This window comes from Phocoena phocoena, chromosome 2, assembly GCF_963924675.1.
Source record: "Phocoena phocoena chromosome 2, mPhoPho1.1, whole genome shotgun sequence".
Lineage (NCBI taxonomy): Eukaryota > Metazoa > Chordata > Mammalia > Artiodactyla > Phocoenidae > Phocoena > Phocoena phocoena.
In genome coordinates, this window is record NC_089220.1 from 107482813 (window position 1) to 107553080 (window position 70268).

Genomic DNA, 70268 nt, shown 5'->3' on the forward strand with positions numbered 1-70268 from the left:
TCTGCAACCACTGACTCCTAAATCTTCCCCTGCCCAGTTAAGTACCCGTTTAAGTACCTCCACAGCTCAGACCCTCAGACCCCAGGCTGGGCTCTGAGAACAGTGCCTACACCTCATCTTCCACCTCAGCACCAAACACAAGCTCCAGAGAGCAGACGCTCAGCAAGTGTTTGCCAAAAGAACGCATGAATGGCTGAAGAGAGAATGAATGGGTAGGTGGTGTGCTGCTCCCCCAGGGGTGACAAGAACCCAGAGCTCAGTCCTACGGCCAAACGTGACTTTAACACCTCTCCACACTTGAACTTTCTGTCCTCGAAATGGAGATGGCCGTTCCCCAGACCACGTCCCAGGGCAACTGTGAGGATCAGAGACGAGAGGACTCGTGGCTAAGCCTGTGGACTTCGGTCCCCTCATCCCCATGATGGTACAGTATTGAAACCAACAAACTCAAGCAATTCATCGTGAGTACTTAACAACGACTCAGTCAGGCAGCACAGTCGCTCATGGACCCTAACGAGATAATCAAATATTGGCAACTACCTGTATAATCCTGCTCCGGCCAAATTAGGAAACAAGTCCACTGTAAATTTTGGAGCTCTGCTCACCCTTGTCCAGGTGACTTTTTCCCTCCCACATACTTTAATGGTGGTAGCCTTTGTTTTTTGCTTGTTAGTCTATTTCTTAGCCAGGTTACTACTAGAGAGGTTTGGGTAACTGCTGGCCCTTCTACCAGCCCAAGTGGGGCTTTTCTGTTCCCCATGAGGCCCTCCCAGCATCCCCCCCAGAGCCCTGGCCTTCATGGGACCCTGTGGCCCAGAGTCCAGAGAATTAACTCTGGATGGCAATACCAGAAAACCAGGGTCTTAAGCCTCGTGCTTGCTGTGGGACCTTCTTAACTTCGGTTTCCATAACTGCATAAAAATAGGTAATAGCGCCTTTCTTGCTTATCTCATAGGGCTTTTGAGGATCAGAGATGGCATATGAGAACATGTTTTGTAAACTACACAGCAGTATATGAATGTATTTACTATTACTACTGTTCCTACTGCTACTATTGTCAAGAACTCTGAAATCCTAAATAGTTTGATCAAAAAGCTAGAGTTAGATCCAAAGGTGCCAAAGTGCCAACAGCTAGCTCTGGGCGCTTGTAGACCGTCTCCGTAATTCCTGGGCCCCTGCGCTCTCCTTCCTCCACCTCTTCTCCCAGTAGGGGAAGGGTTAAACACCTTTCGAGGACTAATGCACCACTAGAAAAATAACCGAGGAGAGTATAAATTAGAATCAACTCAATTTCATTCTCGTTAAGGATGAAAGAGGAAACTGTGCTCTTCTTAAGATATCTACAGCAAATATTTATTGAGTATCTCCCCTGCATGAGGCACATTCCTGCGTTTTCATTAACCCTCACAATAGCCCTGTGAGAAAAGGGCACAGATTTGCAAAGAAATAGATATACCTTGAGAGGGGGAAAGATGGGCTTTCATGGAAATATGTAGTCATTCTTTATCTCTTAGACTCCGCCTACTAAATTGAGTTACATTTTCTCTACCATGGGCAGAAATGGCGATACACAGTCTTGGTTCCTGCATGCCCAGATGGCTCCTGCAGGCCCAATGACTCTACCCCCAGGTTAAAAGGCCAGAGAGACTGCACAGGGCTGGGCTGAAGTTAGATTAGTCACTGAGAGCTTCTCTTTGTCCCTTAATCAGGGAGCGGCACCCAGGTGCCCCTGAAGAGATCAGGCCAGAGTGTGGCAGGGAGGAGACCCGAGTTCTAGTCCTGGTTCTGGAACTACAGGAAGAGGCCTCCAAGCCTGCAGCCATCCTGCGTCTGCTGCCTCTCTGCCCCTGCGCTGGAGTGGGTGTGTGTGATTCTGGAACGGCCGTGTGGGGCGGTGGAAGGCGATGGACTGGGAGTCAGGAGACACACATGGAGCACACCCCGGCCACTGTCTTCATGACCCTAGAGCAAAGCGCTTCACCTCTCTGTGCTTCACCTTCCTCATCTGTAAAACAGGAGAGGGGACTGGACTAGAGACTCCCTGCCGACATTCTGACCCCGATGCACAGAAGCCCTTCTGATGGTTTGCTCTAAGGTCATGAAGACAATGCCCCGGGGCACCTGACCTCACTCACCGATCTCCCTTCAGACCGCTGCTGGCACTCCCACTCACCCAGCCCAACCAGAAGCCAGAGGGCGAGGGAGCCCATGGATGCTGTCCACACTGACCAGAGCGTGTGGGTGAGCTGGGTGATGAGCAAGGAGGTCTGGGGAGAACAGGAGCTCAGGCCCCTTTCCTGTCGGCCCAGGAACACTGCTGGGGCAGTGCCCAACCTCCCTCCTCACAAGGGTGGGCTCTCAGCTCCTACAGCCCCACCTCTGTTCCCGAGGGAGCACATCAGGGACCAGGGCCTGCTCTCCCGCAGACGGCCTGCCTGGTGCAGGCCCTGATGGATGGACAGAGGCAGGGGAGGCTGCAGGCGGGTGGAGGTTTTTGCTCCCTCCTCCTGACACTTTGCAAGAAAGTCTTTCTCACTCCACTGGTACTTCTCCCTTCCAGGGTCTCCTTCTGGCACCTTCCCTAATCCTATCCTGAGGGGCTTTGCCCTGTTTCTCAGGGATATCTGTATTCTGTCAGAGAGCTCCTGGAGATCAGAAAGGCTTCATTCCAGACCTCAGCAAATGAGGCGATGCAGGGCATGACAGGCAGGACAGAGTGCAAAGGATGAGGGGCGAGAGCCTGATCCCTTCTGAGACCTCTGGGCCCCTCGAAGCCTGAGCATTTACCGGCACTGAGTCCCACGGAAGCTCAGTGTCAGGGCTTGGGAAAATGCTCACCTGTGAAGGGTCCAAGCAAAGTCACATTCCTAAAAATGCTGGCCAGGCGGCAGTGCCCAAGAATGGCCCAGTCTGGGGTGACAAGCATCATCCCTGTCCTAGGAAGTACAGAGCTGGCTGCAGGCTCCCCAGGGCCTCAACGACCATCCGCTTACCACCAGCCTCAGCTATGTGTGAAGCAGGGTGGGAGGCACTGATGAAGACGGCCTCCTCTGCCCTGGGGGAGATTTCAGTGCTACTAGGAAGGGACCCCTGAGCAAAAGAACCCTGGTTATTTCAAGGCCTAAAATCCTTTCAGAAAGGAAAGAAGCCTTTCACCCGTAATCAGATCAGGATTAAACACCTGGAAAGGAATAAGGTGCTTTCTGAATGGGGAGTCAGGACCTGGCAGCTTCTGACCCCAGCTTACTGTGTCCTTGCCAGGAAGCCCTTTAACTACTCCAAGCTTGTCACCTCCACACTCAGTCCAAACATGACTGTCCACTAAGGCCTCTCTGCAAAGGCCTCACCCTGAAAAAGGCCCCCATCCAGCTGGAGAGCCCCCTCTGGGATGGCTTCAGGGCCTCCCTCCCCTTCCCAGCTCCTGCTCTCGGATGCGGGCTCTGCTCGGTAAAGCGTGAAGGAGGCCCCCCAGGGAAGCCAGAGGAGCGGGGGCCTTTGAATTATGGAGAAGCTTTCTTAGCCCCTCTCAGAAAGGCCCAGGTGCCCCAGCTAAATAATTCACCACCTCAGGAAGACCCAGTGGTTCCTGCCACAGCTGAAGTAGGTCAGGCATCAGCTTGGCCCTGGGTGGGGTGGTGGGTCTCAGTGCCGCTTCCCCACCAGCGCTAGGAGGGGCGGCAGGCTGGGAAGGCCTTGCTTGCTTGGCAAGTGCTTAGCTGGTCCAAATACTGCAGTGAGGCGAAGGGTTCAAGGCAGGAAAAGCATCAAGCCCCCTCCTCCCAGAGCCTCCCCCTGGATCCCAGATAACCCACCCACCTGCCACCCAGTTACCTCCAGGGCCAGCGCCTGGCCAGGCTCCTCCGCCCTCAAAGCACAGTTGTCTCTTCACATGCAGGTACCAGCTGGGGCTGCAAATGTCACCCATGAGCCTTTTACAGCCAACACAGTCATCAGCAGAACACCTTAGATACAAGTTGCCCAGTGCAGGCCTGGGATCTGGGGAGTGGGGGGCTGGGGGAGTGAGGCAGGGAGTGGAGAGGGACACCAGGGTCCCCAAGATGCAGGCGAGGAAGTGACCAGGGCTAGCCACTGCCACTTCAGCTTTGTTCAGAGCAAGGCTGGGAGGAAAGCCGGCAGGAGGGAGGCTCTAGGGCCTCTCCTGCCCTCCCTTTCTAGGCTGGCTTTGAGTCAGGCTTGGAAGGGCATGGGGGCTGGGGGTGGGGGCATAGATGCTAAAGACAAATAGTAAAGCCATCAGGTCAGTGCTCCAACCCTCCAGAAGGAGCTGGAAAGAACTTCAAACCACCATTTCACAGATGAGGAAACTGAGGCCCCAAATCACAAAAGGGAAGAGTCAGGGTCAGCTGCTGGCATCCTGACTGGGTCCAGGGCAGCCCGGGGTCTTAGCAGCATACCGTTTCCCTGACCTTTGTACTCATTTGCTCTGGCTCCCAGCAAAACCCATCTCAGGAATCAGAGCTGCAGCTGGGAGCCTACAGCGTGGGTGGTCTTAACCCTTTCCAGGCCAAACTGCTGGGTCCTCTGCTTCCCTCTAGCACAGCCTCACATGACACACGCCGAGGATACTACAGGCAGGAACCCAACCTCCCAAATCACAGTCCTTCTCTACTCAAGGGCCTGAAAAGGCCACAGGCCACAGGGCTGGGGCAGCCAGATGACACCATCCAGAGAAAACGGAGGTCCCATTTAGGTGCTTACTCTGGGTGCAGGGAATCTCCGCCCCCATCTTCAGAACAGAAAACAAAGAATGAGTTAAACCCAGGCGGCCCCCGCTGCTCGGCCCTTGGCAGGTCACTTCCTCTCCAGCCTCAAGTCACACAAAAGAGGGCAGGAGGGAGAGGCCACGTGAGCTCTGAGGCCCGGGCCCACTTCGCCTCCTTCCCCCTTTAACTCCCAACACCTGTCCTCTAGCTGTGCCCTCCCGATGGCAACCTACAACCCAAGGAAGCAAAGGTCGGAGAGCAGTTACTTTGGATGATTTTTTATTTTGCATTTCATATATTATCCAGTTTCACATTCTCACAGGATCAGCAATTACAACAGCCTCCTCGTCTCCCAAGTCTGAAAACGGCAAGACAGCCACAGCTGTGGCCAAAGGTAATGCACACGAAACAAAAAATTGCACAATTTTTCCTTCATTTTTCTTAAACTAACAGCTGACGCTAAGGCTCACTGCTGGAGAACGGAAACCCTTTTCTTCTTCATGCCTCAAACTAAAATGTTAAACTTATCTGACGGGGCGGACAAGGTCTCTTCAATAATTGCACACACACACGAAAAATCTTTCATGTTGCATAAATATTTTGTTACACAGGGTACAAAAATACTTTCAACTTTTTGGTTGGTTTTGAACTTTGGAAAGCATGAGGAACCATGGCAGGGGTGGGGTGCGCCGCGGAGAGGTAAGCGAAACTGGGCAGAAAAAGGGTTTTTTTTAATGGCTGTTGGCTCATCTGAGGGGGAGGAAGCAGAGGACCCCAATTTGAAATGACCAAGAAAACGCTCTACCTTGGCTGGGTGGTCCTTCCTGTTCAGCCTGGAAGTGTGTGGGGTGGTGGAGGCCGCCAGCCGCAGGGCGGAACTGGCTGCAGGGCTTGGTCCTCACTGAAGCAGGGTGGGTGCAGGGGAGTGGGGTGTGGGGAGAGGGACCGGGAATGATGAACCATTAGTGGTCAGGACTTGTTGCTATGGTGACACAATGTGAGAACAAACTGTACACTCACATATATACAGGTTTAAGTGTCTTAATTCATGCCAGGAAAACATGCAAAATTAAACGCCTCATTTCTTTGAGGTGGGGCTACGGAAGCAAATTTGGACTGGAGGTCAGGCCTTGCTCAGTCCCAGTGAGACCTCCGAGCTGGGTCTGGGTGTCCCAGTGAGAAGGCCCCTGAATCCTGCCTTGAGGCCTTGGAGAGGGGCTTTGGGGCAGGACAGGGCTGAGGAAAAGGAGAGAAAGGAAACAAGAGTCCACTGAGTCAGGCTTAAAATTCACAGTCTTTGGAGGGAAGCAGCAGCTCTGCACGGGCCACCTGGGGGCAGTGGAAGCTCAAGGTGGCTCCCTCCCCAGTGAGGCGGGCGGGGGGCTTCGAGCTGTGGTGACCAGACCTGGAGGGAGGGGAAAGAGGTGGCCATGAGCAGATGCATGGGACTGGAGATGAACCCAGGCCCTCCCCTTGCGAGGAGGCTGCAAGATGCGGGGTGGGGGGCAGGGTGGGAGGAGAGGGGAAAACCAGCCAGAGTGCCCCAGGCGCAAGCTCAGGTTGGGGTAGCAACAGCGAGCTCCTGGACTCAGGCAGAGGAACCACGGCCCTGCAGGGAGCCAGGCGCTAGGACACTTTCCGTCCCAGGCCTCTGAGCCAGCACTTACTGAAGAACTAACAGAACTGACGATATTTCCATCCTTGCTGGGTGGTATCAGAGGAAGGGTACCAGCGCACCTGCAAGAGAAGCCAACGTCAGGAGCTAGCTGTGCAGTCCCTTCGCTTGACGGGGGAGCCTGGGAAACACGGCCTTCAGTGCCCCTGTCGGAGTCCTGGTCCTGTCACTGACGGCGGAGGTCGGGCCAGTTACTCACCTCTGGGCGTCAGTTTCTTCATCCTGAAAATGGGAGAGCGCCACCTGACCTGCCTCCTCTGCAGGACGGAGGTTCAAATGAGAGAAGGGTTACGAAGGCGTTCACGCTCCACTGAGCCCGACGGTACCGGGTGGAGTGCTGGCAGCCGGGGGCACTGGCCCAACACTCTGCCCTTCCCCCTTAACCGGGAGAGGGCGGAATTCCTAACATCGGGAGAATGCACCTAACACATTTTTGCTCAACTTCTTTTGAGTCTCAGTGTCCTCAACAGCTACAGGATAGAGATGATTCAAAGTCACAGGGTATCCACGAGGATCAGATAAGACAGAATGTAAAAACACATTAGAAACCAAAGTCAGTGTGGTCTCCAAGGGGCAGGACTCCCAGAAGTTGGTCCTGTCCTTGCAGGATCCCAGGAAGTCACAGACAAGACCCAGCTGATGCTCCCAGCCTCCGCCGCTGCCCCGTTTGAGCTTCTGCACCACCCCCACCCCCGTTCCCTTCATTACAAAAGCCTCCTAATTTTAGAGATTTGTAACCTACCAGCTGAGCCCTCTAGTGGGAGCCTGGCAGCTACCTCAACCCTGGTACTTGCTAGAAGGCCCCACAGAGCAATGGCCCCAAAGCATGATTCCCAGAAACAGGCCAGGAAATGACATGCACCCCATTCCCCATGGGCCAGTCTGGACGGTGAGCCGTGCTGGGTGCCAAGCCAAGATTGCGGGGAGGCCGCGTGCCCCAGTTACAGACAGCACGTCCGCCCGGGCCTGACCTGTGGCCACCTGGGAGGGGTGGCGGCAGGGCATCACAGGGCCCCGAGTGAGGGGGTGGGAAGAGAACTCAGAGATGGGAGCCGGGGTTCTCTTAGGAAAGAAAGGGATGGCAGAGGAGAGCCGATGAGGAGACCAAGTAGCAGCTGGGCATACGGACAAAACTCTTGAGGCACGAGCAGTCAGACCCAGTTACCCACTTGGCTGCCAGGAATCCCTGCCTCTGTAAGCAGGGAAGATATCGAGCAACGCCAGGCTATCTGGTGGCTGATGAAAGCTTCCTGAGAACTTGCTCCTGTGCCCCCTCCAAATTCTAGGTGCCGTTTTGTACAGCGCAGGACTCTGACCACCCCGTGTTCAGCAGGAAGTCGGCAGCTGGTTACTCTGAGATGCCAGGACACTTGGCACGTGGCAGGACCAGGGCCTAGGCCAGCTGACCAATGTCGGGATGGCCCCTGGGCTCCAAGGATGTGGCACTGCTGTCATCGGCACACAGTTGACCCCTGGCTGCCAGGACCGCCTTGATTAAGCCCCACACCACACAGAAAGGGTCAAGAGCCTCTTTAAGCCATCCAGCCTCAGACGCCATCTTATTTTCTCTCATGTCTTCTGAACATCTGGAAACAGTTCCCTCCCTTCCTGGCTGACAGCTGAGAGGGAGGAAGCCTCTCCTCCCCTTTGCCGAGCCATGGGCTGCCCTCTCAGCTGCAAGCCCGGCTGGACACCAGAACTCATTCCCTAAGAGAGGGACGATGAGGAAACCAGCACCGCTGCCACCAGACAAGGCTGCAGCCAGTCCAGCTCAGGGAAGCCTTAGTGGACCCTGACCACTGCACTTCACCCAGCCTCCAGCTGGAGTGGCCCCACGGCAAGGAAGCGCCTGACAGGCTGGGTGCCCTGCAGGGCTGGACAAGGGGAGAGCGTCGGACGAGAGTGGGAGGGACCCTGGAGGCCTCCGACCTGCCCTTCTCCACCACCCGCTGCTTAGGGGCCCCCACCCTCTCCACTAGGTGCTGTGGCTTGGGCTCCAGAGCAGCAGCTTTCCCTCCAGCCTGAGATGAGCCATCGCCTCCTTGGGGAGGAAGCAGAGGAAAGCCCTAATTTCTGAGCTCGGGATGGTCGTGCAACCCAACTAAACAGAACGTACTTGGAGGGCTGCATTTCCACTCTCCTCAGATGCCTGGGATAGGCCAGTGGTCCAGGTTCTCTAAAGAAGCATGGTCTCTTCCTGCCCCAGCTCAGAACAAGACTCCAGGCCCAGGGGTCACGGCCAGCACAGCAGGGAGCAAGTGGCCAGTCCCCTGTCAGGGCCTCCACTTGTTCACAGTGTGGGGGGGGTTGGAGGTCCTAAGAGGCCACCCCACAGGGAAAGCCCATGGGCATCTAGAATGGCTACAGCTCCAAGAGGGGCAGCACCCAAACAAAGGAAGTGGGGGGCACACGGTCCTCTCTCAGACCCTCAGACTGACTGAGAAGATACACCAAAAAGTGGGCAAAGGGATGAATCCACACAAGAAGAAATAGAAACAGCCAACAAATAAGGGAGCCTCACTCATCACAAAGTCAAAACAATACAATTAACTCAGACCAAGTCTACACTCTGACCTTGCAATAGTTCTAGGAATTTATGATAAGGAAAGCAGGCAGGACAGGTGCCCAGAGAGGTGTGAACAAGGGCATCCGTGGCAGCACAGCCTAACAGAGCAAAAGAAAAGTGTGTAAACAACCTCACTGCCATCTACAGGGAGGCAGACACACTTATACACTGGTAGGCTAGCCAGGCACCCAGAATGCAGACCTATACTTACTGACATAGAAGCATGCCCTAATATTTAAGTTTTAAAAAGAGTAAATGTGTAATTTTTGTAAAAGGTTCATACCCATGGATTTACTTATACACCTGTGTCCAACTACCTACCAAGTCTAAGGAGTAAACGTAGTGATATTTTGGGGAACAGGATGACAAGCAAAGGCAAAAAAGAGAGAAAAAACCTGTCTTTTTCTTCCCATGAACGCAGACCTCTAATAGCTAATGTTCATGAAGCACCTGGCATGTGCCAGATGCTGGTCTAAGTAGTTTTCATATACTAAGTTCATTCAATCCTCAGAAAAGCCCTATAAAGTTGATGCCATTAGCATTTCCATTAAACAGACAAGAAAATAGAGGCAGGGGAACTTTAAGGTCATCGGTAAGTGGCTGAGCCAGTGTAAGGGGGGCAAAGGGCTGCAGTGAAAGACCCCCATACCCTCAGGTCGAAATGGAAAAAGAAGTCCAAACTGGGAGGACCCTGGGGTGCAAGGGGACATGCAGAATCCCTGCTTTTAGGCCACCATCTTCATGTACCAGACCCCAGTGCGCCCCTGCCACCCATACGCTCTGAAAGGAGAAGATTCTATCAAAAGGATCAGAAGGTCCAGCAAGACAGCCTTGTGCCGAGATAGAGCAGGACTGAACCATCTCCAAGCCCCTTTCTTCCTGCAGGTCTCGTCCCCGCAGCCACATGAGGATGCCTCGCTCAGGCCGAGCTACTGGCAGAGGGCGTGAGGTCAGGATGCATATGGTGGGGTACAGAAAGGAAGGACCGGTTTGCATCCCCTTTTGTCTATCAGCTGCTGCCTTTCTCTCCAAGTCACCTCCTTACCCCCAGGCACAGAAAAACGCGACTACTGGTCCTCTGGGTTCAGAATAACCTCCTGAGGATCACCAGGGTCCACCTCCCTCATTTAGGCATTTTCAGCCTCCACCTCTGGGGCAGTACTATCGGGGGCAGGGAGGGGGCTCTTGGAAGGAATAGAGAAAGTGATACTACTTCAAAAATGCCTTCATGCGGGCTTCCCAGGTGGCGCAGTGGTTGAGAGTCCGCCTGCCGATGCAGGGGACACGGGTTCGTGCCCCGGTCTGGGAGGATCTCACATGCCGTGGAGCGGCTGGGCCTGTGAGCCATGGCCGCTGGGCCTGTGCGTCCGGAGCCTGTGCTCCACAATGGGAGAGGCCACAGCAGTGAGAGGCCCGCGTACCACAAAAAAAAAAAAAAAAAAAAAAAAAAATGCCTTCATGCCTATTACTACATTTGGTCCTAACAGTGTGTTTTACTGTCGAGGAAACAACTATCCAGAGAACTCAAGCAGCGGGACAGAACTAGTCACCACCTGATCCAATCGCTTGTCATCAGGCTGCCTCCCGAAAAAAGCCACTGTCCTTTGAGGGGGCCCTCAACCCCTTCCCAGGGAGACCAGAAGACAGGAACTCAGGCACAGCGAGGCCTGGAGGGAACTAGACAATAATGACATTAAATAATAAGCATGTAGTGCCCCCTCTATGCTAACAGGCTACCAACCACCCTCTAAAGTAGCTACGGCTATCATCATACCACAAAGAAATTGAGACACAGAGAGGTCAAGAAACTTGCCCAAGGTCACACAGGTGTGGAAAGAGAGAGCCAGGACTTGGACCAAGGTAGCTGGACTGGAGTTGGACGGCCACAGGGCGTGGGGAAGGAGGGAGGAAGCTGGAAAGGAAGACAAGAGGAGGGCACACAGTCCCGTGTACGAAGCTTAGGGACCCACAGCAGTGCACCACTCCCAGCCGGCTGGGGGGGGCACCCCAAAAAGGGCAGAGATATCGCTCCTGAAGAATCTGACATCCTGACTGTCCCTGGCTCCCAACCTCTGCCTCACATTGCCATGGCCTAGCATCTCAGAGCAGACGGGGTAGAACCTCTCCATCCGATCTGGTCCTGCCCTCTCGTTTTACAGATGGGGACAAGACGGAGGCCCAGAGGTGAAGTCACTTGCTGAAGATCAGGTAGCTAACTGGTGGCACAGCTGGGATCAGAGGACTCACAGGGCCCCTGCAGTTAAACTGCCCCCCGCACCAGCTGCCTTGCACACTCCGCCGGGTCACAGAGGACTGCCTTCATTCACCACAGAACTGGTCTGCGGTAAGTCCCCCAAACGTCGCCCTAGAGAGGAAGAGCCCCGCCACCTCCCTACGCCGATCAATTTTCCAGCCGTCTGTGGTGTGCCGCCGGGGTGAGCGCCAAGCGGAACCACGCGTCTGCCCTCGGTACAACCCAAGTTGCCGTGGCCGGGGGAACGCCTTGCGAGGGTGGCAGTCAGGGAATCTGAACCTTCCACCTTGGAACTGGGCGAACCCAGGTCACTAAGCCCTTCAGAGGGATGGACACGCACCTGACCCTCCCACTGGCAGAGCTGCCCACTCCTCCTGCCTCAGCTTCTAGTTTCTGGGAACTCTCCCTCCTGGCTTCTCACACCCTTTAACTCCTCGTCCCCTTCTACTGCCCCAGCCAGGAGACCTCTTTTCTCGCCCTCTCAGCAGCCAGGTCGCTCTTCACGAGCCTCAGCTCTCCGTCACTTCACTGACGAGAGGCCCAGGTGGGCTCGCCGCTCACCACAGCCCTCCCACGCTGCCTGGCGGTGCCCCGTCACTGCCGCGCGGAGGCCTGGCTGTAACCTGCGAGGTGTTCGTGCCCCTCTCGGGCACCTGGCACGGCATTTGGCAAGCACAGAGCCCTCCCAGCCCAGCCGTGCCCTCTCCACCTCTCGCCTAGAAGCGCGGGCTGCATCTTTCCCGCCCCAGCCCAGGTCACAATGCAGGGTGCCCACGTTCCTTGAACAAAAGAGCAAACACTCACTGGGCACCCCGGATGTTCCAGGTACAATTCTAGCCCCTCACATGGCTTAACATTTAATTCTCACAACAACCTGAGGCAGATACTACTATTCTTATCTTTCCAGATGAGTGAAAAAGAACAACCCAGACACAGAAATCTCTCAGAGCTTTCTGAAGTTCACAAAGACAGGAGGAAGCAGAGGCAGGCGGGCTGCCTCCGGCGACCGCACTCAGGTCTGTCACCACAGGCAGAATCGGCACAGCCTGCCCGCGCGTGTCCGGGGGCAGTGGACCCACGGTGGGTCTCTCACACTTCGCATTTGCAGTGTATCCTCGATGCGGCCTCACAGCTTATCCTCTCCTTCCCCTCTGTGGGACCCCAAACCCCAAAGGTACTGTTGTTACAAGGCAGCAGTTCTGCAGCAGCTCTGGGGACCTGGGTGGCCCGTGGCCGGGTAGGAATGAAGCCTGGCCAACTCAGAGCCTTTGTTCTCCCCCTTCCTACTTCTCCCCCCGACAGGCTTACCTGAGCATGTAGGGCGGCAGCGGCAGCAGCAGTGGCGGCTGGGTAGGTAAACGCAGCATGTGAGATGGCTGGGGTCAGCTCTGTGGTGTACAGAGGGTAGGGGGCCCAGGCCTCTGGGGATGCGGGGATCAGAGCGGCCCCCATCAGGTCATCTGCGACGGGAGACAACAGCCCCTCTTGTCAGAACGTGGGTCCCCCTTTGTGCCACCCCATTCCAAACACAGAAGGGGACCCAGCACTATCACTGAGCATAAGCTCCCTTCTCAGGCTCCCCTGAAGGATCCCAAGACTGGGAAAGAAGCCATGGTAACTTGGCCAGGCTTGGTGAGCATCCTGTCTGCTTCAAGAAGCCCTCAGATGGGTCTCTGCTCATCTCAACCAAGAGGGATCAGAGAAGGCTTCAGGGAAGCTGGGCGACACCAACAGCTCAGGAGCTCAGTCTGAGGTCCAGCAAAGGCTGCAGGAGAGGAAGGAAGCATGGGACCCACAGGGATGGGTAATGGTGGCTGCAAGAAGCTCCTGGAAAAGGGGCGGGCAGGCAGGAGTGATGCCCTCAGTGATGCCCTCTGCACGCAACTCCATCCACGAGGGCCCCCCAGCTCTGCCAGGTAAAGGGCAGCAGATGGCCACTCTGAGTGCCACTCACAGGGGTCTCGTGCGATGAAGTGTGCTCCTAGGGCGGGGTGAGCGTTGGTGGGATTTGGTGTAGCCATTAGCTTGTTCTTGGCCATCTTGGTGTTGGCTTTGGCAAACTCTAGCCTCAGGGTCTGAGGGTTCTCAGGATCAAAGCGAATACCCTACGTGAGAAGGAAAGGAAGGGAAAGGTGTTACACTGTAGGACCCAGCCTGTCCACTGCAGTGGGGACGGAAGGGCCCCAGAAATGATCCAGCCTGAAAGACTCGTCCACACGGGGGCCAAGACAGAGGACACACTGCTCGGGCCTTGTGAGTAGTGGCGTTTGGCACAGACAGTGCAGCCAAAGACTCTGCCCCAGGATTTTGGGAAAGGTACATCTGTGGGCCCTTTCCTTGGGTGTGGAGTGGGGGAAGGTTTGCAGAAGACGGAACAGGAATACCCATTGCCTAGAAGTCTGTGGGTCAGAGAAAGGCCTGTTCTCTGTCTACTCACGTTCAATGCATTCTTGGCCGCTTCTGCTCCTGCCCGGCTGTCAAAGATCACAAAACCAACAGGCTAGTAGGAAAAAGAGAGAATACCCTTGCATCTCTCCCAACACTCCATCTCCCCTTCAAGTATACAAAACAAAACAACAAAGAACAAAAAAATATATAATTCTTGTCCATATCCCCCCTATGTTCAGCTAGAACACAGGGAGGATATGGCCAAGAATTATATATTTATATAATTATATATGGACAAGAATTATATATTTTTGGTTTGGGGCACTAAAACTCTCCCATCCAGGTACCACATTCTGGGAAACGATGCCAATACAGCTTTATCCCACTGCATTAAACATCACCCTTTCAGTAAAAGTCATTTTTTTTTTTTTAATGTATGCAGGTAATTAAGTGTAAGTTTTAGTGTTTTCCCCAGCACGAAAGGGAACACTAATGTATCAAGGGCACGGAAAGGCTTCAGGTTCAATCAAGGGGCAACAGGTTTTTTTTTTATATATATATAAATTTATTTTATTTATTTATTTATTTTTGGCTGCGTTGGGTCTTCGTTGCTGCGCACGGTCTTTCTCTAGTTGCGGCTCGCAGGCTTCTCATTGCGGTGGCTTCTCTTGTTGTGGAGCACGGGCTCTAGGCACATGGGCTTCAGTAGTTGTGTCACACGGGCTCTAGAGCGCAGGCTCAGCAGTTTGGGCCCACAGGCTTAGTTGTTCCGCAGCACGTAGGATCTTCCCAGACCAGGGCTCGAACCCGTGTCCCCTGCATTGGCAAGAGGATTCTTAACTACTGCGCCACCAGGGAAGTCCCATAAACTTGTTGCCCCGGGCTTCCCTGGTGGTGCAGTGGTTAAGAATCCGCCTGCCAATGCAGGGGACACGGGTTCGAGCCCTGGTCTGGGAAGATCTCACATGCCGTGGAGCAACTAAGCCCATGCACCACAACTACTGAGCCTGTGCTCTAGAGCCCGCAAGTCACAACTACTGAGCTCGTGTGCCACAACTACTGAAGCCCGCGCACCTAGAGCCTGTACTCTGCAACAAGAGAAGCCACCACAATGAGAAGCCTGTGCACCGCAACGAAGAGTAGCCCCCGCTCGCTGCAACTAGAGAAAGCCCGTGCACAGCAACGAAGACCCAACGCAGCCAATAAATAAATAAATTTATTTATTTATTTATTTAAAAGGGGGGTCGGGGTTGGGGGGAACAACAGGTTTAAAACTTCTCCGACTTCATTTTGCCTGGGCTCAGTCCAGTTCCCAAATGGCTCCTGAAGGCTCTGGGCCTGGGACTCCTGGCATCAGGAACCAGAGCACAGCCACCACCTCTATGGTCCTCAGCCTCCGGGTCCCACTGTGGCTTCTCAAGGGCCAGAGAGTGAGGACCAGGAGGTGACTGGTAAGAAGAGGGGACCTGTGGAGGCTACTCTTTCGTCAGCCTAGGACAGGATAGGGGTGGCAGGGGGCAAGTCTCAGCTGCCAGATGCCTCAAGATTGAGGAAAAGAGAACAAGCTCAGTTCCAATTTCAGCAGTCGGTCTGGACTGGGAGGAAGAAAAACCTTGGAGAGAAATTACCTGTCTTGATGTGAGCTTGATCAGGGACCCTTCATACCCCTGCAGAGAGAGGTGGTCATTAACAGGAAGGTCGGAAGCCTCTGTTGTGCTACCCTGGTCACCCCCCAGCCCTGCCTTTCCCCAGCTCACACTCTTCTCCCCCCAAAGGTGACCCACTCTGATCTCCACCACCGCTGAGTGCCCTCAGTCTTTGTGTCCCATATCACACGGCCTAGCACACGGGACGGCCATCATGCGGTAGCATTCATCATTTCATGCGGAAATTCCCCTTTGCTCCCGTAGCCTGTCATCTGGAAGCACAGACCTCACCTTTTAAGTTTTCTTATCTGCAAATTGAAAACGCTATGCTGAATCTCAAAGATTCCTTATACAGCAAAGTCTACTGAGATTCTACTGTCTCCACTTTACAGATGAGAAATCGGAGGCTCAGAAAGGCTAATAAGCGACTGACAGAGAAAGCAACATATGAGTTAGCAGAACCGGGACAGAGAACCAGGTCTGCCATCACAGTTTCCAGTTTTCCTGCTGCCCAATCCAGGTCTGCGATTCATTCCTGATGCTTCTCCTCCATCCTAGGCTCTGCCCATGGGTGGCTGAGTCCAGACTCACCTTGAACGGCCTGAAGAGCAGGTAGAGTTCTCTGGGTTTAATATCCACAGGGAGCCCACTGACGAACAGTGTCCGGACCTGGGGAAGAGACCACAGTGGTCAGGGCCAGGCTGACAGAAGAACAAGGATGATGGCTCTTCCTTCAGGAAGGAACTGGAATCCTTCCAGGGCTGAAGGAAGAATTCAGGATTTCCTGAGCCTTCTTTGGAGGCTGAGGCAAATGAGCACCCAAAGTTTCACAGCATTTAACTTTTCAAAATCCTTTCTGGGGGCTTCCCTGGTGGCGCAGTGGTTGAGAGTCCACCTGCCGATGCAGGGGACGCAGGTTCGTGCCCCGGCCAGGAAAGATCCCACATGCCGCAGAGCAGCTGGGCCCGTGAGCCATGGCCGCTGAGCCTGCGTGTCCGGAGCCTGTGCTCTGCAACAGGAGAGGCCACAACAGTGAGAGGCCCGCGTACTGCGCAAAAAAAAAAAACAACCTTTCTGGACCCTTTCCTTTCCCTGGGTTCATCCTGCAGGTGTCACATCAAGCACTAGCTGAGCACTTCTGCAGACTGTCTGTTGCCGAACAGCCTCAAGGAGAGAGTCCTATTTAACAAGATAGATGAAGGACCCCTCTGAGACTTGAAGAAAGCAATGGTATCTTACCTCCAAAAAATGCACAAGTAGAAACATATATATATTTCAGAATACTCCCATGGACTCCTGGTAGAAAGGCTCCATCTGGTCTAGCGGGGAGGCAAAGATGTAAACTCTGTGCCTTGGAGCGATTTCATCAGAGGGCCCAGCACTTTCACCTCCATCTCCTCCTGCTTCCCACGCTAGATGTAGGCTCTTCAGTGGCCAGCAATGTATTATACTCTTGCTTCTCTGCCCAGCTCTTAGCATGGTGCTGGTACTAAATGTTTACTGAATAAGGGACTTGAGGAAGGAGTCAGAGATGGAACAATGGTGCTGGGTTTTGAAGAATGTGTAGGATCTTGCCAACTTCAAGTGAGGCAGAGGATGGTGTAAGTTATGAGCCTTGCCCTCAACAAAGTTACAAGTTGGCACTGAAGCCAGGTCTAGACACCAGGTGTCCATCCTGTGACTCCTGCCAAACCCGACCTCCCGAACAGTGGGTGAGGTACAGGAGAGGGCTAGCAGGAACACTTCCCTAATTCACCACTGCTGGTTAAATGCTGCTGGCCTCCAATGCTCAACTAGCAAGGCCAGATCAGCCAATAATTATAATGGGAGAAGGAGGGTATCCCATAGTGTAGATCCATTAAAAATACATCTTGAAACTGTGCTTTGTGAGTAACGAAAAATCCAAAAGAGCAGAGCTTCCCCACACACTTGACTCCTGTTTTTTTTTTTTTTTTTTTGGCTACATGGCTTTGAGGATCTTAGTTCCCAGACCAGGGATGGAACCCTTGCCCTCAGCAGTGAAAGCGCAGAGTCCTAACCACTGAACTGCCAGGGAATTCCCTTGACTCCTGTTTCAAGTCGCATGTCATACCACTAAGCCAAATGAAAGTCTTCTCAACTTGTCACTGATGACTTAAGAACAAGTTCACATGCCTCAGCCCACCCAACACATGGCTATTCTTGAAAACATTTAGTGGGCCACATTCCCCCCCAGAGGCACCAAAGAACTTCTTCCATGCTCTAGTGATGGCCTACTGAAGGAACTGAGGCAACAGCCTTCTTGGAGACAATGGCTTGAATCAGGAACCCAGGGCAGTCAGGCAAAGTTACACCCAACACACACACACACACACTCCCTCCCTCCCCATCTCCCTCTCCTCCTCCCCCTCTCCCCTCCCCCTCTCTCTCTCCAATGAACACACATGTCAACAACAGAGCCAGGAGTGGCAAAGGAAACCAGCCCCCATAGCTGCCCGTAACAAGTGTCGCCACCCCTAGCCACACAGGAATGACTCCAAGCCCATGGCTGATAAAATAGGTAAGGACAGCTTCTTCTCTCACATGAGTTTTTGCCAAGAAGCAAACCCAGAATTCCTTGCCAGTTAGGACACCTCCACCCCCTCTGGTGATGACTTTCCTCGCCACACACACTTCTGCTCCTGGGCTTGGGGTAAAGGTTCTGTACATCTCACAGCCCTTGGCAGCTGTGTCCCTATACATGCAGCTCTCAAGCACTGCCCTGTCCCAGAAGTATCTGGGAGAAACTGGACAGCCCAGGCTCCAGAGTGGGCTGAACTGAGTTCCTGGACTCCAGAGGGCAGCCATCCTCTACACCCCTCTGCCCTTTGACGGAAGACCTTTCATTTACATGTAAACCCCCAAAGAGAAGTGCCTTGCTCAGGCCATGCAGCTTGTTTTTTAAAGGCAGCAGACCTGGGACTTAAAACCCAGGTCTCCCTCCCAACCACTCACCCAGGCTGGTAGAGATGATGCTTGCTTTTTGGTGCCAGGACTTGGGCACCCAGCCCACCACAGACGATGGACTGAAAGAGTACAAGCCAGCCAGGGTCCTGCTGGATCGGCCTGGACCAGCGCTACTCCCTCCTCCCTGGGATGAGGGGACATGCTTTGGGTCAAAGATGCAAAGCCAGAGCCGCCCACAGAAACCTCTGCCTCAGTTCTCCCCAGGGGCCACCCATTTCACCCCAGCTAATTTTAAACCCTTCCTCAAATGGCTCCTTTCTGGCCAGACCTCCCCAGAGGCCCCCTTAAATAGAAAGTTCTCAGCACAAAGTTTCCTGCTTAGCGGAGGGGAGGGGAGTGAGTATAGGGGAACTTTCCCTCATTCCCAGCTCAGATTCTGGTTCCCAGCCTTCTCTGGGCCAGATGACTCTTTTCCCTGGCTTCCCATCTTTTAGATTCTAAAGGCTACAATACAGGTTGCATCCTGTGCCTGGTGATTCCTTAGGAAACAAGCTGACATCAAGGCAGTTATGAGTTAGGTGGTGGGTCCCCGTCTGCCAGTTCACAGACCCTTTGCTGGGGGGCTAAATCACAGGAAGCCTGACCTGAATGCTCTCCTTGGTTCTCACTTGACCCTGGACACCCTGGCAGATGATGTGCCCTCTGCCTATCTCCCCCTGTGCAGACATGGAAACTGAGGCCCAGAAAGGGCTCAGGCAAGCTTAGCTCAGCAAGGAGCAAAGCTGGGTAAGATCCAGGAACACTGAGTCAGCCATCTGTGCCATTCTTCTGGCTGTGGGGACAGAGGCAGCCACGCCTGGGCAGCCTCGTTAGCCCCATGGATGGGTAAAGTTCTGCCACACGTCCGTTCAGTAGCCAGTCCCTTCTCTGGGTGCCTGTTTAGAATGATGGCAAAGCTGGAGTGACAGGAAGTATGAGCCTAGCAGGCTGGCCGGCCACATGTCGAGAGAACAAGAGTTTCCAGAGCCCACCTACCCACCATGCTACTTCCAACTTCATCAGGTCCTGCCCCGGCCCACAGACTCTGGGTCCCCGACAAGCAGCCACATAGGGCATGGCAACTGTTCACACTGCCCCTCAGACCACCCCTTCCTCATTCCTTAACTGAAGGGCATCCATCCCTCAGGTCCCTCTATTTCCTCACCCCTCTTTCCTTCCTCTGAAGTCTTCTGGGGCCCTTAAGACCCCTTGTCTTTTACTGGTCCCACCATCTGAGCTCACCTGGACTCTAAAACCCAGAGATAGGAGGCAAGTCTCAAAACTTTCCTGTCCTCCAAGGTGCCTAGAGCCAGGCTCAACATCTGAGACCCCCCCCCCCATCTCTACACACCTTGGTCCCTCCAAAGAAGGGACTCAGAGCCAGAAACGATGTGGTCCGGGACGGCAGAGTGATGCCATAAATGGGAAGGGCTTTGGTTAGTTAGACCAGAGTTTGCATCCCAGCTTTATTCTTGGCTTGGCGAAGCTGCTTCACCTCTCTGAATGTCAGCTTCTTTATCTGTACAACACAGGTACCCTCTACCTCCAGGATGAAGAGCACACTTTATGCTCAGCACACAGGAGAGGTTCAACCATATGCTGTTCACTTCAGGGTCCCATCATCTCAACACTGACCTGCACAAAAACCTCACCTATCAGGTACCACAAGCCATTTAGTTATAAGGTTGCCTAGTGAGGCTGGGTCAGGTCCAGATCAGCCTGGAGCTGGGAACACAGGTGAGACAACCTTACACGGTCGTCGGATTCTTTAGTGTTCCTCTTCCCCAGGGAGGCCATGTCTGAGGTGGAAGGCACCGTGGAGTTCAGCTAGTTAAACACCCTCATTTTACAGATGACGGGGGCTTCCCTGGTGGCACAGTGGTTAGGGATCCGCCTGCCAGTGCAGGGGACACAGGTTCGAGCCCTGGTCCGGGAAGATCCCACATGCCACAGAGCAACTAAGCCCGTGCGCCACAACTACTGAGCCTGCGCTCTAGAGCCCACGAGCCACAACTACTGAGCCCGTGAGCCACAACTACTGGAGCCTGCAGGCCTAGAACCTGTGCTCCGCAGCAAGAGAAGATGAGAAGCCCACACACCACAACGAAGAGTAGCCCCTGCTCGCCGCAACTAGAGAAAGCCTGCACGCAGCAACAAAGACCCAACGCAGCCATAAATAAATAAATAGATAGATAGATAGATAAATAGATGAATAAATACTGATGAGGGAACTGAGGCTCAGAATAGGAAGGTGACAAGGCAACCTAATGGCACAGTCAGGATCCTTAGGGATGGCAGGGACAGAGACATGTGGTTACTTCTGCAAGGCCTGGCCAATGAGTCCTGTGTCCCAGGCCAGCACTGGCAACCACTCCTCCCGTGCCACTTGCTGGTGCCAGCCTCACAGCCATAGGGTGCAGCATTCAGCAGAGAGGTTGGGCGCAGACAAGGATTCGGGGACCAACCACCACTGATGCCAAGATGGAAAGACCAGCCAAAGATCCCACCGCCTATTCTACAAGTTTACTACAAGAATTCAACACGAAACTATTTTAAGATACTTGGAGGAAGCAGAAGGGGTGGCTCACACAATCCCAGGCTGCTAGAAAGAACCAAACTTGTTTACCTAGGCCCTTCTTCCATACACTCACTCTTTCTCCAAAAGCATCCACACAGCCCGAGAGAATATCTCCCTCCTTGCCCTGAAACATTGAAAGCAACTGCGGCCCTGTTAAAATGGTCATCTTCACGGCAAGTACCAGCAGACTGTGCTGGACCACAGCCATGTCCCTGGCACAGATGGAAGGCAAGTTTGGAACAGGCTGGAGAAGGTACTGGGGAGAGGTGGAAAAAGGATAGGGAATCCTTTGGAATTCCCTGGCAGTCCAGTGGTTAGGACTTGGCGCTTTCACTGCCATGGGCCTGGGGTCAATCCCTGGTCAGGGAACAAAGATCCCACAAGCTGCACAGCCAAAAAAAAAAAAAGGGGGGGGATGGGGAGTCCTTAGAGCCAGTAGAAGAAGACACATGTTGAGGAACCACTGGAAGCACCGAATTCAATGTGGACAAGGAACTTGGCCAGAGAGGTGTCCCCATACAGGACATCGCAGACATGGTGTGTAGCCTTCATGATGGTCAGGAGCAGACTTGGCCTCGCTGGAGGTCCCAGCCAGTGCCAGTCCTGCCTAGGGCAGCAAACTGGCCTTCAGCACGACGGTGTCCCTGGCCAACAAAGCTTGGGGACTCCCGAGGCTGCTCATCCCTCAAGCAAGCCCTGCTGCCTATCCTTCCCTGGGGGTGCTGGGAACAAGAGGGTGGGAGAGTCCAGCCCCTTCTAGGAAGTCCACACCACAGGCTATCACTGGCAGGCAGGCTTCCTGGGGTTGGCTAGGTGTTTGCTGTGTGATCGTGGGCCCTCTCCCTCCAGCTACTGCTGGACCTCGAGTGCCTGGGGCTCCCAATGACCTCTTGCCTGCTCCTCCCTCCTCCACGGGAGGCCACCCATCTCATTCCCAGTGCTCCGGGGAGGGGCAGAGAAGGGCACAGGAAATGGTGGCCCCCAACCTCAGCCTTACTCTTGAGGCCCCTGGGGAGGGAACGCCCCCTTCAAGGAGCCTCTCCAGCACCTTCTGTAATCCCAGCAGGACAGAGGACCCGAGCCCCCGGGTGGTGCAGCCCTTTCCCTCAGTAAAGGTGAAAACTGCGGCCCTCCCCAGCCCAGAGGGAAGACAACTTTTTAGAGAGAAGTAGGAAGAAGGGGCTCTGACAAACTCATTCCTGTTTGTGTGTCAGTAATGATCTTCCTTCAGACAAACAAACCAACAGTTGTTTACAGATCTTCAGAAAAAAATGAAAGTAAACAGAAGCCTCCAGAAGCAAGGTGACAGTGATACCCAAGGCATCAGCCTAATAGCAGAAATTCAGGCTTCTGCCTAAAAAGCTTCGAGGCACTCGACCTCTTTCCATCAGCCCAGGTGGACATCTCTGTCAGCCTGGACACCTGCACAGGCACACCTGTCATTCCAGTGCCCCCAGGCCAAGGCCAGCTCCCCCAACAGTGGCTGCTTAGAGGTCTCTGTCCTCCCCTGGGCACATACAGGGCCCAGCACATGGGGGCCCTGCAGAAGTCAAGGGAAGGGAGCTGTGGGGGGAGGCGGGGCAGGGGGCATTCCCCCCAGAGGAAAGCCTCTGTGTGGGACAGGACTGGGGTGTGGGGTCCGAGGGGCCACACCACGAGGCCCTCCCTCCCTAGTGGGGGGGACGCCACACTCAATCAGCCCAGGCTGGGGCCTGGCCACACTCCACCTTCATACCAAGAATTGAACACTCAACTTCTCAGGTTAAGGGTGGCAGCAGGATACTGTGGCTGAGAGGATGAGCGCCGTAAATACCAGTTTTTATTAGAGACGGAAGGGGTAAACACTGCTGTCAAAAACAGTCGTATGAAAAAAAAAAAAAAAAAAAAAAAAAAAAACAGTCGTATGTCCATGGATATTAAACCCCCTACCCTTTAACTCCAAAGGACAACCACGGTCTCCTTCCAAACCCCAGCCCTGTACTCTCCAAGACAGCACCCTGGACTTGGACTCCAGGGACCTCCCGTCCGGGGCACAAAGGATGCTGAGGTAGGAGAACATCGGGGTTATCCCCACCCTTCCCCCACCCCCAAATAAATCCCAGCAGTCCACCAGAAACACTCCCCACTAGAAGACAACTCCTGCCTTCTAGGTGAATCTCTGCCTCACGAGGCTAAGAAACTTGACTCTGGGCAATAGAAACAGCATACCAAAGAGATAAAAATGATACTTGAAAACTGATTCTTTGTGGCAATCCAACATCTCTGAAGTTAGAATTCAATCTGGAAAGGGAACTGTTTCAACCAACCACTTCATCAAAATGTTCAAGTAACTCGCTTACTTTGAACGCTGCCTCTTAGCATGGGGAGCCCTGCTGGTGTCATCTGGATGGAAAACACCCCTTACAAAAGTGGGTGGGGGAGGAGGGAAATCCAAACAGGGAAAAACAAGCCTCTCATAAGCCCCTCCCACATCCTTCCCCAATTCCCAGCCTTCTCCAGGAACCGAAATGCAGAACATCTGAGCTGGAAGAAACCTTATTTTTAGCTGAGGTCCAGTGAAGTTGCTCCAAGTCACCGAGTATATCAGAAGCAGCCCCAGTGTCCCCAGGTGCCCGGCTCACAAGTCAATGCTCTTTTGCAAACCTTGATCTCACACCACCAACCCACTCAGAGCCCAGTGGGGGTCAGCCTTAGGTGCCCAGAACAAATGACCTTCAGTTTCTGAGCTAAGAGGGCAGCAACAGTCCTTAGCAGAAGGTTGACCGGGGGTGCACGGGGTTCCACTGGATGATCCCATGGCTAGTCCTAAACAGTTAGGTATAGGGAAGTCAAAGGGAAGACTGACAGACTGCCAACTCCCAGAGCAGCCTTCTGCAGCGGGGAAGGGGTGGGGGTAGAGCAGGGCCCCTCACAGCCCCAGGAAGCCCCGAGTCCAAACAGAAGCCCAAGCCACCCCATCTCGGTGTCCCACTACCGCCCCACCAGCCAGATCATGGGAGTTTATGAGCTGCAGCCTGCGTTATATAAAGCTTGCAGCGTTCCTGCTGTAAAGATACTGAAGGTCCTTTTTAAACTTCATCACGCCCAGTTCGGCCCCGGCTTCTGCAAGGGGAAAAGGGTCATTGAGAACCAAGACACAGGACTCAGGCTCAGCCTCCTGCTCAGACAACAGACCAGACACAGAAACAAAAGAACAAGAGGCTCAAAGCAATTGTCAAGGAGCCCGATTGAAGTCCCAGCCCTGCCACCGGCCAGGCAAGTGGCTTCGTGGCCTTCACCACTGCCTCAGCAATAAAGAGGAGGGGTGGACTCGCCTCAGGGCCCTTCACACTCTGACCTTCCAAGAAACCAGGGAAGTGGGAGACCGTGATGGAGTCTCGGAGTAATGCTCGGGCACTGTCCTCCATGGGCTCAGAGCTCCAGTGCTTTCGTTTTGCCCACAAGACGGCAAAGAAAGCAGTAAAGAAGGGGCAGAGGTTGAGAGGGTGAGAAAGCAGGATGTCAGAAGCCAGGCCCTTGGGGTTTGAGAGGGGTCTCTCTGCTGGGGCAATACCGGAGCTGCCAAACAGAAACCACAGAGCAAGTCACTGTACCTCTGCAGAGATCTCAGCGGCCTGGCCTTTTTCTTCTGTATACATATGTAGGGGGCGGGGTGAGAGTTGGGTTCTGCCTGGGTCCTGTGCTTAGGCTTGGCACTGGCAGGTCGCTCTTACGCCTCCCCGGGGGAAAGAAGTCCCTCTCAGTGGGGCCACTTGACGAGAGGTGGATGGAATGTGGTGACATGGCCCGCAGACCCAGGACTTATAAGGGCTGAACAAGGACACAGGGAAAAAGAGCAAGCAGATACAGCCAGACAGTACAGCAAGCAGATACAAACACACATGCTCCCAGAACGCCAGCGCCTCCTGTTTCCTCCAAGGAGCTCTGGGCTGCTCAGCTCCCAGGCTAGGACAGTGCCCAGCCTCCCTCCAAGCAGTGCCCACCTAGGACACCGCCAACGTCATCACGGTCTGACCTGGCGGGGAGAAGTCCAGGTTTAGGGGCTGTTCCACAGTGTTTTGCCTGCCCCCGCTAATTCCAGCCCCGCATCACATGTATCAGGGCTTGGCTCTAAGGCCCCACGCTGGGCAGCACTTGGTAGTTTCCACTTCTTTCACACCTACCATCGGAGTGTGAGCCTGACAGGCCTCTGAGGTAACAGGCAGAGTGGTACAGGCCCATTTTACAGTTGAGGAAACCAGCTCAGGAGTTAGGTGCCTGGCCAGACACTGGCAGAGCTGGGGGTCAAGTCCAAGTTGCCTGGGAAGTTGGGGCTCTTCCTTCAGGGCCTGCAATGTGCCCTAGAGCTCCACCTGTGTGTGTGTAGGGGTGGGAGGAACTAAGCTGGATTAAATAAGGCTTCAGACCTTATACTCCAAGCTACTTCTACCCCCAGGAAGGGAAGGCTTCACATCTTGGGAACCCACCTGGTCAAAGTCTGCTGCGAGTCCTGCGCTACACCTCATTAGGGAACCCAACCAAATAGCGTGAACTGTGCTATGCAGACTCCTTGCGACTAGGCTGCCTGGAGGCCGGGTGGGGGTGGGGTGGGTGGCCTGCTTTCCACTTGGTTCCAGACAGAGCCAGGGACAAGGCGTTCAGAGGCAACTCAGAAAGACAGGCTCAACCTGGGACAAAGTGAGAGAGTGGCATGGACATACATACATTACCAAATGTAAAACAGATAGCTAGTGGGAAGCAGCCGCACAGCACAGGGAGATTAGCACAGGGAGATCAGCACGGTGCTTTGTGACCACCAAGAGGGGTGGGATAGGGAAGGTGGGAGGGAGACCCAAGAGGGAGGGGATATGGGGATATATGTAAATGTATAGCTGATCCACTTTGTTACACAGCAGAAACTAACACACCATTGTGAAGCAATTATACTCCAATAAACATGTTAAAAAAAAAAAAAAAGAAAGACAGGCTCACAGGGCCTCCAGCATGAAGCTTCTGGGCAAGGCTCCCTTCCCTCCTGTGCCGTCAGCCTCCCCTGTCCCTCCTACTGCTGTGTGGTCGGCCAATGCCAATCTATTGCCTGACCCTTGTGGCTGGCAAAGGTTGCAGCTGTCACCACTGCTATATGCTACCCCATAGATTCAAGGCGTTGTCCTAGGGGAATCCCACGCACTTCCCCTCGCTCCAAAATCAATACCTCCAACCCTTAAACCATGTGATGTTAATCCAGTGTGAACACATGGCACCGTGCACGTGAACACAAAGCGCCGAGCACGCCACACCTGTGCACCACCCGACTGAAGCAGGTGAAGTCTGAGAGATGTTTTCCAAAGGGACACTCCTGTTGGGAGAGGGTCTCTGTTCAGGGATGGAAACTACTTCTAGGACCTAGATTCTGGTTTGGAGCTCCCCTGTCACCAACACAGGAGAACCCCTCCATCCCAAGTTGTGCCCGCATATGGCTACAATTACACACAAGAACAGGGACCAGTCTGGGTGGAAGCTCTTCACAGCCTTGATCGCAACAAAGGTTCCCCAAACTGGTCTCAGGTCCTATTCCAGTAACTTCTTCTGACCTCTCCCAGTTAAAGTCCAAAACTCACTTGGGAAAGGGTAGGTTGGCTAACCACAAAAAGGAGGTAGGGGGCTTCCCTGGTGGCGCAGTGGTTGAGAGTCCGCCTGCCGATGCAGGGGACACGGGTTCGTGCCCCGGTCCAGGAGGATCCCACATGCCGCGGAGCGGCTGGGCCCGTGAGCCATGGCCGCTGAGCCTGCGTGTCCGGAGCCTGTGCTCTGCAATGGGAGAGGCCACAACAGTGAGAGGCCCGCGTACAGAAAAAAAAAAAAAAAAAAGGAGGTAGGGACTCCAGACACTCATACCATGGGCTCATCCAGGCCAGACCCTGCCCTTTCTCCCTGAGGGTCCTAGGCCTGTTCAGAACTATACAGGCGGCCTTGATGACTTGTGACAGCCAAGAGCCTTTCCTCAGTCGGCTGTAAATGACTGAAGGCCATGACAGATGGGCCAAGGCAGACCCTCCCACTACAAACAGCTCCTGCTATATTCTGGAGGCGCCTGGCCTGGATGGATCCACCAGCAGACTCTTCAGGAATGGAGGACCCAACGATCTTGCCACCTGTCTAGCCTTGGCACACCTCAGGTAATCTTATTCCTTCCATCCAAGGACGGGGAAAAAAGCAGAAAGCAAGGAGGCCATGCTGGTCCCTGGGCAGGCAGTAGATGGGGTTCGGCATAGGAAGCTTCGTGGGTTGTCTGCAGTTCCCACCTCACAGCAGCATGGTTTCTGAAGTATGGGAGATGCCCCACTGCCTCACAGCTTTGCCTGGGGTGTGAGGACCCCTCTGAGGCAGCCATGGTCAGGGTTTGGCAGAGGAACTGACAAGGCATCAAATGTTGCTGCTACCCAAAATCAATGGCTGAGCAGAGGCTGGAGGCCACCAGGTGCTGCCAGAACCTAGCACTCTAGCTCAGGTCTGGGTAACCAGAGGTGGGTGGCCTTGGACCAGGAACTTAGCACTCAGGGCAGGTGGGAGGACTCCTCTCCTCTACCTCTCAGGACTGTCTGGAGAACCAGTGGGATAAATGGGTGGGAGCATGAAAACTGAGCAAAGCATCCCGCAGTTCATGTGTTGCCTCTAGTTACAATACTCGCCAGACTCCTCCCCCAGCCCCACCCCAGAGACGGAGATGAGAAATCAGAATGTCCAAACACTGAATGATACTTAGAAGTTGGTTCTTACTGGGGCAAACTAGCCAGGCTGCCCACTTACAGGCAAGGAGGAGATAAGGAGACCCAAGAGAATGGCCCCCCAAAACGACAGGCAGTCACTTTAGAGTAAGTACAATTTTTTTGGTTAAGATGCCCAAAGCAACAGGGAATCAAGGGTGGGGGTGGGGTGTGAAGGCAGTCAGCCCCAGCCCAGGCTACAAGGGGGATGTACTGTCTGTAGAGAATTCACTTGTTCTGGTTTTTATCACCGCAATAACAATTCTAAACATTATCTGTGATAAAATGCTCCTCCTGCAGGGGCTGACAGCTCCCACCACCCAGTCTTGGGATGCCACCAACCCAAAGAGAACTAGCCTGGAACCAGTCCCAAAGCTTCTGCTTGGGACGCTGTCATCACCTAAAGCTCAGCCCTAAAAAACTTCAGTTGCAGACCCTCTCCCCTCCCCACCCCCAAGTCTCATCCAAACCCCCAATATAAAACAGAACAGTGGGTATAGTATGTTGTTAAGAGCAAACTCTGGGTCCAAACCCCAACCTACCCAATTACTAGCTACATGAAAGCTATTTAACCTCTCTGTGTCTCAGTTTCCTGACTTATAAAATAGTAGTAAGTACTTCACAGTGCTGTTGTGGAAGTTAAATGAGTTAAAACGGTGAAGTGCTCAAAACAATGCCTGATGCAAAGACTATGTTTGGGTTTACTACGCATAGTACAGCCTTACCATTAGGTTATTTGAGCAGAGAAGACACATTCACGACAACCGCCAGGGAGGAGGGGAGTCTGATCTACCTGATCTGTCTGGATCTACCTACTTGGGTCCTGTTTCCAGGTAAAAGTCCGGAAGCATAGATGCCTCCCTCCCCTTATACCAAAAAAAAGTCTGCAGACAGAGCACCAAGATGTCCCAGATTCTGTCAAATATTTCTGATGGCAGAGAAAAGGGGCAGTGCCCAAGTCACACACTGGACCCTGAAATTCCTTCACTCATTTGAGTGCTAACCTTGGCCATCCTGCCAGGGGCCAGGGACCTAGCTGGATCCTCAGAGACCCCTAAAGGACACATGATGGACCGTGCGGTACCAGACGTGCAAGAAGCGATCTTGGCCCAGCTTTGGTGGATGCCATGGACAGGCAAAGATGGGGATGGAGGGCAGTGAGGGGCCAAGACGCTCAGGTCAAGCTGTAGCTCCCGCAGCTACCATTAATCTCTGCCTTTCTAGAGCTTACCATTAGGTTGGCATAAAACTTCTTTAACTCTTAGAAACTTGAACCGCACTCCCCACCCCAAGATTCCAAACACCACCCTCCTCTCAGGGGGCCCCCAACGAGTCATTACTGTAACTTAACACTGCCTTGTATTAAAATATGTCTCCATTTTCAAAATAAAATATTCTTTCAAACCACATATACCCTTCCCCAGAAACACTGTAACTCTCCAGCCATCTCTCAAGAATCACTAAGACAGGAGATGCTTGAATCTGGGATTGGGCAACACCAGAGGCAAGCCTGCCCTGAGCAGGGCTCGGGTACTGTACTGCCTCACCTTCTGGAGCTCAGGCACCAGCCAAGACGCACCTCGGGGTGGGGGGGTATGGCTTCTAGATTGAAAGGGACACATAGCTCTTCCCCTTAACTCCTCGCTGCCCTCCTTAGCTTTCAAAGGGTTAAAGGGTTAGAAGTTTTCAAAGCTTCTAACACACCTTCTTCTTAAGTAGCAGAAAAATGCCAATTTCCTCCCAAGCCTGCATGATTGATCTCAGGCTGTTCATAACGTGGTCTCCAATAGTACTGCAACACAGCAAATTCCTGGTAGTCACCCAAACAAGCCATGTGGCTCCACAACCCACCCCCCACTTTTATACATGCTATTCCCTCTTCTTGGAATGCCTTTTCCATCCCTACAGGTCTAACCACCTCCTACTCAGCCACATCTCAGGGAGGGCTGACCTCTAACTTCTTCCTTGGCTTCCTAGGTTTGCTTTAGCTAATCTCCAAGAGCCAGCCTGGGTCAACCACGAGAGTAAACCACCACTGCTAATGTGGATTTCCCCAATGGTGGCTCTTGGGGGTTGCAGAACTGCCTACCTAGGGGGCATCTAAGCTAAAGAGACTAAGGCTAGTTCCTGCTCAAACCACCAATCCAAGATGGAACCCTGGCTGAAGAGCTCTTGGCCCACTGTTCAGACAGCTAATGAGGAGAAGGGGCCGATTCTTGTGCTTACCGGACCAGAGCAGACTCTGGGCTCCAAGAAATCACTGGGCCCTTAGTCTTAGACCTCTGTTAAACAGGAGCCCAGGCTCCCCACCCTCCCCAGCACCAGTTGCACTGAACTCCTTGAAGCACTACAGGGCTATAGCCCACCTCTGCCCACAAGGAGGGAGAGCAGGGATTCCACTTCTTGATGATTCTGCCCTCTCTCTCAAAAAGCTAGTTAGAAAAAAGTGACCAATACCTCAAACGATTCCTCCAAGACTTTAGACTGGCCTCGTGGTTCACCCTTCCCATTTCAAACGGGTGGGTCTGAGGGTCTCTTCGGCGAGCTAAGTCCCTGCTGAAGTCAACCCTCTAGCAGAAGTGGTTCTGGGTCCTTGCCCAGCTTCACAGGAGATGGCTTCCCTCCCTCAATTTCAGCAGAGACCACACACACACTAGCAACCCTGTCAGCCTCCCCCAACTCTCAGGGGAGATTCTGAACAACCAGGTAGAGTCAGGATGGGGTCCCCAAAGCCAAGGGCCTGTCAGCATCAAGGTCCAAGAAGGACAAGGACTTTAGGAGCCAAATGAACCTCAGCCCACTAGAACCCACACCACACTCGTGGACATATGTCAGGCCTTCCTTCGCCACTCTTCAGAGTGAAGCGTTGTAGATTCCTCCTTTCCTTCCCCACAGAAAGCGGGATCTAGACCTAGATTCTCAAGCTGTCATGCCATTGGTGGACTGGGGCTGGCAGCAGGCCTCTGAATTGCTAGGAGTGGGAACTGGCAGTGTGACCCTCCCATCATCCCTCCCACAGTGAGGAGCCCAGCCCAGCCGTGGGCCAGTGCCGCCATTCTGCACCAAACCTATAGCACGGCGGGCGGGCACCCGCCACTGGATAGGAGGGAGGCAGCAACGCCAGCCCCCATCAGGGGCTCTGCGGTTTCTCCCCCAGACCAAGGGGAAGGGAGCTCAGGGTGGATAACTGGCCCTTGGTTTCCTGGGCAAGAGCATGCCAGGGCGCGGCAGGAAGGGTCTAGGGTCTCTTGGCCCTAGAGTGACACAGCAGAGGCTCCTTCAGAGAGAGAGCTGCGAAGGCTGCCCCCTTTCCACACCAGTTTTTGTCTCTGCGGGCCGAGCTTCTGGTCTCCATTCACTGATAGCCTTAAGGCTATATCCACCCCCACACACATACACCCTCCCGGATTTTGCCACGTCCAATTAGCCACTCAGCTGTTGGTGATTGCACGAAGCCGCCCCAGACTCCCTCCTCTTAGCACATGGCCGGTGGACATTCCTAGCAGAATCCCACTAGGGCCAGCTTTGGGGTCCTGGCTTGTCTGCCACGGCAAAACCCGAGAGACGAGAACTGGGAACCGAGTGTCTTTAGGCATCTCCTTCCCAACTCAGTCAGCTGACATCTTTGCCAAAGCCCAAGCTCCGGGGCCGTGAAGAAAGCCGTCTACCCCCATGACTACAACTCTAGCGAACCAAGGTGCCGCGCAGCCGGCCCAGGCCTCCAAGGTCACGGGGAGGGGTCAGGGCGGAAAGTACAAGGGAGTGTGGGTGCCGCCCGCCCGCCGCGCTAATCCCAATCAGTTCCTCCCAGCCGAGGCGGGAGTCCCGGCCACGCGGGAGGAGCGCCTCGGAAGAGGGCAGCGAGCGGGGCGGAGTGGAGAACGAAGGACGCGCGGGCAGCAGGCGTGGGGCGGACACGGCGCAGCTCGCCCACCGCGGGACGCACTGACGGCCGCCGGCGCACGGTCGGCCCCGAGCCTGGGAGGGCGGGGAGACAATGCCCGCCCGGCGGGGTAGTCCAGGCCGCACGCCCCCGCCCGCCGGACACGGGCTGCTCCTCCCCGGCCGAAGGGCAACGGCGGAAAGGCGCCGGGAGCGATTGCCAGATCGCGCGCGGGGCCCCGCGCGCCCCGTCCCCCGCCCACCTCCGCGTGTACTTCACCCAACAAGTCCCGGGGGCGCAGACCCACCTCCTCCTCCAGGGTGCCGCTGGAGCCCGAGCCCGTGCCGGTGCCGGTGCCGGTGCCCGTGCTGGTGCCGTGCTCGCCGTCCGGCTTCAGGTTGCTCATGGTGCGGGGGGTGGGGTGGGGGTGGCTAGGGGAAGGGAACGCGGAGGGCTAGCGCGGCGCCCGGCCCCGGCAAGGAGGTGGGAAGGGGCGAGGTGAGCGGTGCGCTCCGGGGGTGAGGGGCTGGGTGGCGGTGGGGAGCGCGCGGGGCGGTGAGAGGGGCAGCCGCAGCGTCGGGCTGGGGTCACATCAAGTTTGGCGGGTGCAGGAGGCGGGGAGGGGGTGCGGCGGGGGAGGCACTGGGAACCGGAGCCGAGCCGGAGTGGCCGCCGCCTCCGCCTTTTCACTGCGACCCGCGAGTGCGCCCGCGGCGGCGGCGGCGGCGGCGGCGGGGGGCGGGCGCCGGGGGAGGGGGCGGGCGCCGGGCGGCGGCGGGGGGCGGGGGCCGGAACCGGCCTCAGCTGGGGCCCGGCCAGCCCCCTCCCCCTCCCTCTCTGCGGTCTCCGGGGGAACGCGCAGCCAATCCTCGCCGCCCGCTGCGGGCTCGCCCCGGCCCCGGCCGCGGCGCGCCAGTCTCCGGCGGGGCTTTTCCCTTCTCTCCCTCGTCCTTTCTCTCCCTCTCTCTTTCCCCTTTCCCTTCTCCGCTGAGAGTTTTTAAACTTTGATGAACTCACCCAGCGAACTTTCTTAAAGGGGCCGCGCACACCGCGCCGTCCCAGCCCGCCGGAGGTGGGACTGGGTGCTGAGCACCCCGTGCTCCCTCGTCCCTCATCATCCCCACCCCGGCGGCCCCGCGCGAGGGGGCGCCCGAAGCGGGACTCCTGGATGGTCGGCTTCAAGAAGGAGTCTCCGCCTTGTACTTTGATCTGGGGTTATAGGGTGTCCGGCGCAATTTCACCCCCAAATCCAGCCATCCCAGCGTAGGGCTGTTGGGGGCTCGGTTCTGGGGTTGATGGCCGAGGCGAGCCGGACACCTGGGCTTCGGCCTCGGCTGGGCGCCGTTTGCTGCGTGACCTTGAGGAAATCACTTCCCCTCTCTGGCCTCAGGCTTTCAGCCCAGAGGGTGGGACTTAGGTCTCAAATTCCCCTGGGCGGGGAGACGAGTGTTGGGGATCCAAATGTTTATTAGCCCCTGGAGGCGTGGGGGGAGGGTGTGCACCTCAAATGACCGAGAAGGTTTCATTCGTGCCATCCACCCCCAGCTTCTAGGGTCCTCTCCTCCCTCAGCTTAAAAACACACACACACACACCACACACACACCCCTTTTCCCCTCCTCCTCTTCAGAGCCCGAGGTTTGGGCGGGGCTGTGGTGACTCCCCTCCGCGGGTCTCAAGGGCGTGGTCCCGTGTTGGGTTTTCCTCAGACTTTTGAAAACCCGCGCCGACTGGGACCGACCCCTGACGCCACCTTGTAAAAGCCCGCGCCCACGTCCGGTCGTGCCTAAAGCGCAGCAACTCTGAGTCCCGCGGAGCTGCTCGAGGACTGGGCTCCTCCCCAGCGCCCCGGTCCGCGCCCTCGAGCTCTGGGGCATGCTGGCCAGAGGCTCTGTCGGGACTGGGAAAGACACTGCCGAGAGGTGAGGGGAGTCCTGCGGGACCCCGCCCAGAACCTGGCGTCTCTGGGTGTGATCTGTCACCTTGCGCCTGGTTCCTGTTCTGACTTTCCCTGCTAAACCTGGTAGTGGTACCTGGATTTTAAGGTTGGAAGCGACGCACAGCGTCGGTGGAGTGAGGTAAGCGAGGTTTGTAGTCATGAACCAGTTAGGACCCCAGACCTTGGACAAGTGACTCAACCCTTCAGAGCCCCAGTGTGCCTACCTCTAAATGGAGCCGGCACTACCCTACAGGAGTATGGAGTATGGAAGTATACACTGTTCCTGTGACTAAGTCTCCCCAATTATAATCTTTCCTAACCTGCCATTTCACAGATGAGTAAATTGAGGTCTATAGGTAAGCAGTATCTTTTCCAATGACGTTCATCTAGTAAATAATTGTTGAGCAACCACTGTGTGCTGTGGCAAGGCCAGGAACACCCTGGCTTCCCACTACCTCCACTGCCAACACTCTGTTCAGGCCCTAATATGAGGGAAACTGCTTCCTATAGGAATCGGGCATTGCCATGAATGATGGTGCTTCACTTTACTCAGAGCTTTCTAGGTACTTCTCGCCTCTGGCACCTCCAGATAGAGCCAACCTGTGAACCCCCAGATATCCTGACCATCCTGCACAGGCCTCTGTCCAGTCTGGCTCTTTTCCACACCCCTTCTCCCTGCCCCTAGTATAGATATTCCCATTAGGTGTGTCTCCAGCTTTGGCGGAGCAATGTTCTTCCTCCTTTACCTCCTCTTCCTGACCCTCCCCCCCCCCATCAATCCAAATACTCCCTTCCCTCAAGATTCATCCTACTCAGTCCTACTTGTTCCAGGAAGAGTAGCCTGGCCCATTTTCAAAACTCCAGTATCCTCTAGAAGTTAGTTTGAATTTTTCAAAGAGGAAGGATTTTTCATCTTGTCCTTCAGGTCTACATTTTATAGATGAGGAAGCTGAGGCCCAAAGATGTGACAAATAGGGACTTCCCTGCTGGTCCAGCGGCTGAGACTCCACACTCCCAGTGCAGGTGGCCTGCGTTTGATCCCTGGTCAGGGAACTAGATCCCACATGCTGCAACTAAGAGTTCATACGCCGCAACTTAAAAAAAAAAAAAAGATCCCGCATGTCGCAATGAGACCTCGTGCAGATAAATAAATAAATAAATAAATAAATAAAGTGCTTTAAAAAAAAAAGTGGTGACAAATAATGCAGGGTCCACAGTTGACTCCCATCACCGTATTTTTCCGTACATGAAGCTGATATTTATTGCTATTCTGATGATATAGCAATTCACACTTATTGTTGAATATTTGGAAGATTATAAAATAGTTTAGAAAATAATCTACCATGTAGAGAAAAGGTTATTAATATTTCCTCCTAGTCTTTTTGTCTGTGCATATTTTAAAAAACAAAACTGCCAAACAGTTTAAATCGTCCTTTTTTTTTCTTAAATCTATCATGAACACTTCTTTTTAAGTTCTCGAGTCATAAATTTTAATGATTGCCTAACCCCCATTAGATGTGCCGTAATTCAACTTACCTCTTATTGTTAGGCATTTGCATTATTTTTTCTTTTTTGCCTTCATAAGAAACACCTTATATAAGGATGCTTAATGCCTCGGACAGCTTCCTGTATGTGACCAGCCCTAAACACTTTGAAGGCAGCAACTGTCTCATTCCTTCCTGTACTTTTTTTTTCCTTTTCTTCTTCCTGGCTGTACCACGTGGCTTGTGGAATCTTAGTTCCCCAACCAGGGATTGAACCCGTGCCCTCGGCAGTGAAAGCGCAGAATCCTAACCACTGGACCACCAGTGAAAGCGCAGAATCCTAACCACTGGACTGCCCGACTGTGACCTAGTAACCTAGCCTCTAGCAGCCTCTTCAGTGTCACCCCCTACCCCCAGAGCCAGGCCCCATATCACCTCTGAGCTTCTGACATATCTGTTCCCTTTGCCGAGAACCGCCCCCTTCCCAGACACCCACTCCCTTTCCAGAATGCTCTCAGAGTGCCTTCTCTATGTTCTCTTGAGCCTGGAAATACCTTGTCTTGGAGTCTCAGCTACCAGATAGGAAAATCTCTGACTCTGTGACATGTCCACAAACCCTGTTAGTGAATACAGCCTCACCCCTCAATCTCTGTAGCCCCCTAGCCTCCAGCAAAGAGCTTGATGATTTGCAGGTGTTCAGTGAACCATTCCTGGGGCCTCTGGGTTATCTGGTGCCTGTGGCCCTTTCTCTTTGATTTCCTGTACATATTGATAAATTATCCTTTGGTGTTTCATTCTTGGGGTAAGGAAAAGAGTCAGATGGCTTCACTCCTAAGAAATGCTACCCTGGGACTCAACATCCTGAGGGTATGCCTGGCTACTTCAGGACAGGCCCCCCATTCTAACCCGGGTCCCCCACCATCAGGAAAGTCTGGGCAACAAAAAGGCAGGTAGATAGGGTGACCTTGAGGCCCAAAGGCTGGTGTGTATCTGAGTTGTATTTTCTTGGCACATAAGGTTTAAGCTGCTCTTGAGTGCAAGAGGTTTAAGGAAGGGAAGGGGGCAGGATGCTGGCATTTATAAAGTACCTACTCCTTCCTGCCCCAGACAGGTAATATGCCTTCTCCTGTAATCCATTGTTCTTGCTATCCCTAGTTATAGATTAGAAAACAGGCTCAGAAGAACTAGGGGAACTCGCTACTGGTGGATGGCATGGATGGTGGGGAAAGCATGGAACAGCCCTGTTGTGAGATTATCAGTTCATCTCTAAAATGGGAATACTAGCACACAACTTCAGGGGTGTGTTATATAAGAGTTCATGGTAAGCTCTTGATGGTTGTGATTATTGCCTGTGGTCCTACTTCTAGTTTGTAGGTCAAGGTCAGAGTGGTTGCAGGTCAAGATCAGAGACTAGGTCATTTCAGTCCAGAGTTCCTGAGCTCTCTCCTCTCCTCTTGCCTTCCTTACTCTGGGCCGCGTAGTTACCAAATTCGCAGGTTCAAATCCAAGGCAAACAGTGTTTCTAAAATAGCTGCACCAGAATATCTGGGTTTGAGTCCAGGTGACCCTGGCAACCTGTATGACGATGGGCAGGTAGTTTAATCTCTCTAAGGCTTTGTTTTCTCATAGTAAAACTAGAGATGCCTTTCAGGCTTTCACAAGTTACCTAGGATTTTGCAAGTGTTGAGTGAGATCCTGGCACTCAGAGTTCTCGGCTGGCCTCGAAGCTCTAGGGCAACTGGAGGGGTGATTATAAAATCAGCAAAGGAATAGAACCAAGAACTTCACTTCAATTCCAATCTTCCCAAGAGGCAGTGTCTCCCCCTCGATGCCCCCTCCCCAGAGATGTTATTTCTTCTGTCCCCACGTGGCTGAAAACTAGGGGAGGACCCTCAGGTCAGGGATGGTGTCTTTTTTCATCTTTGAATCTTCTTGTGCCTGGCCCACGTCCTGGTAGAGGGGGTTCAGTAAATAATAGTGAATGAATGAAAGGCTTGGGTTTCCATGGAAAGAGCTCTGAGAGAAGTATTTTTATACTAACATGTCAATGACTGCATTTCCCCTCTCCCTACATGGGAGAGAGCATAGGATACCAGGAACCTGAAAGGGAAGCAGAAGATTGTTTCTGACAATGGTCAGAAACCCATGAGGGGTGTCTGGGCAGGCCAGAGGTTTCTGGTCTGGACTCTAGGCTCCCAACTTACACCTCCCTCTCAGCAGCCAAAGACCCTGCCCCACTGCCAGTTCCTACCCAACCACTGGGCCAGTGGCCTCTGCAGATGGGAAAACGGAAGTTCAGCAGCTGAAATCAACTCACCTGAGGTCACACACAAGGTACTGAGTTCATTTCATACTTTCTATGGAATTTTACAAGCAAGTGGCTTGGAAATTTTCTTTCTAATTAAAAACAAAACTAATCAAAGATCTTTTCATATGGAGTCCTCAAATGATCTTTTACTCCCCAGAAAGTCTATGTGTTTAGAAAAAGAAGAAAAAAAGAGTTTTAAGTTCTGGCAACGATTAAATGGCACTTGCTAAACTTTTACTGGTTTTGAGTCCTTCCTAGGGAGCCAAAGGTCATTGAGAATGGCTCTCTGGCCTGATTCCCTGCCTGAGTTGCTGGTCTCCCAGAGCCTGGGAGAGGGCTCTCCAGGCCAGACAAACTTCAGAATTGTCTGGCATGGCAGGGAAGTTGGTCCCACAGGGCAGAGTTTCCGAGAAAGACCAAGGGGCTGAAAGCAGGAATGGTTGCACTTGACCGGGGTCCAGTGGGGCAAGTGACAGTCTTTTGGGGGTGGAGCAGGGTGAGGAGGGAAGATGGCTCTACCCTCACCACTGAAGGTGGCAGTGAGGCTCCTGTGGCCTCCATCTTAACAGTCTTCTTTGCCTTCCATACAGCTTATTGTTCAAAAGAGGAGGGGTGCAGGTGCAGTCACTCTAAGGCCTTAGGGATTTAAGGAGGCAGCTGGGGGGGAAAGGGCGACGCCTAACCCGAAGGAGTGCTTCCCCCAAGGTGTGCTTCCCCCAAGGTGAGCGTTAGGGCACGCAGATCACAGAATCTGTGTTAGAAGGGGCCCTAGATCCAAGCCAGTGGACCTCACACTTGGCTACAGACCAGAATTATCTTTTGAAAAAGACATATTCCTGGGGCCCATCTGAAAAGAACTACATCCATATCTCTGAAGGCAGACCTTGGGAATCTCCTTGTACCCCAGCAGCTAGAACCCCAGTACCAGAATCCAACCCCCTGCATCAAACACTTGAATCTCCACCAAAAGCTAATCCAGCCTCTCCCCGAATCTGGGGAGAGGCAACTCCACCCCACCCCCAAACTGCTCATTCTACTGCTATAGCTAGCTATAGCTCTACTTACAGCAGTATCATTATCAGATAATGACTAGTGATAATTAACATTTGTCCAATACTTGGCCATTGACCTCTTAGCACAGAGGCTAAGCTGCCATATTCTAGACTGAGACAGGCCTGGATTCAAACCTTGCTGCACTTTATTTTTGTGACTTTGGGTAAAGTGACTAAGGACTCTGAGCTTCAGTTTCCTCATCTGTGAAATGGCGATAGCTTGTGTGGAATCACACAACAGTGCTTAACACAGTGCTTGGCATTGTGTCCGGTCACTTAAAAGTTTAAGTTGTTCTTCCGTTTAAACCCAAATCTGTCTCCCTGTGCCTCCACCCAACTCCTCCCTGCACTTGGCCCTGGGTTCCATAGCTCCATAGAGCAAGCAGTGCTTCCTGCCCTAGGGCACTCCTTACAGACAGCAGGCCCCTTTCCCAGCATCTGATCCTGGTTCCTGTACCCTCACACCCTGGCTGGCCCCTCTTCTGGACTGATTGGCATTAGGGGTGGTAAAATACTATAGGAGGGGTACTTTGCTCAGCAGGTCCAGACGTCCAGGAGTTCCTTGAGCATGTGGGGAACCAGAGCAGCATATGTGAAAAGGGCTGCAGATCCCAGCAGAGAAGAGGGTGGCTCCCCCAACCTGCTAGTGTAAAGCTGCTAACCTAGGCTGCCAACCATGTGCCAGTGTGCCAGGCACGGGCTGAGCCCATTTACCTTTCATAGCTGGCTAAGGAGATGATTTTTCCTTACTTTACATTTGAGGTGCAGAGAGGTTAAGTAACCTGAGCAATAATGCACTGCTGTAACGGACAGGACTGGGATTTGAACCCAGCTCTCCCTATACTCAACTCCTAGAACTAGAATGAAACAAAGGAGTTGAATCTGAATTGAGGTCCAAGTCCAAAATACAGTTTTCTTCCAGGAATCATCTAGTGAGATATTTACTTTTTTTTTAAATTAATTAATTATATTTATTTTATGTCTGCTTTTGGTCTTTGTTGCTGCCCAGGCTTTCTCTAGTTGCAGTGAGCAGGGGCTACTCTTTGTTGCGGTGCACGGGCTTCTCATTGCGGTGGCTTCTCTTGTTGCAGAGCACAGGCTTTAGGCGTGCTGGCTTCAGTAGTTGTGGCACATGGACTCAGTAGTTGTGGCTCACGGGCTCTAGAGCGCAGGCTCAGTAGTTGTGGCTCACGGGCTTAGTTCCTCCACAGCATGTAGGATCTTCCCGGACCAGGGCTTGAACCTGTGTCCCCTATTGGCAGGTGGATTCTTAACCACTGCACCCCCAGGGAAGTCCCTATATTTGCTAATTTCTTATCTAACCGTAATCCCTTGCATTTACTGTATGCTTTATTTTTTTTCCATGAATGTCCACCTTCATTTTTTTCTTTTTCTTTTTCTTGGGAAGAGCTAATATTTGCACATGGTGTTCATAGTTTAAAATTCACAAGGTGCAAAGAACCTTGTTTTTGTTGTAGTTGTTGTTGTGCCGGATCTTAGCTGCGGCATGTGGGCTCTTAGTTGGGGCATGTGAGATCTAGTTCCCTGACCAGGGATTGAACCCGGACCCACTGCATTGGGAGCACAGTCTTACCCACTGGACCACCCATGGAAGTCCCAAGTGCAAAAGAATGTTGGAAACAGTTTGCAATTCTTAAAAAAGTTAAGCATGGAACTACCATATGACTCAGCAATTCCACTCCTGGATATGTACCCAAAAAAACCTGAAAACAAGTATTCGAACAAAAACCTGTACATGAGTGTTCATAGCAGCACTATTCACAAGAGCCAAGAAGTGGAGACAACCCAAATGTCCATCAGCTGATGAATGGATAGACAAAATGTGCTACATCCATACAATGGAATATAAAAATCCATAGAGGGACTTCCCTTGTGGTCCAGTGGCTAAGACTCCGTGTTCCCAGTGCAGGGGGCCTGAGTTCAATCCCTGGTCAGGGAACTAGATCCCACATGCCACAACTAAGAGTCCGCATGCCTCAACTAAAGATCCTGCATGCTGCAACGAAGATCCCACGTGCCACGACTAAGACCTGGAGTGGCCAAATAAATAAATATATTTTTTTAATCCATAGAAAGTATGGACATGGATAAACCACAAAAACATGTTAAGTGAAAAAAGCCAGACACAAAAGCTCATATTATTTGGTTCCATCTTTATGAAATACCCAGCATCGGCAAATCCTTGGAGATAGAAAGCAGATTAGTGGTTGCCAGGGGCTAGGGGTGGGGAGATGGGAAGTGACTGCTAATGGGTACAGGGGTTTCTTTTTGGGGCAATGAAAATGTTGTGGAACTAGATCCAGGTGATGACTGAACAACACTGCTAATGTACTGAATGGTATACTTTTTAAAAATTTATTTATTTACTTTTGGCTGCGTTGGGTCTTAGTTGCTGCACACGGGCTTTCTCTAGTTGCGGCGAACGGGGGCTACTTATCGTTGCGGTGTGTGGGCTGCTCGTTGTGGTGGCTTCTCTTGTTGTAGAGCATGGGCTCTAGGCACGTGAGCTTCAGTAGTTGTGGCATGAGGGCTCAGTAGTTGTGGCTCGTGGGCTCTAGAGCACAGGCTCAGTAGTTGTGGCACACGGGCTTAGTTGCTCCGTGGCACGTGGGATCTTCCCAGACCAGGGCTTGAACCTGTGTCCCCTATTGGCAGGTGGATTCTTAACCACTGCGCCACCAGGGAAGTCCTGAATGGTATACTTTTAAATGGTTAAAATGATTCATGTTATGTGGATTTTACCTCAATTTTATAAAAAGAATATTGAATATTAACCCCAACCCCATCCCATAACAATTGGTACTAGTTCCAGAAGATATTCTGAGCATTTATAAACATTTGTGTGTATAGTTTTTCATATAAATGGTAGCACCCTGTATATATTGTCGTGTACCTTGTTTCTTTCACTTGGCAGAGATATTGGAGATTATTCAACATCTGCACTTATCAGACTTGCTGTGTTCTTTTTTTTTTTTCCTTGATTGAGTTTTTATTTATTTATTTATTTGGCTGCATTGGATCTTAGTTGCAACATGCGTGATCTTCGTTGCAGCATGCAAGATCTTTTGTTGCAGCACGGGCTGTTTGTTGCAGTGCTCCGGCTTCTCTCTAGTTGTGGCGCTTGGGCTCCAGAGCGTGGGGGCTCCGTAGTTGAGGTGCGGGGGCTTAGTTGCCCCGTGGCATGTGGGATCTTATTTCCTTGACCAGGGATCAAACCCGAGTCCCCTGCATTGGAAGGTGGATTCTTTTTTTTTTTTTTTTTTAATTTTATTTATTTTATGGCTGTGTTGGGTCTTCGTTTCTGTGCGAGGGCTTTCCCTAGTTGTGGCAAGTGCAGGCCACTCTTCATCACGGCGCACGGGCCTCCCACCATCGCGGCCTCTCTCGTTGCGGAGCACAGGCTCCAGATGTGCAGGCTCAGTAATTGTGGCTCACGGGCCCAGCCGCTCTGCGGCACGTGGGATCCTCCCAGACCAGGGCCCGAACCCGTGTCCCCTGCATTGGCAGGCAGACTCCCAACCACTGCGCCACCAGGGAAGCCCTGGAAGGTGGATTCTTAACCACTGGACCACCAGGGAAGTCCTGCTATGTTCTTTTTATGTCTCTATACTCTTCCATGTCATGGATGTACCCTGATTTGTCAAGCCTGTCCCCTTTTGATGGACATTTAGATTGTTTCCAGTCTTTTGCTCTTTCAAACAAGGCTGCTCCCTGTGTGTGTCTCGTGAAAGGCTCGTTGGAAGTCTGCTGTAGCCTTATCCCACTTAGAAACAGGCCTAAGGGGTCGGGTGTCCTGAAAAAGTGCACTGGAAAGAGGGCCAGGAGCGCTTTGGTCCGGCCTTTTTTAGATATGCATGCGAGAGCAATGACTGATGAATAGGATTCCTGCTGGATTAATGGGCCAAAATGGAGGCTTTGGGACTGTGAGGCTGGAGAGGAAACTACGGACCTAATATGTTTTGTAAATCCCCCAGCAACCTCAGGTTAAACTGACAAGAAAGGCCTTTGGTTTTGCACTATGATGAGAACTCAGACATTCTGGTTTATTAAGCATTCCCTGCCCACCCCCCACTTCCAATAAAAGGTCACATGAGAGGCCTAGGTCAAGGGATTAACACAATATATTTAGTTGAAAAACGGTGCCCCAGATGGCACAGAGAATGAAAGTGCCAACTCAAAATACGATACTGGTGGACAAGAAGGCAAACTAAAGGATGTAAATAGCTTAGTTTTGTCCTGGTTATGAGTTGCTGGCAGGATGAGGGAATCTAAACCTTGTGCATATCATGCACCACTTAAGTCTGTTGTAAGTACTAAAGGCACAGACCAGGACAAAGACCTGCTTCGAAGGGGTGGAAGATTGAAAGTTTGGTGCTGCTGGGAAGAAAAATCAAGCCAGCAGAGGGACATCCTCTGATCAGGCAAACCTAAAAACTAAAATGAACCATTGGAGAATATACTGTGTAGCTCAGGGAACTCTACTCAATGCTCTGTGGTGACCTAAACGGGAAGGAAATCCAAAAAAGAGGGGATGTATGTATACGTATAGCTGATTCACTTTGCTGTACGGTAGAAACTAACACAATATTGTAAAGCAACTATACTCTGATAAAAATTAAAAACAAAATAATAAAATGAAAAAAAAAAACAAGGCTGCTGTGAATCGCCTTGTACATGGGTCATTTCACACATGCCTCTATCTGTGGAGAAATTCCTACAAGTGGAATTGCTGGGTCAAAGGGCATGTACATTTTAATTTTTCCAGTTGCAAAAATAATGCATACTTGTTGCATGAATTTCAAACAATTCTGAAGCTTATTGGTTAAAAAGTGAAAGAAGCCCTCACCACAACCCTAATCCCACGCCTCTGGTGGAGTTGCTCCTTCTTTCTCTCCCTCCCTTTTGGGGGCACTTCCTCCCTGGCCCTGGCCTGCAGCTCTCAGAGCCATCCCTGCCCAAACCCTGATTCTGGGTCTCCCCTCCTCCTACTGCCCCGCCTCTTCCTTCTCTCATCCCTCAGTAGAGACTTCCCCATCAATCCCCAGAGCCTGGGCTGGGATTGAGGCTCACAGTCAAATATAACCTATTCCCCACCAAACCTACCAATGTCAGGCCTCTGGCAAGTGCTTTCAAATCACAGAATATTCAAACCAAAAGGTTAGGGGCTTCTCATCCAACTCACATTCTGCCTTACATAGTTTTACACAGGAGGCAACTGAGGCCCAGAGAAAAGTATTTCACGTGGTAGTAAGTGCCCTGTAAGGATGAAGAGTGACTTGGGTCCAGGAGTCTTAACTGGGTGGTGATATCTGAGCTGGGACCTAAATGACAGGAAAGAGCCAGGTAAACCAGTACATGCAAAGGTCCTGAGGTAGGAAGAAAATTTGTATATTTGACAGACAAGAAGAAGGCCAATGGACTGGAGCAAACAAGGTGGCAAAGGTACCCAGGGCTAATCACTTAGGTCCCTGGAGGCAGAGTGAAGTCATTCTGCAATGCCATAAGGTCAGCTTCTCTCTCGCTCCTGTGCCCCCAGTAGCTCAGCCTGAAGAATACAGCAGGGGCTCCCTGAACCTTGCTGAATGAATGAATCAATGAGCACTGTGTGTTAAAGTGAGTGAAGAAGAGGGGCAGAAAGGTGTGTTACAGAATCCTTGAACAGAGACATAGATTCAGACCCCAGATTACTAATTGTATGGCTTGGGACCTGCTGTTTTTCATAAGTATAATCATCATCATAATGGTAGCCAACCCTTAGAGAGCTTTGTAGGCCATATAGTTAACATCTGTGTGGCAGCAACTCAATTCTGCCCTGGTAGCTGTAGTAGGGAAGCAACCGTAGACAATGCAAAAACATGGGTTGGCTGTGTTCCAATAAAGCTTTATTTACAAAAGCAGGCTTTGGGCCAACCCATGCCTTAGAGAGCACTTAAAAAGTGCCAGATACAGCTGTAAGAGCCTTAAGTGTATTAACACATTTATAATGAGAGGCTCAACAGCTCATTGTTCTGTATCTCATTTGGGTCTTGGACCCCCTTTAAGTCTCAGGTGGTGTCTCTGGATGTTTGCTCCAGAAATCTACACATACTCAGATACAGAGTTGTGCACACAGTTGCGGGGCGGGGGGCGGGGGGAGGCGTTAAGGACCCTTTGAGGCCTTTGTGGGCCTCCTGAATGGATAATCCCTACGGCCTCTTTTGCCTCAGTGACCAGGTCGGGGAACGCCGGGGCGGCAGGTGGGTCTGAGAGGTAGAGTGGGAACCAGGGACTTCTGGGATGGATACTACAGTCTGGGACAGTAGTTGAGGGGTTGGCTGACAAGAGGCCACCCAACCTCTCTGCTAGAATCTGTAGTGTTAGCTCTAGATGGCTGTCTTCCACCCCAAAATGTGCCCACTTGGTCGCTGGAGGAGTTCCTTCCCAACTCAATGGCAGAAAAAGCCTAGCTTGGGGCGGAGCCCTGCAGGAGACCCCCTTAGTCCTGTCTCCTGGCAGCGATGGTGGGTCAAGCACAACTCTGTGCCTCTACTGTAAAATGAAGGAGTTGGATTAGACTCATTCTTTCCAACTACAGACATTTATGGGCACCTACTGCATACCAAAGACTACATTGGAAAATTGTGAGCCATTATGTTGTACACCTGAAACTTATATAATATTATACATCAACTAAACCTAAAAAAAAAAAAAAAAAGAGTACATTGGACCCCACCAGTGATGAAATAGCCTCAAGTACAAAGAACTACACCCAAGAGGAATGAGAGGCCACTTGCAGCCTTCAGCCAGGTCAGCTGGGAAGGTCCCTGGGAGGCCCTGCACTGGAGCCAGACCCTGAAGATGGGTAGTTAGGGACATTCCCGGTAGAGGGAAGGGTGTGGGAAAACTCAGGGTGTGCAGGGCCTGCTTTGGCTGGAGTGTCAGGTGAATAGAGAGGAGCTCTCTCAGGAGCAAAGCAAGGAGAATTGGGTCCACAGGTGGTTCGGGCCCTGCCTGGTGGGAGCTAGACCAAGGGTCATCAGGAGGTGACAACTGCAGGGCCTTAGGGGTGGAGAAAGGGGCAAGCACTGCGCCTCCCCGAGCTTTGTGGGAGGGGAATGGTGGGGGACAGAGACACTGGAAGGGGGACACGTGGGCAGAGGGCACTGGTGGCAGGACACAGAAGAGAGTTGGTTATGGAGCTTCCCTGGTGGCGCAGTGGTTAAGAATCCACCTGCCAATGCAGGGGACACGGGTTCAAGCCCTGGGCCGGGAAGATCCCACATGCCGTGGAGCAACTAAGCCCGTGCACCACAACTACTGAGCCTGTGCTCTAGGGCCCGCAAGCCACAACTACTGAGCCCATGTGCCACAACTACTGAACCCCGTGTGCCTAGAGCCTGTGCTCCGCAACAAGAGAAGCCACCACAATGAAGCCTGTGCACCACAACGAAGAGTAGCCCTTGCTCGCCACAACTAGAGAAGGCCCGCGCACAGCAACAAACACCCAATGCAGCCAAAAATAAATAAATATATTAAAAAAAAAAAAAGAAAGTTGGATTTGGTAGGATATTTTTCTCTCAGGCGATTGGAAATGGAAGGCTTGAGCTAGGGAGAGATTAGGGAAAAGACTGCCCAAGGTTAAAGGCAGGCAGTGGCCGCCTTCTCAGAGGAGAGATGTTGGTAAGTGCTTTCAGAAGTTAAGTCTGGGAGGCTCCGTTGCTCTCCTTCCACCACCAACAGTCTCTGGGAGGTTCACAAAGCGCATTAGCATGTGAAAGGCTCAGGAAGAAGTGGGGTTGGGGAGAAGAGAGTGGTTTAGCTCCATTCTACTCCCTGTGAGGTTGCTGTGGGTCTGGGGGCTCGTGCAGGATCACACATGGACTTCCTGGAAGAACATTTCAGACAAATAAATAAACTTAAACAGGGGGCAAAAAGATTTAATCATCTGTCAAAGTATTTATTAGTTTGCTTCTTTGTTTATTAACGTTTTGAAGTAAACTAGCTTCAGCTCGAGGTCTGGATGGAGTCAGTGTGGTTAGCAGGTGTGCCCTGAGCCCTGTCCACCTCTACCAGAACCAGCTCCCCTTACAACATTTTAACCCATGAAGGTGGAATGACTATGTCTTTTCCAGATAGGGAAGCTACGGTTCAGATAGGTTCAGAAGTTGTCCCAAGATCACAGAGCAAGAAAATGGGGAAGCCAGGACTGGGCTGGAGCCAAGTGTCTCTCACCGCAGATTCCTTGCTCTTAACCTCCAGGGCTTACAACGTGGCAATTAAATTTAACTCTTAAAAAGATGAAATTTAAAAATTTGTAGCAACATTAAATCTGTGGTTAGAAGATGAAGCAGCCAAGCTCCCCTCTCCCTCCCACCGTGTCAGTGCGGACTGCCTGCCAGCTTGCTGCCTGAGCCTCCAGCTCTCTCAGGGTTACTGGTTGTCCTGAGACAGAAGGTAGAGGAAATGGCAGAGTCTCACCAGACCTGGGGGTTTGGTGGTACTGCTGGTAGAAAGGGGCAGGCTGAGAAGAGGAAACAATTTTGCAGGATGACGATAGTTCATTTGTCACCAGATAGACTTGGATCACCACTTATCAACTATGAGACCTGGGACAAGGAATAAACTGAACCTCAGTTTCCCCAGGTTGTAAAATGAGGATGGTCATAGTATATGTGAAGATGAAACACACTACCATGTGTAACATACTCAGCTTAAGGCCCGTGTGTGTAGATGGTAGCGGCCATATATGTGAATTTTATTATTGGTGCTTTCCTTGTCAGGTGGTTGAGATGGGTCCTGAGGTTTCTTTAACATTCTGCAGGACTCTAATGAATTCCCATTTTGAGTCCTGTTAGAGCTGCAAGACTAGGAGTCAAGAGAGAGGTCTGGAGTGGAAACTCTGGTCTGAGAGTCTGCAGCACAAACAAAGGTGGTCTCTGGGTATCCGGAGCCAGGGTGGGGGTGGGGCACCTTCTGGAGGACAGCAGGCACAGGAGCTTGAAGATTCTACCTGAGCTTCTCTCCTTCGGTCCCTGCTGAACACTCACAGACCGACTGCCCCTCCCCTACCTCGTTGTCATCATCCTTGGATAGGGAACAAGTCAGGACTCTGGGGTCAAAACCCTGGAGCTTGCCCTGCCAAGCTGTGTGAACTTGAGCGAGTCACTCAACGTCCCCAGTAGGCAGTTTCCCCAGGTGCAAAGGGGTGTATAATAATGTTAACCCTAGAGGAGAAGTTGAGAGGATGGGTCTAGACTCTAAAAAGAGGATATGAAAGCACTTAGTAAGCTTCAAAGGCCACACGAATGCAAGGCATAACTTTTCTCACAGGCCTGATACCAGTGGCACCTCTTCCACAAGGCCTTCCCAGATTGCCCAATTGGAAGTGCTGCCCCCATCTAGAGGCACAATTATGAGCACAGGAGAGGGCAGATCTCCTGAATTCTGGCTAGTATCTTGGTAGTATCTCCTGACAGCCCTCTTGTCTGTCCACCAAGCACTTTCCTAGCACTTGTCCTGTCCTCCATCTGTAGGATGCAAGACCAGCCAGGTTCATACTATGTGGCCCTGCCCTCCGACCACACACCTTGGTGCATGGGGGAGTCCTTAACCCAAGTGCACCAGTAAGGTCTTTCCCTAAGGATTTACACATGGGCTTAGGATTGACAGGGAGACAATTCAGCATCTCTCTGAGTAATTAAACCTGTACCATGCAAAACTCAGAAGCTGGTAGCTTTCCTATCCGACCACGTAGACAGGGAAACAGGGAAAGCTGTGATCAGGGAAGCAAAGACGAGGGATGAACAGAGAAGACTTCCTGGGACCCTGCAGGGGCTCCGTCACTTTCTGAAACTTCCTTCCAATGAAGTCTCTTTTTGGCTTAAACTAGCAATTACAGGTTCTGGTACTTTCTTTTTTTTTTAATTTATTTATTTAATTAATTAATTTTTTGGCTGGGTTGGGTCTTCATTGCTTCACGAAAGCTTTCTCTTGCAGCGAGTAGGGGCTACTCTTCATTGCGGTGCACAGGCTTCTCATTGCGGTGGTTCCTCTTGTTGCGGAGCATGGGCTCTAGGCAAGTGGGCTTCAGTAGTTGTGGCACGCGGGCTCAGTAGATGTGGCTCACAGGCTCAGTAGTTGTGGTACACAGACTTAGTTGCTCCATGGCACGTGGGATCTTCCTGGACCAGGGATCGAACCTGTGTCCCCTGCATTGGCAGGTGGATTCTTAACCACTGCGCCACCAGGGGAGGCTTCTGGTAGTTTCTAACCTTTTACAGAAAAAGAAACTTAAGTCTCAGAAAAGCTTACCAGTGTGTCTGGGGTCCCATAGCAAATTAGCAGAGATACCATATCACATATACATCCTTTTAATCAGGTTTTGAACAGATTGAGATGTAATTGACGTATAATAAACTGCAGCTATGTAAAGTGTGCAATTTTTTTTGTTGTTTTTTTTGTTTTCGTTTTTGTTTTTTTGCGGTACGCGGGCCTCTCACCGCTGCGGCCTCTCCCACCGCGGAGCACAGGCTCCGGACGCACAGGCCCAGCGGCCACGGCCCACGGGCCCAGCCGCTCCGCGGCACGTGGGATCTTCCCGGACCGGGGCACGAACCCACGTCCCCTGCATCAGCAGGCGGACTCCCAACCACTGCGCCACCAGGGAAGCCCTAAAGTGTGCAATTTGATGAGCTTTGACATAGATATATATTTGTGAAACCATCATCACATTCAAGATAATGAACATATCATCACCCACAGAGGTTTCCTCCAGCCCCTTCTTTTTTTTTTTTTTTTTTTGCGGTACGCGCGCCTCTCACTGTTGTGGCCTCTCCCATTGCGGAGCACAGGCTCCAGATGCACAAGTCTTTATAAGGCTCTGTACTTTTTTTTTTTTTTTCGGCCACTTGGCATGCGGGAGTGGATGTGGGGTGGGAGTTGTTCCCCTTCAGTGGAAGCTCAGAGTCTTAACCACTAGACCGCCAGGGAAGTCCCTATGGCTATGTGCTTTTATTTCTTATACAGAAATACCTAGGAGTAGAATGGCTCGGTCGTAAGAAGCGTGGTCATATGGAAGTTATGTTATGTTTAACTTCTTAAAAAACTGCCAAGCTGTTTTCCAAAGTGGTTACACTGTTTTACATTCCCACCAGTAGGGTAGGAAAAGTCTAGTTACTTCACATCCTCACCAAACACTTGACTTCAGTCTTTATAATTTTAGAAATTCTAGTAAGTGTCCATAGTTTTAAGTTTTACCTTTAGGTCTGTCATCTATTTTGAGTTAATTTTGGTGTATATATATGAGGTATCGATCAAATTTAATTTGTGTGTGTGTGTATGAGTATCTAATTGTTCAAGCATCATTTGTTGAAAAGATTTTCCTGTTTACAATGAATTCACTTTCTTTAATAGATACAGGGCTATTTAAATTATTTCTTACTTTCTGAGCTAGCTTTCACACTTTGTATCTTTTGTTATGGAATTTGTCCATTTCATCTAAGTTGTTGTCAAATTTATTGGCAAAACGTTTTTATGAATGTTATCAAGCATCTTTTCATGTGCTTATTGGCCATTTATATACATTATTTGGAGTAATGTCTATTCAGATCTTTGGCCCAAGTTTTTAGTTATTTATTTGTCTTTTTATTGTCTATTTATTTGAATACTTGCGTCATAAGAATTCTTTATGTATTCTATATACAAGTCCCTTAACAGATTTATAATTTGCAAACATTTTCTCCCATTCTGTGAGTTATCTTTTCCCTTTCTTGAGAGTGTTCTTTGAAGTGCAAAAATTTTTAATTGATAAAGTCTATTTTATCTAATTGTTCTTTTGCTGCTTATGCATTTGGTGCCATATCTAAGCATCCATTGTCTAATTCAAGGTTTACTACTGTGTTTTCTTCTAAGAGTTTTATAATTTTAGCTCTTACATTAAGGCATTTGATCTATTTTGAGTTACTTTCTCTATAAGATATGAGCTAAGAGTTTCAACTTTGTTTTTTTGCATGTGAATATCCAACTGTCTCAGCACAATTTGTCGAAAAGACTATTCTCTAACAATAGAGTGGTCTTTGCACCCTTGCTGAAAGTCAATTGACCATAGACACACAGGGTTGATTTATGGACTCTCAATTGTATTCCATTGATCTATTTGTCTGTCCTTATGCTGCCACCACACTGTCTTCATTACTGTTGGCTGCTTTGTAGTAAGTTTTGAAGTGAGGAAGTATGGATCCCCCAACTTTGTTCTTTTTCAAGATTGTTTTGGCTATTCTGGGTCCCTTGCAATTCCATATGAATTATAGGATCAGCTTGTCAATTTCTACAAAGGTGTTAGCTGGGATTCTGATACGGGTTGTGTTGAATATGTAGATCAAATGGCAAGTATCGCTATCCTAACAATATTAAGTCTCCTGGAACTTCCTTGGTGGTCCAGTGGTTAAGACTCCATACTCTCAATGAAGGAGGCCTGGGTTCGTTCCCTGGTCAGGGAACTAGATCCCACATGCCGCAACAGAGATCCCACACTTGGCAATGAAGATCTCATGTGCCACAACTAAAACCCGGCCCAGCCAAATAAATAAATAAATATTTTAAAAATATATATATTAAGTCTCCTGATCCATGAACATGGGGCTGTTTTTCCATTTATTTAGACCTTCTTTCATTTCTTTCAACACTGTTTTCTAATGTTTCTCATTTCTTCTGTTAAATTTATTCTTAAGTATTTTATTCTTTTTGATACTATTGTAAATGGAATTGTTTTCTTAATTTTATTTTCAGATTGTTGATTAGTATATAGAAATACAATTGATTTTTGCATATTGATCTTTTACCCTGAAACCTTCCTGAACTTGCTTATTAGTTCTAATAGTATTTTTGTGTATGTGTGTGTGGATATCTTAGGACTTTCTATATACAAAATGATGTCATCTGCAAATACAGGTACTTTTACTTCTTCCTTTCTAATCTTGATGCCTTTTATTTCTGTTTCTAATTGCCCTGACTAGAACTTCTAGTACAATTCTGAGTAGAAATAGTGAGAGCAGACATCCTGATCTTAGGAAGAAAGCACCAACTATGAAAGTATTAACATCATATTAAGGATGTGAGCTGTGGGTTTTTTGTAGATGTCCTTGATTGGGTTGAGGAAATTCCCTTCTATTCCTAATTTGTTTGTTTGTTTTTAAATTATAAATGGGTTTTAGATTGTGTCAAATGCTGTTTTTGTTTTGTTTTGTTCTGCATCTTTTGAGATAATCATGTGCTTCTTAAAAATTCTATTGATAAAGTATATTACATTAATTGATATTTGGATATTTAACCAATGTTCCTGGGATAAATCCTACTTGGTCTTGGTCATGGTCATGGTGTAATTCTTTTTATATGTTGCTGGATTCAGTTTGCTAATATTTTGTTAAGGATTTTTGCATCCATATTCCTAAGAGATATGGGTCTGTAGTTTTCTTGTGATTTCTTTGGTTTTGGTATCAGGGTAATTCTGCCTGATAGAATGAATTGAGAAGTGTTCCCTCCTTTTCTACTTTCTGGAAGAGTTTATGAAAACACTGACATTAGTTCTTTTTTAAATATTTGGTAGAATTCATCAGTGAAGACATCTGAGCCTGTAGGTAATTTTTTAAGTTAATATTTCGATGTCTTTACTTGTTATAGGTCTTTACAGATTGTTTCTTCTTAAGTCAGTTTCAATGGTTTGTTTCTTTCTAAGAATTTGTCCATTTATTGGTATCTAATTTATTGGTATATGATGTTCATAGTATTTCTTTTTAATCTTTTTTATTTCTGTAATGTCAGTAAGAATGTTACCTCTTTCATTTCTGATTCTAGTAATTTAGTCTTTTTTTTTGTCTTTTTAAATTTATTTATTTATGGCTGCATTGGGTCATTGGGTCTTCGTCGCTGCGCACAGGGCTTTCTCCAGCTGTGGCGAGTGGGAGCTACTCTTCGTTGCGATGTGCAGGCTTCTCATTGTGGTGGCTTCCCTTGCTGCTGAACATGGGCTCCAGACACGTGGGCTTCAGTAGTTGTGGCACGCAGGCTCAGTTGCTCCACAGCATGTAGGATTTTCCCAGACCAGGGCTCGAACCCATGTCCCCCGCACTGGCGGGTGGATTCTTAACCACTGTGCCACCCGGGAAGTCCCCCTTTTTTTTTTCTTGATAGTTCTAACTAAAGGTGTGTCAATTTTGTTGATCTTTAAAAAAAAACAAAACAGCTTTTGGTTTATTGATTTTCTCTGTTTTTCTATCCTCTATTTCACTAATTTACACTCTAATTTTTATTATTTCCTTACCACTGCTTGTTTTAGACTGAGTTTGCTCTTCCTCTTCCAGTGTGTTAAGGTGGAAGGTTAGGTTATTGATTTGAGATCTTTCTTGTTTTATAATATAGGTATTTACAGCTACAAATGTCCCTCTAAGCACTGGTATAGCTACATCCCGTAAGTTTTAGTATGTTGTGTATTCATTTTCATTTATTTCAAGGTATTTTCTAACTTCCCTTGTGATTTCTTCTTTATTTTCTTGTTTTGTATTGTTTTGTTTTCTTTTTTTGTGTGTGTGATTTCTGCTGTGATTTCAGAGTTGTTGCTTAATTTCTACATATCTGTGAATTTTCTAAATTTCTTTTTGTCATTGATCTCTAATTTTATCCCATGTGGGTTAGTTTTCATTTCTGAAAGTTATTTTTCCTGGGTAAAACATTTTAGGTTGATATTTATTTTTCCTTTCTGTATTTTAAAGACTTGGTTCCACTGTCTTCTTGCTTGCATTGTTTCTTTTTTCTTTCCTTCTCATTTTATAAATCAATACTCCTAAGAGGTTAGTAAATGTTTCACATGAGAGATACTTAAGTTTTATGTAGGAGTATAATTTGCCTTTAGTCACAGTTAATAAGTCATAAATCATGGATATTACTTGCCTTGTGATGAGCCTAGTTTCACTTGAAAAACTTGGAGAGAAGGTTAGTTATATATATTCTCAAATTCAAATTTTGTGGTCACCAATTCTCTTGATTTTCTTTTTGACTCAGTGGTTAAGATTGTGTTACTTAGTTTCCACATATTTGTGGATTCTCCTATTTTTGTGATTCAGTTGATTTCTAGTTTCATTTCATTTTGTTCAGAAAATCTTGGTGTGATTTCCATATTCTTCAATTCATTAAGACTCTACTGTGACATACATGTCATCTATCCTGGAGAAAGTTCTGTGATTGCTTGAGAAAAATATAAATTATTCTGCTATTGGGCAAAAAGTTTTGTATATATCTTTTAGATCCATTTTTTATAATGTTGTCCAGATCCACAGATGTTTTAAATTGATTTCTGTCTCAATGTTTTTTTAAAACATAGATTTTATTTATTTATTAATTTTTGGCTGCATTGGGTCTTTGTTGCTGCGCGCGGGCTTTCTCTAGTTACGGCAAGCGGGGGCTACTCTTCATTGTGGTGCGCCGTCTTCTCATTGCGGTGGCTTCTCTTGTTGCAGAGCACGGGCTTAGTTGTGGCACACGGGCTTAGTTGCTCCGTGGCATGTGGGATCTTCCTAGACCAGGGCTCGAACCCGCATCCCCTGCATTGGCAGGTGAATTCTTAACCACTGTGCCACCAGGGAAGTCCTCAATGTTTTATCCATTATTGCAAGTCCTGTATTAAAGTCTCCTACTATTATTGTGTTTCTCTCAATTTCTCCTTTCAGATCTGCCAATATTTGATTTACATACTTTGGTGATTTGATGCTGGGTGCATATATGTTTACAATTGCCATATCTTCCTATTGAATGACCCTTTTATCATTATGTAATGATCTTCTTTGTCTCTAGTGACAGTTTCTGGCTAAAAGTCAGCTTTGTGTGCTTTAAATATAGCCACTTCTGCTTTGTTTTGGTTAACATTTGCATGAAATATCTTTTTTCATCACTTCACTCTCAGCCTATGTGTGTCCTCGAATCTAAAGTGAGTTTCTGGTAGACAACAGATCTTGGCTTTTTATCCATTCAGCCACTATGTACCTTTTTGAAGGTCTAATTGTCTTTATTAGGTGATTTCTGAGTCAGGTAGCATTCTATCTAGGAACTAGAAGGAGGCCCACAGGGGAAGGCTTTTAGAGGCAAAAGGACTGTCGGACAAGGAGGTTACTAGCAAAATGAAAAAAAGAATTGTTTCAGGCCAGGTCATCTTCTTTGGCGGGGAAAGGAAGGGTGGGGTGGGGTGGGGGGGTCTCATTATGCAGATTGTCTCACTGATTAGTGCTAATTAGGAAATTTAAGGTATTTATTTAAAAACCACATTCCTGGGAGAGGTTGAAAGTACAATTAAGTCTTGGTTTGCTGTCCTGAGGGCAAATAACTCCATTTTGGGCTTGTTACTTCTTTTTAACAATTTGCCCCTTTTGATCAAACTCTCACCGTGAGAGATGTGATCAAAATTTAAGGTATTAGTGCCACTCTGAGCTATGTATCTATGGATGCTTGGTGTGGTATCCACAGATCATAATGTTTTGTTTAATCCCTGTGACATTCACAGGTCATGGTTCCAGTTTCCTAATCCTTAAAGTGGTCATTCTCCTTGTTCCTTTTCTGACATCCCAGTCTGAGGGAGATCATTTGCTTGACATTTAACAGCTGTGAACACACATTTCAAAGCTTTTGAGAGAATATAATGCACCAGGGGGATTTTTATGATAACTATAAGCAGGAGAATTCCCAGTGTTTGGAGTGTACTTTGGAGCCATGGTCCCCAAGACCCAAACCAATCAGAATCAAATAAGTTAAAGAAAGACCCTATTGAAAGAGTCATCTTCTTAAGTCAAGCTTGCTCAATAATGTTACGTAACCAACTTTCCCAGAAGTATTAACCCAGGTATAACAGGTACACTTGCATTGTTTCTGACAAAAAAAAATCTGCTATCCTTATTTTTGTCTGTGTGTAGTGTCTTTTTTTCTTAGGCTGCTTTTAAGTCTTTCTCTTTATCACTTTTTTTTTTTTTTGGAAACTAGTATTTTATTAAGGAATCCACTTCTATGACTTATGAAGTCCAGGCTGAGTTAATAGTGATGAGTTCTGGAGGTAATGACACCCAACTCTGACTTTCTGGTTATAACCACTGTCTTCTCTCTCTATCCCAACTGAAATCCCAGACTCATGAGGCCTCAATCCCTGCCCTCCTATTCCTGGAAGATGCCAAAGCCAACTATGTAAGAGCCTTTTTCAGAGGAAAAGACGACTTTTGTCTTCCCAGAAGACAAACCCTCTACTTTGCTTTATGAGGCAGACAGCAACCCTAAACCACAGAAAGGTTGAGAATTCTCTTTATCACTTTTTAAAAACAATTTTGTTTTACTTTGATATGGGTTTTTTTTTCCTTTTTCTTTTTTTTTTTTTTCTTGGCTGAGTAGAGAGTACTTTATTGATGGTATATGTCAAAGTAGGAGTCCTCCAAAGTAGGGCTTGGGAGACCCCCAACTGTGATGGGGTCACAGTTTCTTGTTCTTGGAAACTGTCAAGAACGAGAGATTCTCAGAGTCTTGGGAGACTGAGTTGAGGCAAGGACTCCCCAGCAGCTGAGGACCTCTCTCTTCCTCTTGCGTTCTTAGTAGGGCTGATGGTCCAGGGACTCTTACTCCTTGGAGGCCATGTGGACCATAAGGTTCATCACCCTGTGGCTATAGTCAGATTCATTGTCATACCAGAAAATGAGCTTGATAAAGTGGTCATTGAGAGCAGTGCCAGCCCTAGCATCAAAGGTGGAAGAGTGGGTGTCACTGTTAAAGACTCAGGAGACAATCTGGTCCTTAATGTAGCCCAGGATGCCCTTAACCGACCCTTTGATACCTGCTTTACCACCTTCTTGATGTCATCATATTTGGCAACTTTCTCCAAATGGAGGTCAGATCCAGAACCAACACAATGTGGGTGGGGACATGAGAGGCCACGCCAGTGAGCTTCCCATTCAGCTCAGGGATGACCTTGCCTACAGCTTTGGCAGCACCAGTAGAAGCTGGGATAATGTGCTGGGCAGCCCCATGACCATCACACCACAGCTTCCCAGAGGAGCTATCCACTGTCTTCTGGGGGGCGGTGATGGCATAGACTGTGGGTGTGAGTCCCTCCATGATGCCAAAGTTGTCATGAATGATGCTGGCTGAGGGGAGCGGGGGCAAGCAATTGGTGATGCAGTAGGCATTGCTGACAATCTTGAGTGAGTTGTCATATTTCTCATGGTTCATGCCCATGACATACATGGGGGCGTCAGCAGAAGGAGCAGAAATGATGACCCTTCTGGCTCCACCCTTAAAATGAGCCCCAGCCTTCTCCATGATAATGAAGACACCAGTGGACTCCACAACGTATTTGGCACCAGTATCATCCTATTTGATATTGGTGGGATCTTACTCCTGAAAGATGGAGATGAGCCTTCCATTGATGACAAGCTTCCCATTCTCATCTTTCTGCCATTGAATTTGCCATGGGTGGAATCATACTGGAACATGTTGACCATGTAGTTGAGCTCAATGAAGGGGTCATTGATGGAGACATTATCTACTTTGCCAGAGTTAAAAGTAGTCCTGGTGGGACTTCCCTGGTGGCTCAGTGGTTGGGAATCCGCCTGCTAATGCAGGGGACACAGGTTCAAGCCCTGGTCCGGGAAGATCCCACATGCCAAGGAGCAGCTAAGCCCGTGCGCCACAACTACTGAAGCCCGAGCTCCTGGAGCCCATGCTCTGCAACAAGAGAAGGCCCCTCTCGCCACAACTAGAGAAAGCCCACGCACAGGAACAAAGACCCAAAGCAGCCAAAAATAAATAAATTAATTAATGTATTAAATAAATTTTAAAAAAGTAGTCCTGGTGACCAGGCACCCAATACAGCTGTATTCGTTTACTCCAGCCTTCACCATCATGTCTCAGTGACACGGCTGGCACTACACAAGAAGATGCAGCTGTCTTGGGAATTCCCTGGTGGTCCAGTGGTTAGGACTCTGTGCTTTCACTGCCGAGGGTCCAGGTTCAATCTTGGTCTCTCTTGTGCTTTCTGTTGGATGGGGAAGACCAGAGAGCTTGGTATAATTTCTTTATGTTTATAGTGCTTGGGGTTAATTATCTTCGATCTATGGATTTATCGTTTTTATCAAATTTAGAAATGTTTCAGTTAATTTTTTCCTTCAAATTTTTTTTCCTGTCTTCTTCCCTCAGGTTACATATATAGAAATATTAGGTCGCTTGAAGTCATCTCACAGCTCACTGATGCCATGTTATTATTATTAGCCTTTTTTCTCTAGGTGTTTTATTTTGGGTAGTTTCTATTACTATGTATTAAAATTCACTAATCTTCTGCCATGTCTAGTGTTCTATTCATCCATCTAGTGTATTTTTATCTCAGACATTATAGTTTTCATAATTTCAACTTGGGTCTTTTAAAAAATACCTTCTATATCTCTATTTAAAATGGTCAGTCTTTTGTTTATCTTCTTGAACATATGGAATATAGTTAGAATAACTGTTTTAATGTCTGTGATAGGGACTTCCCTGGCAATCCAGTGGTTAAGACTCTGTGCTTCCACTGTAGGGAGAATGGGTTTGATCCCTGGTTGGGGAACTAAGATCCTGCATGCTGTGCAGCCAAAAAAAAAAAAAAAGTCTGTAACAACTCTATCATCTGGGTAATTTCTAGGTAGGTTTCAATTGATTGGTTTTTCTTTTCATTATGAGTCATATTTTCCTGTTTCTTTTTTACCTGCTAATTTTTATTGGTTGCCAGGCATTAAGAATTTTATTTTATCAATTGCTGGATGTGTGTGTGTGTGTATTCTTTTTTTTTTTTTTTTTTTTTTTTTGCGGTTCGCGGGCCCCTCACTGCTGCCGCCACCCCCCACCCCCCAGCCCCCGCGCGCGGAGCACAGGCTCCAGACGCGCAGGCTCAGCGGCCATGGCCCACGGGCCCAGACGCTTCGCGGCACGCAGGATCCTCCCAGACCGGGGCACGAACCCGCACCCCCTGCACTGGCAGGCGGACCCCTAACCACTGCGCCACCAGGGAAGCCCTGTGTGTGTGTGTGTGTATTCTTATAAATGTCCTTGAGCTTTGTCCTGGGGTGCAAAAGTTACTTGAAAACAGTTTGGTCCTTTCAGATCTTACTTTTGTTAGAGGGGGCCATAGCAGTGTCTAGTTTTTTCCCACTTCCGAGCCAAAAACTCTTCTGACGCTGGCTCTACTCAGTGTCCCATTAATTGTGTGGTTTCTACTCTGGTTTGTGGGAACCAGCACTATTCGCAGCTCTCTGTGAGCTCCAAGGATTATCCTCTCTCATCCTATTGGGTGGTGCGCACCGTGCTTTCTGGTGGTTTCCTCACATGCATGCACTGAGCAGAATGACTGCAGAGGTACCCTGTGTAGAGCTCTAGAGTTCTCTGTGTGCAGCTCTTGCCCTTTTGGTTCTCTGCCTTGTGTTCCGTACTCCCAGCTTTTCAGTGTCTTCTCAGTGTGGGGAGGCTGCTAGACTTCACCCGCCTTCCTCTCGCTGCGCTCTGGTCTGGAAACTTTCTTCAGGCAGTGAGGTTGGGCATTTATAGGGCTCACCTCATTTGTTTCCTTACTCCCAGAAGTCACTATTTTTCCCTGTCTGGCACCCAATGTCTTGAGAACCACCGGTTCATATATTTTGCGGGGTATTTTAGTTGTCTTAGGTGGGGATGTAAATCCAGTGCCTGTTACCCCATCTCAGCTGGATGCAGAAATCCTATGATCTTTGGTTGATTTGTTCAGCTGCCATTTATTGAGGGCAAGCTCACCGTGTGCCCACCTCACAGCGGGCTTGCTCATCTCCAAACACTCCGAATTTTCCTGTCTCAGGGCCCTCTTCTCTGTCCAGAATGCTCTTTCTAGCTGTACTTCCCTCCCTCAGCTCAAAGGCCTTCTCAGACTAACCTGTGTAAAGCTAATTGCTCTCTTTTATTTCCACCACACTTATGCTTTCCTTTACAGCTTCTTTTACTAGAATGTAGGCAGGAATTTTTGTCCAATACCCCACAGCCAGCTCAGGGCCAGGCACACTGTCAGTGTTCAATAAATATTTATTGAATGAATGCGGTCTTTGCATATTTCAGGGTACCTGTCATATAACAGAGCCCAGTCAACTTGGAGGTGCTTGGCCGGTGGGAACACAGCTCCCTGCCTGAAGGTGCCCAGCAAGGAAGGGAGACCAGGCCCCTGAACTGAGGCCTCCCTCAGCCGCGCTCTCCTTAGTGATAACCGAAGGCCCCACGTGCCTGCCTGGGAGGGCTGACAGGTGGGGCTGATGAGTTGCAGAGCCAGGTCTCCGCCCAGCACAGAACCAGATGCTGGGCAGGAGCCAGACATGACACTGTTGTCTTCAAAGCCCCTGTCCCACCCTAGGCCCTGGGTGGGGATTTCAGGCCTCACCAAGCCCCTCAGAGTGTCTGCCACCAGCCTCTGGGGAAAGATGGAGCCGTCCCCTGGTTCTAGTCCCAGATCTAGTCGTGTGACCGTTGACAACTATTCGAGTGCTCACAGGATTAGAGGTTGGCTCTATAAAGTAAACAGTACTTTGTAAACTGCAGACCTTCTACAAGTACTCACTGAGCCTTAGGAAATTTCCCCTACTTTTGAGAGAGGAAGGGACTGTTTTGTTTTTTTTTTTTTTGCGTTATGCGGGCCTCTCACTGTTGTGGCCTCTCCCATTGCGGAGCACAGGCTCCAGACGCGCAGGCTCAGCGGCCCAGCCGCTCCACATGTGGGATCCTCCCGGACCGGGGCACAAACCCGCGTCCCCTGCATCGGCAGGCGGACTCTCAGCCACCGCGCCACCAGGGAAGCCCGAAGGGACTGTTTAAATGAGATGATGTATGTAGATTGCTTAGCACCAGGCTTGGGATTTTGTGTTTGTATTCTAGCTACTAACCAGCTGCCCACCGCTGGCTGAACAACCAACAGCCTGCACCCCCCCAGCTGGGAGCCTTGATCCATCTGTCCTCAATAAGGATTATAGCTACCATTTTTTGAGCATTTACGAGGTGTCAGGCCGTGAGCTCAGCACTTTGCGTGCATCATCTAATTCTCTCATCACAGGATGAAATGGTTGTTATTATTTCCCAATGAGGAAACTGAGGCTCAGAGACATTAGGTAATTTTCCCAAGACCCTGAAACTAGTAAGTGGCTGAAGCAGTGTTCAAACCCCAGGGTGGATCCTGGCTTCTCTTCCTGGCTTCTAGGTCCTGGCTTCTAGGTCCTGGCTTCTCTTCCCTTAGCATTCTCTTCTCATAAGTGGTATTTCCTGCCAGCTACTCCTTCCTGGGCCTTTGGGGAAGGCTTCTGAGAGTCCATTTGGCCAGTCACTGGATCAGGGCAAGACAGGGTCTAAAACCTCCAGCTGAGAGTCTGCCCCGAGGCCCAGCTATGAGCTTGTGGAGCTGGGAGTGAGGAAGTCTCTGAGAGTCAAAGAAAATCCCATGTTAAAAACACCGCCCTGGGGCTTCCCTGGTGGCGCAGTGGTTGAGAGTCCACCTGCCGATGCAGGGGACATGGGTTCGTGCCCCGGTCCGGGAAGATCCCACATGCCGCGGAGCGGCTGGGCCCGTGAGCCATGGCCGCTGAGTCTGTGCGCCCGGAGCCTGTGCTCCGCAATGGGAGAAGCCACAACAGTGAGAGGCCCGCGTACCGCAAAAAAAAAAAAAAAAAAAAAACACCGCCCTGGGGGAAGGAGAGGGGTTTGGGCAGGAACCCACAGACCCAAGGGTTCACTCAGCAAGTGCCTGCCAGCTGGTTCTCCAGGAGCAGCCAGTTGTACCTTCCCCACAGGATGGCGGGAGCTGCAGATACAGGCAGGCGAGTGAATCTGGCCCGTGGGAGCTCCACATGGGCAAGGTCACTCTGATGGGGCCACCCAGGGGGCCTGGCCTCTCTAGGAGGGGATGGAGCTTGAATCAGCCTTGGAGCACCTCACCAATTTGGATGAAGGAGTGGGGATGGGATGGGCAGCCTTTTCAGCACAGAGAAGCCCTGAGTGCCACTCAGGCCATCCCACCTTTCCTGGGCTCCTGGCCTGTGCCCCACTATGTATCTACACCACAGTCCCTAAGTGAGGGGTCGTTAGTGCTTGGTAGATGAAGAAACTGAGCCCAGGGTCCAAGGCTGCGGGTGGGATGTGCTGAATGCCAGGTGATGAGTTGGATTATTCTTAGGGAGGTCGTGGAGGGCCATGGGAGATTCCTAAGCATCAGTAGGTTACCTGGGCAATGTCTGGGGCAGCTTATTGCAGGGGACGAGAGCGGAGACTAGAGACAGTGTAGAGGCTGTTGGAGCAATCTTTTTTTTTTCTGGCCGTGCCGCACAGCATGCGGGATCTTAGTTCCCCAACTAGGGATCGAACCCGCACCCCCTGCCATGGAAGTGCCGAGTCCCAACCACAGGGAATTCCCTGTTGGAGCAATCTTGAGGGGCTATGAGGCAGACCTGGGCCTGGGCGAGAGCTGGAAAGGCCTGGGCGATGGGGCTGGGCTGATGGGAGCTGCAGAAGATGTAAACAGTAAGGGATCTTAAAGACCATCTACCCAACCCACTTGTTTTACACAAGAAAACTGAGGCCCAAAGAGGGAAAGGGGATTGTCCAAGGGCAAACAAGAGGTAAAAGGTAGAACCAAGCTAGAAAGACCCTGAAAAGTTCAAGGACACCCCACCCCGATTAAACACTGAGCTGAGTTTCCTCCTATAATTGACCCTTCTTCCCCTGGGATCAAGCCCCACCTGAGGTTACCAGGGGTCCCAGTAAGACCCAGCTCAGCTTCTGTCTCACTGTGAGCCCCCGGGGCCTCTCCTCCTCTTCCCTGGGCCACAGTTGCTCATCTGTGAAATGAGGCCATTGGACCAGCTGACCGCATTGGCCCCTATCTGCTCTATGTGCCCAGAGGAAGACAAGGCTAGGGCTTCTTCCTCACTCTGGTCCCCCACCCCCTAGTCCAGCATGACACTGACACGCGGGTGGGGCTGGCCTCTTGGGGCTTACGTGCCTGGGGAGGCAACATGATCTGTAAAGGATCCCTGACCCTCTCCTTTTGAACCCCAAAGAGGGCATCTCCGTCATGTGAGGACCACAGTGGGATTAGCCACTCTGAGATGGGAGGCTGGGGAGGCGGCCAGGACACCTGGGGGAAAGAGGGAGAGAAGGAAGCAGGAGAGGGAGGGCCTCCGGCCTCGAGGGGGAAGAACAGAGTGGCTGGGAAGGGCCCTGCGGGGGGTCCTGCAGTGGGAAGGAGCCTAGCCTGGCTGCTTCACTCCTTCGGAGGAGTGTGGGACATGCCACTTTCTGGCTGTAAGTTTCTGAGTACGTGACCAAGTTAAGGTGAGCTAATCTGGGGGCCAGGCCAGAAGCAGGGGGATGCCTGGGCCAGGAACCTGGGAGGAGGGGAAGGAGAGGTGTGGTTGGCCTGGAGAAAAGAAGAGGGAGGCAGAAGCAAAGGAGTCAGGGTCCCTGCCTGAGAGCTATGCAGGCAGGAAGAGTGTGGGGGGGACTTGGTTTTTGTTTTCGTTTTTTTAAATTTATTTTTTATTTATTTATTTTTGGCTGCGCTGAGTCTTTGTTGCTGTACGCGGGCTTTCTCTAGTTGCAGTGAGCAGGGGCTACTCTTCGTTGCGGTGTGCGGGCTTCTCATTGCAGTGGCTTCTCTTGTTGTGGAGCACGGGCTCTAGGCACACGGGTATCAGTAGTTGTGGCACGCGGGCTCAGTAGTTGTGGCTTGCGGGCTCTACAGCGCAGGCTCAGTAGTTGTGGCGCACGGGCTTAGTTGCTCCGTGGCATGTGGGATCTTCCCAGACCAGGGCTCGAACCCATGTCCCCTGCATTGGTAGGTGGATTCCGGACCACTGTGACACCAGGGAAGTCCCGTGTGGGGGACTTTGAATGATGCCTGGTCCCTGATGAGTCACTGTCTGGTGTCACATACAGCCCCAGACACAAGGAGACCTGGCATGGAGGGGCAGAAAGCATAAATTTGGAGCAGAGCGAGGCCTAGATTTCAGACCTTTCCACTCACTAGTTGTGTGGCCCTGGGCTGGTCTCTTGGCCTCTCTGAGCCTCTGATTCTAGAAGGGAATAGCAGTTGTTTCATCCTTACTGGCAGGCTGTGAGATCAGATGTCAGTCTTACCCCAGGCCCTCCCACTCCCCTTGCTGGTCAAATGCCACTTCTTAACCGAGCACGCCACCCCCCAGGCCTTGGGTGTGGCATTATTCCTCAGTCTCCCACACCACCACAGTCCCTGGGGCTACAGGAAGCCTTCTGGGAGTGCCCCAGTCCCTCTAAAGGGGTTGGAGCCAATCCAGGGCCTGTGCAGTGAGGGGACCAAATGGGAGGCTGGGGTAGGGAGTGCAAGGACCCTCCCATACCTGCTTCACCACCGTGTTCCCCCCTCTCTCTGATGGGATATTTGCAACTCCCTCCCCTTTTTCTAAGCTCAGGCCCTGCTTGTCTGTTCCACAACAAGGAGTGAATGTTATTTAAAAGGAGATCAGGAGATTTGCCTTAAATAGGCATGGAGTGCAGTGCCAGGGCCCAGGGTGCGGGGGGGGGGGGGGGGGGGGGGGGGGGGGAGGAGGCCACCCTGGGTGTTGGAGAGAAAGGACTGGAGCTGAACAGAGAGAACACCCTCCCTAAGGGTGTGCACAGCCCTTCACAGTTTACCCAGATTAGTCCTGGGCTGTGGTGGATCGGTTACACGGGGCTTATTCCCACCCTACCCCCATTCTGAGGATGAGGAAACTGAGGCCTAGCTTAGGGAACTGACGGGTGTGCTAGTTGCCAGGTGGCATCTGAGGAGGATGCCATGGTCTTTCTGCTTCAGTCCCCAGGAGCTGGGGCCTCCTGCAGCAGGGAGGAGGCCCCTGCAGGGTTGGGGGGTAGGTCTTGAGGCCTCCCCCTGACACCTACCCCCACCACCAGGTCCCAGGCCTTTGGCTCCTGCCCCTGGGTTGCCCCTGCTTGCCCTCCCAGCCCCAGCTTGTAACTGGACGCCCTCCTCACTCGACACCTTCCCAGGTGAGCTGGGGCTCTGCTTACTGAACCCGACACCAGCTGGGGGAGGGGAGTGAGGGGGCACCCCTGGGGCGGGCATCTGCCGGGAGGCTGCGAGGCTGCAGGAGGGAGCTGGAGGTGGTGGGAGTCCAAGGAGTGGAAGGTGGGCTGACTATCATCCTCCTCCCCGCAGGGCTAGTCTGGCACCCGGGTTGACTGCCCCATTCAGGGTCTCCTACCAAGCCCCTCCCCTTCCATCTCATCCCCTCCCAGCTATTTATGTCTCAGCAGGTGATGCTCTAGGAATCCTAAAGAAATGGAGTCTTGAGTGTGGGGTTTCGGGAACAAAGCTAGGGGAAAGGAAGCAGCGCCTGCTTCCTCCTTTTTGCAAAGGTCCTGAACATCAAGGTGAGGCTTCAGACACCTGGGTGCCATCCTGGCTCTGCCATTTACAGCCCTGTGACCTTGAGCTGCCCACCTTCTGTGAGCCTCCTCTGTAAACTAGGTCTAAAGATCCCCCTCATAGAGTCATCAAAGACGCTCAGATAAGAAGGTGGACAGAGGCAAGAAGAGGGGCAGTTATGATACACACAGTCACCGACCAGGGCTGGGACTCAAGTTTGTTTTGGGAAGGAGAGGGGACAAGACCTCATTCTCCCCTTCCCCTTAGAGGCTGGGCACAGCCTGGGTCCTCCAGGAGGGAAGACTGAAAGAGAGTTTACTCTGGGCTCCTGCTAATTCTCTTTGTTATTCTCTGGCCACCCTAGAGGCTGGGGGACAGGGGGAGGGAGAGATGAGGAGGGTTGCAGGGTGGCCTCTTCAGGTAAGTGCAATAAAGGCCAATAGGAGCTAACCATGAGGGTTTACCACATGCCTGTCCCCACCCCAGCTCTTTACCTGTCCTAACTCCATGGCTAATGATGAAATTTGGGCTGAGGTTTTAGGCAGCTTGTCCAAGGTTACACAGCAAGTGGTGGAGCCAGGATCTGGCTTCAGTGCCCTCTGCTGACCTTGCAAATATCCCAGGACCCTGGGACTTGGGTTCCAGACCCAGCCTGCAGTGTGACCTTGGCCAAGTCACCTAACCTTACAAGGGATTAGTTTCCTTTCCCCATAAGATGGGGATAATGTCCCACTCTCCTCTTGGAGTTATTGTGGAAAAACAAGGGGGCTAATGAACTCAAACCATGAGACACTCAACAGATACCTGGTACTAGCTTCTCAACAAAGAAGCTTCCCTATGCCCACTGGCCGCCCCAGCTCCTGAGGGTGGCCCACCCAGGCACAGAGACTGGAAGACAAAGGACCCGACAGGTCTCTGGGCAGAGACCGACTGACAACTTGGCGCCACCTAGTGGTGCCTTGTGTGTGGTGCTTGGGGAGCAGGAGGCCCACTACTCTGGGATGCAGCGGTCTGAGCACCACCATTGGCCCTGTAGGGGTGAGCAAACTGTGCCAGGATCTCAGAAAGGAGCAGGCCATGCCTCGCTAAGCCCTCCCCATGCCTCCGACTGAGGGTAAGGTGAAGGTGGGCCCTCCACCAGTCCCTCTGTCTCAGCCCCACCTCTTACTCCCTTTGGACAGCTCCGTGAACACCAAGTGGAGTGCACAGGGTTCCAGTTCCAGCTCTGCCACTGCCTAGCTCCCCAGGCCTCAGCTACCTCCTCTGCAAAATGGGAGTAAAAATCCCCACCTCTCAGGGGATGGCACTGTCCCTGAATTCTTTAAATATCAAACATTTTATGAAGTGTCTCCTTTCTAAAGTAATTGTGCTTAGTGCTTTGGTGCACAAAGACATCTAAGCCAGGTCTCTTGCTACTATGGGGTCTCCAGTGTCTAGCCAGCACCTGGATAAATATTTGTGAAATGAATGAATGAATAAATGAACGCACAAGACGGGCAGGAGGTCTCCTTTATCCCAGTGTGACAGGATATTACTGAGGATGTTTTCTTGGTTCTGTCAGTCCTTATCCCTCCACCCCGCCCCCAAATTCTAAGTGGGGTCACCAGGCTTCTTTGTCTCCAATCTGGAAGCTATCTGAGGACACAGTGTTTCCTGGCTTTTGCATCCTAGGTCCACTTCCTTGAGGGGATTATGTTGGGGGTAAGGAGAATCAGAGAGGAAGGTCTCCAAAGACAGGGGAGGGTCCAGTGATCAGAGGATCCCCTGGGAGTACCACAGGGAGATGCAGGGTTCCAGAGGGCATGGTGTGAGGCCCCCAGAGAGGTTATGGCTCTGGGAAAGCCCTCCCCCACCCTGCCCCTGGGCCTGGGCAGAGTTATGGCCTGTGGATGCTGGTCACTGCGGGTGTCAGCAGCTACCATGAGGCCCTGGAGCTGAGAGGCCTGCTCCTATGAGGCCTACTCCTGCCTGTATGACCCTGAGGGTGGGGAGCCCCCAATCCTGACTGAGACAGGGGTTTCCCTACACCCCCCCAGGGATTCAGGTTTAAAGTTAGATTAAATGAGATGCCAAGAAAATAAAGAACTGGGAGTTTCCTTGCACACCTCCCTCATGAGGCAGTCTACTCTCGTGATCTGGCCTGAGGGGCAGGGATGTCTGGAACTCCCCCTCCTATGAACATGTTTGCCCTCCCCCAGGGGCCTTCAGGAGAGCATCCTCACCTTGAGAGAGGATTGCTAAGGACAGGACTTTCTGGTGCCCAGACGGTCTCATGAGGAAGACATCTTTAAGCAGGGTGAGTTCATCTGAGAGCAGGGAAAGCTGAAATCAGTCCCTGGGGAAGGGAAAGGGGCTGGAGGTGGTGGGGATGCCTCAGCAGTGTAAGTTGAGGGGCGGGGTCAGAGAGGAGAGTCCCAGGAGAGTGTACAGCAGAAATAACTGCATCTCCAAGACATCTTCAAGAGCCTGGCTCTGGAGGATGATGGGGGATTCATCTCTGGGCAGAAGCCCTGGTCCTTCTTGCACCCTGAGAGCATATTCAGCCTCTTGTCAGTGGCTGCAGGCTCTGCACAGGAGACCAAGCTCAACCAGAGACATGCCCACCTGTGTAGTTCAGGACTCCTTCCCTGGTGGCTGTGCTCGCTGTCCAGGGGTGGCCGCAGAGGTCCTCCCGGCCAGCTGCTCCCAGCTCCACCTTCAGTGACTAGCCTCCCTGGTTCCCAAGCCTGGGTTTCTGGGCTTCATATCAGTTCTTTGCGCTAGGCTTCTGTTCTGCCACCTTCCTTTCCCGCTCAAGTTATCTTGACTTGGGAACACCCTGATCCTTGAATGGCACCACATTTAAAAGCCCCCATGGTTGCCCACTTGTGTGTGTGAGGTCACCCTGATGGGCTTGGCTTCTCCTAAGACTGTCTTGTATTTGGGGCAGAGGAAAGGGTTCATGCCACAGAAAAACAGTTGACTCCTCAGGGTCAGGAAGGGTGGTGGCAAGTGCAACGCAGACAGGGGTCATCCAGGGGGCCCGGCTGGCACCCACACCCACTCTAAGCCCCCACATCTTGTTTGCCAAAGGAGCCAGTGTAGGAACAGGCAGGACTGTGCTCTACGGACACCACGGTGATGATAACCATTAGTCATCATAAATTTTATTTATTTATTTTGGCTGTGTTGGGTCTTCGTTGCTGCACGCGGGCTTCCTCTAGTTGCGGTGAGCGGGGGCTACTCTTCGTTGTGGTGCGCGGGCTTCTCATTGCAGTGGCTTCTCTTGTTGTGGAGCACGGGCTCTAGGCGCGCAGGCTTCAGTAGTTGCGGCACGTGGGCTCAGTAGTCGTGGCGCACGGGCTTAGTTGTTCTGCGGCATGTGGGATCTTCCTGGACCAGGGCTCGAACCCGTGTCCCCTGCATTGGCAGGCGGATTCTAAACCACTGCGCCACCAGGGAAGTCCCATAAATGTTAATAACAGCTACTGATTGACCTCCTGCCATGTGGCTGGCCTTTCTCCCAACAAACCTATGTGGATGTCAGTTACCACCTGCACTTTATAGGTAAGGAAACCCTCTCAGAGAGGTTGTGTAACATGCCTCAAGTTGCACAGCTGGTGAGTGGTAAAACCAGGATGGAAAGCCAGGTCTCTCCCCGATCTATAACCATCAGTCAAATTCTCCACAGGCTGTGCCTCCTCCACGAAGCCCACCGTGAATGTCTGAGGCCCTGTAGCCCCTCTGAAACACCATGGCACTGAGCCCCCATTTAAGCAGACACTCCCTGAGCACCCAATCTTTGTGCGCTGGAGCCTCTGCTGGCTTTTGGGAGACAAAGACAAACACCTTCAAGCACCTGAGATTTCACATCCCCTAGCAACCAGCATGGTTTCCGCCTTCTTAAGGTCTCCCACCATTGGCAATTTTACATTTAACTAACCATTGCTCTCTAGAGCTGCCACTGCACGCTTCCACTATAACCTGTATTTATCAGCCAGAACTGATAACCTTTTCACTCATAAGCAGTGAACCTTAATAGTCTTTGCCAGTCTATGAGGGCCCCTGAGCAATTTCCATCAGGCTTTTTGATCAGCTGAAGCTATGGTGATCAGTACATCCAAGCTGGAGCCCTAGTAAGGCACAAAGTGAGAAAGTTTCAACCGAGGCCCCCAGCATTTGGACATTGTGACAGGTCCATTTCCCATCGTGTGAATTCTCTAGTGTGTCCTTGTCAGACTGTTGGGTGACGGCAATTCGCTATGAGTCACCAACCTCAGGTAACTCAGCTTTGCCAAATAACCAGTGATACTAACAAAACCTCATATAAGGGTGCTCTGAGCTCAGCCATCAAGGCATTAACAGACACCTCTGTGTGACCAGGTATGCGGGGTGGGGTAGGGGTAGCACCCCGGAAAGGGTCAGCCAGTGCCCCAGGTAGGGGTTCTTAAAGGGACCATAAGACTCAACTCACAGTCCTCACACAGTTCACAGGTTTATTTGTCCAAAATAAATACAGTCTGAGAACATCCATTTCAATACTCCTACACACGACTTCTTCACCAAAAGAGCAGCGTAAGATATAGACACACAGTTTGCAGTGCATGTTCTCAGGTTAGGCTCAGGAGGGTGTTTGCCCTGGCTTGTGCTGGGCTGGGTCTAGCTGTGAAGATCCCCTCCCCCAGCAAGGTTCCCTTCTCTGCTTGGGACCTGAGTCCCCTGCCAGGACCCCTACAGCCTGTTTCTGCTCCTGGAGGACCTGCCACCTCTCCTGTCTGCAGCCTAAAGAGAGCGGCATTCACAACCGTGTGGCCCTGTGGCCAGCCCCTCGCAGAGAGCTCTGTCCTATAACACCAGCTACCGCTGCAGGCCCATTGCCAACTCCTGACGCCAGAAGCAGCTCACCCCGGGCAAAGGGAAAAACTGAGGCACAGCTGGCAGATGGATGGGAAGCACTCTCTCCTGAGCCCTGCCAGGAGACTGAGAGCCCCTGATGAAGGGAGAAAGGGACATTCACTACCCTCCCCCAGGTATCCACTGGGGCCTGGCCCACCAGGGAGCAGGAAGAGGGGGAGACCACCCTTTGTCTTCTCTTTGCAGATCAAAGGTTCGGGTCCACGTTCTCCTGGTCTGAGGCTGCCTCATCGTCATCTGGGGACTCCTATATCAGAGCCAGAGAAACCCAGTCATGGGCTTGTGTCACCCCCGAGTCGCAGCCTGGGGGCCAGCATCTCCTTCCTCTTGCCCCTGCTGCCAACGGAGCCAGAGGAGGCTCTGCCACCCCCTCCCCATGGTCCTTTGGCCTTCCCTCTGTCCTAGCTCCCAGGCTGCCCACGGCCACATGGCCCACCATTGGGTGACTCCCTCTTACCAGGCTGAGGCCCCTGTCCTGCCGCAGGGTAGCATAGAAGCTCAGCACACGGGGGTCACAGCGAACCACCATGGGGTCAAAGTCCAACACACATAGGCCCTGCAGGCTGCGGGCCCGGGAAAGGGCCACATAGGCCTGGCCGCTGGCAAACACACGGCCCAGAGAGATCTCCACGCAATCCAGGGACATGCCCTGGAGGATGGAGGGACAGGGCTGGAGCCAGCTCAGCCTGAATTCACTTGTGCCCAGGAACCTGACCCCACC

General features: G+C 51.2%; 2 protein-coding genes and 1 pseudogene across 2 annotated transcripts in view; all 3 read right to left on the reverse strand.

Moving 5' to 3' along the window:
- Positions 1 to 6398: 6398 nt before the first annotated feature.
- Positions 6399 to 31830, reverse strand: RBPMS2 (RNA binding protein, mRNA processing factor 2). The gene is made up of 7 exons (XM_065872439.1): positions 31732 to 31830; positions 15845 to 15922; positions 15236 to 15274; positions 13657 to 13719; positions 13174 to 13324; positions 12528 to 12679; positions 6399 to 6461 (listed from the first exon to the last, which is right to left on the reverse strand). Exons 1-7 carry the CDS (start codon positions 31828 to 31830, stop codon positions 6399 to 6401), a joined length of 645 nt encoding a protein of 214 aa, XP_065728511.1.
- A 24014-nt stretch (positions 31831 to 55844) lies between these two features.
- On the reverse strand, positions 55845 to 56780 carry LOC136119429 (glyceraldehyde-3-phosphate dehydrogenase-like; annotated as a pseudogene).
- A 12954-nt stretch (positions 56781 to 69734) lies between these two features.
- Positions 69735 to 70268, reverse strand: part of PIF1 (PIF1 5'-to-3' DNA helicase) — a 6419-nt gene continuing 5885 nt past the window's right edge. The window contains exons 11-12 of the mRNA XM_065872211.1: positions 70005 to 70196; positions 69735 to 69794 (exon numbers count right to left, since the gene is read on the reverse strand). Coding sequence (XP_065728283.1) covers positions 69735 to 69794; positions 70005 to 70196 — 252 coding nt within the window. The remainder of the gene's footprint in view (positions 69795 to 70004; positions 70197 to 70268) is intronic.

Excerpts from the sequence above, each read along its gene's own strand:
- RBPMS2 (XM_065872439.1), bottom strand. The coding sequence starts at position 31,830 with ATGAGCAACCTGAAGCCGGACGGCGAGCACGGCACCAGCACGGGCACC. Across the intron at positions 15,275-15,844 it reads TGCTCTTCAGGCCGTTCAAG|GGGTATGAAGGGTCCCTGAT; the intron begins GTGAGTCTGGAC and ends CTCTCTCTGCAG. Across the intron at positions 13,720-15,235 it reads TCAAGCTCACATCAAGACAG|CCTGTTGGTTTTGTGATCTT; the intron begins GTAATTTCTCTC and ends TTTTCCTACTAG.